Below are 69,479 nucleotides of genomic sequence, written 5' to 3' on the forward strand. Positions count from 1 at the left end.
GGGGGAGATAGAGCGGGGCCGGGGTGGCAGCAGAGGGAGGGGCTCTAGGGGTCTGGGGGGACGGGGAAGGGTCAACCGATGGAGCTTGCGGGCGAGGGGCCAGCCAGGAGGGGTGTGAGGGGAGGGGCCGAGGACCAGGGCGAGGCGGGGGGCAGGGGGGCACAGCACATCTTTTGTTCCCACGTCCTTTGGAGAGCAGCTGAAGGCAGAAACATCCCTGAGCTCAGAGCCGAGGTGGAGCGGGTCTGCAGGAGCCAAGGAGCTGTGCCCGGGCACCCAGCAACACCTGACAGCTCCTGGGATGGGGCTGTGGGGGCCAGGACAGGCTGCAGGAGGGGACAGAGCAGGCGGGGTGAAAGCTGAGGGGGAGCAGCCAGAACTCTGTGACAACAGGGGAGAGGGGGGGTAGCGCAGGGAGAGCTGCTGAGGACACGAGCAGAGGAAGGACAGTCCCTTCGGAGGCGACCCAGACGCCCTGGGAGCTGCTGTCGGGGCCAGAGGAGCAGCAGCCCCGTGAGGTGAGTCCTGCGTGGGTCGGCCCCTGACCTGCGCCCGGTCGAGTCCCCAGGCTGGTCCCTGCAGGAGCAGCGGGTGCAGCACTTGGTCCCATTCCTTACGCTTCCCTTAAGTATCTGCTGCTGGCCGCTGGCGTAGGGGATGGTAAATCCTTTTGGGTGGCCGCTTCTGCCCCCTTCCCTGTTCCCGAAATCTCCTTGCAAATCCCTTAGTTCTGGTGCTAAGCTGGGGCCCCTCAGCCCCTTGCGGAGCAGCTCCCGCCACCCAGCAGTGCAGCCCCAGGTCAAGGGCAGCACCGGCTCCTCTGCTTGCTCTGGCAGCTGCTCCTAGTAAATCTCTTACAGTGGTGTATCAGTAGCTCGAAGCTTAGCGTGTTTTTTGTAAAGCTAATGTTTTTCTCGTTGGTTTGTAGGATGATAGAAGCCCAGATGCAGTTGTCTGCCCTCAGTGCAGGCCCAGGATGGGGAAGAAACTGTCCTCTAAGCTTCTGCTGCTGCTTCAGTGCTCAGTCCTGCAACATTTACACAAAATGCTGCATATTTGTGCCGGTCGGGAGCAGCTTCTCGGTGTGGAGCAGACAACTGAAATGAGCCAACCCAGGAACCATCACTCCCTCGTGCTCATGAAGACCATAATTGCAAGGATTATTCCACAGCTGTCAGGCTCGCTTTCCTAAAACACAGAAATATTGGACCGGCTGAACCTTCCTTCCTTCCCTGGGCACCACGTGCTTCTGCCGTCTGTTGGGTGTGGGGCTGAGGGGAGATGTGCTGTGTGTGTTTGTGGTGGTGTTGACGTTCGTGTCCATCCATGCCTGTGTGCTGTGTTGTTCTGTCCGTCATCTGCGTCTCGCCTGCTGAGAGCCGGGGCTGTGTCTTCGCTGCAGCGCAGGGCAGCTCAGCAGAGCTGGGGGACGGCCGGTCCCGGGGGCGGCGGTGGCCTTGCCCAGGGGTCTTTAGGCTGGGGGCTGCCTCCACCCCACGCTGCAGGCAAGCGACCCTCGGGCGTGTGCGGGAGGGCTGTGCTCTCCTCGGGGACCCGGGCGTGTCGCTGGCCACACTCCAGGGCCTTCCCGGGACTTGGAAACATTGAGAGCTGTTAAATCCGAACCACTCCAGCTCCCGTTTATAAATGGTTCAAGCCCGGCCTTTTGCTTCTGCTGGGCTCAGGCAGGAGTAGCTCCCCGGGCCCACAGAGTCCGTGCGGGCTCTGCACGAGGGGTGGTCAGAGCAGAGCGGTCCCAGCCCAGTGCTGGCTGCAGATCTCTGCTGCCGGAGCCCCCCCAGCTCTCGCGCAGCCCCGGGGGCTCCCCGAGACCCCGCCAGCCCCCGGCGCCTGGCAGGTGTTGCTGGGTGGCTGCAGGATGCTCTGCCCCGGCACGGCAGGGCCGTCACGGTGTGTGCAGGCTGGGAAACGGGGCTGAAACGAGCGGGATTTGGGGTGGATTTGACACTAAATCACTGAGGATCAGTCTACCTGGGAGAGGACCTTCAATCAAGTAATCGATGTTTGTTCCCTCCTGTGCTAAAGACAGTTGCATTTGTTTTCAGTCTGGAGTTGATCTCTGCTTTCTAACGGAATATTTGTGCTGCTGAAGCCGTGTCACGCAGATCCCCTGCAAAGCAAATGCCTCTGGCTTGTGGGCATGACTGTGCCGAAGCCGCTGGCCAGCGCACGTAGGCGATGCAGTTCAGGGGCCACGGGTGACCAGTGGCGGAGGGGGGAGCACAGGGCTCTCCTTGGCAGGGGGTCCCCGGGAGTGTCAGGATTAAACCTGAAGCTGCGCTTGGGCAGGTCCCGAGCCACACTGCCTCATCTGAGCGGCTTCACTGAGCGCAGAGAGAAGACGCTCGAGGTGGGATGGGTGATTTGCCGGGCGCGGGCCAGAGCTGGAGCCGTCTGCACGGCCTCTCCACGCACGCTCAGACAGTCCTCTCACTCTGCAAACCGGGAGCGGGGTCCCGGCTCCAGCCAGGCTCCGTGCCGTGCCCGGGAGCCGCAGCCCCCCAGGAGCCCCGAGCGGCCCCGTCCCGTGTCCCCGGGGCGGCGGCTGAGCCTCGGCCCTTCCCTCCCAGGGCCCAGGGCTCTTTCCTTGGGGGTAGAAGCACCTTTAGAGAACCCCGGCGCTGGGAGCGGGCTGGAGGGGCGGGTGGGTTGGCAGCGGCAGCAGACAGCTTCACTAGTGCCGCTCGGCCTTGGGGGAGAGAAGGCGAGTGGGGAACCACGAGGCAGCCGATCTGCCGAGGCGCTCGGGCGGCAGGACACCTGGAGCACCGGGCAAGGCCCAGAGGAACGGCACAGTAGTGGTTGGAGGGAACTGGAAAGCTGACAATTCCTTATTTAAAGCACTTATAAATGGCACTTGTGCATAGGAATTTAGCAATTAGGGAATAGAATCCTTGGCTTAGGAACGTGTCGACTCATACAAGTTCTTGCATTGGTCTAAAAATCACACTTTGAATACTCTGGTTTTATAGAGAGAGAGGGAAAAAAAAAAAAAAGATCAAGTTTCCCAAGAACACTCCACGATTTCTGAGCTCATACTGTATTGGTGAAAGAATCTGTTTTCTCTCGTGCTTCCTTCTGACAGCCACATTTACAGGATGGGTACAGGCGGAAACCACCCATACTCCATCCCGAGAGCTCACCCCCCTGCCATACCAGACAGTTTCCCCCCGCTCACGGATTCACCTTTTTCCTCACTTTTTGACACGCTGGCAATGCCACGGGCAGCTGCTTGGCACAGCGCAGCTGCAGGGTGACGAGAGCCCGACTTGTGCCTGGGACACTGCGCTGTTCACGTCTGGCTCCTGTAAGGCAACTGATTTCTAAACTGGTCGGAGGACTGGAACCAGACACGGAATTGAGCTGAATTTGGCAATTTCTGCTTCAGAGCCCTGCTGTGCTACTGGTGGTGTGGCTATCGAAGACGTACCAGCTGTGTGCTTTCAAAACAGGGGCATGCCTGTAGACTGAGCAGGTGGAGTTCTGGTAAGATGCAAACCCATTCAAATGGATGATTTTACGGTTTTGAAAATGCTACTCATGGTAATTTTTGCTCTCCTAACATTGCTAGTTAGTAATTAACTTCAAAGTGAAGAAAGGTAGGTGGCACTTAGGAAAAACAAGATGTGCGCACAAAAAAACAAGGGGGGCGGGGGCTAATATTCCACTGCATATCTGTGAGAAAAGCAAACTGTCCAGCAGTGTTGCAAAACTCATTGTTGGCTCACCACAAAGGCTTTTTTTTGCTCCCTCAACTGTGGGGTATTCTCAGTAGCTTGTCCCTGGATGCTGCTGATGGTGCTGCGGACGCTCGCAGGGCTGAAAGCGCACCCCAGGACATTCAGCACAGGCTAAACAGATGCCTCTTGCCCTGCCGTGGGGAGGCACAGGGGGGCTCGCGGGCGGGGGGCTCGCAGCAGCGTTTTGTGGGCTCGGTGGTAAAAATGGAGTGTGACTGACCCGATTTTCACAGTGAACTGCTTTGTTTTGATGGACACAGTAGTCCTTGGTGAAATGCCACAGCAGAGTCTGGGCAAGCAGGTTTCTCAGCAATATTTAAAAACACTCTGAGTAATACTATAACTTGCTCTGAGTAAGTTGCGCAGCAGTTTTCTATAAGCAAGTAAGTAAATAAGTCCCCAGACAAGTCATCATTTCTCTGTATCACCAGAAGCCCAGGGGGTACCAGCGCCCAGGGCCAGCTGGCCCTGGATGGCCCCTCACGAGGGGAACAGGCCATGCCCACAGGAGCCTCAGGGCTCAGGGCAGCCCCAGCACCACGACCCAGGAGTCCTGGTTGCCACATGGTCCCCTGAGCCCGCTGGGACCCTCAGGCAGGGCTCTCACAGCAGCCCCCAGCCCTGTCCAGCCACCCCCCAGCCCAGCAGCTGCAGCTTTGGAGAGTGGACAGCCCCACTGTGTCACCGCAGTCGGGAACAAACCTCTCAACACCAGCGCAGCGTTCAGAAGCAGGCATTCCTTTATTCGGCGCTGGGTGCGTGGCGGGTCACGCACACACTGAAACAAAAGGTCATCCTTGATGTACCTTAAAGACATGAATGTTCATCCGGTTTTGGAGAAGTCTCCACCTTTTTGCCTATCTGCTGCGTTTCCATAATGCTAGCGTTGCAAACCTACACTACGCGTGCGCGGGGATCTCGGGTGGTCGTTTGGGGAGCTACCCCCCTACTCCTTTTCCCTTTTATGGTCACGAGTCTTTTGGGGACGATTTCTTCTCCTTGGATGTTTCCCAGCTCTGTTGTCTGGCCGAGCTGTTCTTTCTTACGCGCCTTGTTTCAGCAGCTCTGCCAGGATGTGTGTCAAGCTGAGGATATCTTCTCTGTAGACTTGAGTCGCTCAGGCCTCCTTGCTCCATACAAAGTTCGACGTTGTTTGGTAAAACATTTTCTCAACCACTGCAACCCTTTGGGAAGGAGCTCCTGAAAACCTTCCGCGGGCTGGAGAGCCGCAGGAGCGTGGGGAACAAGCTGCACAGCTCAGAGCTGACAGCCGCGGTGCAGCAGCCCTCCATCACGCTTGCCGCCTGTTGCCCTCAGCTGGGAAAAAAAGATGCTCTTGCCAGAGCGTCTCCTCTCCAACGTGCCCCTGCCCCAGGGCCGTGGCTGCGGGGGAGAGGCCGCACTGTGACGTCACAGAGCCCTGCGGTGCCACGCCGGGGTGTGCAGTGCTGTGCCCGGGCACCACATCAGACGTGCCAGCAGCGGCAGCAGCGGTAGCAGCGGCAGTGACGTGGTGCGGGTGCAGGTGCAGGTGAAGGGGACCATGACTCCCACGCTCATCCTCCTCCTGCTTCTGGTGGCCCTGCGAGCCCAGGGGGCCGGGGCCGCTCCGTGGCGAGCGCGGGCATTAGGTAGGTGGGCAGGTGAGGGCCAGCGCCCAGCCCTGGCAGCGTGGGGCAGCACCCACTGCACCTCGGGCTGACAGCGCGGCTGGGGTGGTGGCGGGGCAGAGCCGGCAGAGCCGCGGGGCCGGGCTGGGCCGGGCCAGCTGTGTCCAGCTCCACGTGCAGCGGGAGGCAGAGCCCAGGTCGCCATGGGACACACAGCCCCAGCCCACAGCCCGGGGCACAGACGGGGCAGCACTGGGGCAGCCTCTGGGCTCTTCTCCACCAGACACGGGAACAATAACGTTTTCACGGGGGCGCCTTTTCCACCCAGAAACCACGTGCCAGGGAGAAATCCCCAGGGGCCGTACGTTTGTCCGTCCGGTGCTTGAGGGCTCTTGCACAGGGCCTGGAAACCGTATTTTGAAAGCCTCCGGGTGCAGCTCCCAGGTCACCCCGGCCCCTCTGCACCTCTGGAAATCTCCCCCCATGTCTGGGCCCCAGGGCATTACCTGACCCCCTGCAGTCGCTGCAGGTCACTGGGAAAGGAGCTCACAACCTCTAATGGGAACGTGCTTGCTTACAGCTGTGCCCGGAGCCAGTGGCCACTCGACGGCTCAGCCGGCTCTAGTCAGGGAGGATCAGGGCCATCCCACAGGTACGTCCCTTGAATGAGTGAGCACTCGGGTTTTAATACTCCGTTTGTGTGAAATTTCACTTAACACTCTCTCGGCCCACGCTCAGCCGTGCGGAAGAGGAGCAGAGAGGGACTGGATGCTGTGAGCACTCTGCCTTGCCAAGGAGCTCAGAGCTGGTGTGCACTCCAGGGGGTCCTTGCTCCCAACGCCTCTGTGCATGTTTGGTTTTCCATCCGCCTGCTCCAGGCACCCAGTACCTGTCTGCACAGCGCTCCTGATGGAGGGGGGAGACGAGTGCCACGGAGCACTCCCGTGTGGGAACTGCCTTCGCGGCCGTTCAGACCTGCAGAGGTGTATAGAAATAGGTCCTGGGAGCTTCTCTGTTCTGTCTGTTCACAGAGGTGTCTGGAGGCAATGGCTCTGCAGCTTCCCAGCTGCGATCCAGGGCAGAAGCTCAGGGAGATCGCACGGGTACGTCACGGCTTTGAACTTCCTTGGAGAGCCGCCGGCTCAAAGCCCCGATGTGAGCGAGGCGTCTCTGGTGGCTGTGAGAACGTGGGCCTGCACTGTGTGTGCAGTGTCCTTGCGTGATCCACTTGTATGTTCTGCTGCTCGGTCATGACAGTGCCTGATGGGAATTCTTGTGGGTGTTTGGTTGCAGATGTGGGTACAGGGAGGGCTCTGCCAGCTCGTCGTGCAGATCCTGCGCTGGAGCTTCGCTGGCGTCACAGGCGTGAGTAGTCAGCCTTGACTGACTTGGTAGACGTAGCACTCGTTTCCAGGATTGTATTGGTGAGAGATTTAACTCTGGACTTTCTGTTCAGGTCCTCAAAGAGCAAAGGATAATGCTGAAGTGGGACAACCCTCGCAGCGGTACTCAGAAGTCCTCCAGGAAATCCTGAAGGAGCTGGAACGGGCCGTGCCAGCCCAGGGTGGGTGTCTGTCCCTGTTAAGCAGAAGCCTTGGCAAGCTGAGGTTTTAGACGCGTGGAGGGACAAGGCGTAGCCTGCACAGTCGGAAGGGGCCGCCCAGAGCCTCCCTGCGGCCACGCTCAGTTTCGGGCCTTGCGGGCGCTGTCGAGCTGCAGAGAGGGTCGAGTCTCTGCTGGCAGTTGGGGTTCCAGCCGAGCCCCAGGAACCGCTGCTGCCCCAGTTACAGCCTTACTGGGGCCAGAGCTGTTCTGGGCAGACGGTGGTGTCCAGCTGGCCGGAGCTGGTGGTGCTCACGCCTTGAGTGCGGGAGGGACTTGCTGAGGAGCTGGTGGCTGCTCAGTGCTGAGGGGGCAGCACCCTGCCAGTGGCCGGCGGGGAGAGCGCAGAGGATGCGCCGGCAGCTGGGGCTGGCTGAGAGCAGCAGACAGTGCCGGGGCTGCAGGCCTGCCCTGGCCAGGATGGGAGCAGCCCCAGCTTCAGAGTCCAGCCCCGTCGTTCTCCTTGATGTCTGAGGCCTCTCGGTGACGCCTCGGTGTCAGGGACGGGTGAAAGCTGGACACCCAGCCTCAGGCCGGACACCTGACCTGAAGGCAGCGAAAAGGAAGGGCTGTGAATTCCGTCTCGGGGCCTTTATCTCTCTGCTTCTAGCTGTGCTTTGGAAAACTGGCTGGTGGTTTTCCTCTAGTTTTGGGGGACGGTGGGAAGTGCTGCGCAGAAAAGCTCTTTCCCCAGCGCGACGGGCGACAGCATCTTCCTGTCCTCTCTGAAGGACGTAACCTGCCATCACCTTGCAGGTTGCCAAAAATGCACTAAGTGGTGTGTGAACAAGACCACGTGCAGTCTCCTCGTCTCCGGGCAGGTCAGGATTTGCTGTCTACTGGTCAGCTGGAAAGGGTCTAGCGCTGAAAGTTTTCTCCATGAATGACACCTTGTTTGGTGACCAGGTGCACCCCCAAACGTGCAGGCCTTGTTTCTTGGCACTGTGAATGTCTTTTAAGAAGTACTGCCCTCGGAAGGCACCATGGTCCTGATGAGGAACGGTTACTTCTGCTTAATCTGACCTCCTTTCTTTCTTCCTAAAGGGAATGGCCGTGGTTCTGTGGAGAAGGAGGTGTTTGGGGAAGGAGGCCGCCAGGCGGTGCCAGCCTCTGCTGAAAGAACAGGGGCGGTTCAACCAGCGGGCATACCAGGTAATTGCTGTCCTTGGGTCACCCAGTGTCACACATCCAAAAAAGCCTGTCTGCAGGCTCTGCCCCCAGTGCCCGCTACGGCACACCCTGTCAGCAGCACAGCCCACCGCTCTTAGTGCAGAGCAAGGGTTTGAAAACCTCATCACTCTCCTCTTTCTGCAGGCGCCTCGACGAAGCTTCGAGATCCCAGCCTGGCAGCAGACGCCGTCCCTCGGCCCTGGAGAGCCGGACCGTCCACCTCGGCACCCCTGAGAGCTGGGACAGACACCAGCAGCCGCTGGAAAACTGTCCCGCTTACCACAGAGCCCCAGGGGCCGACTGTTCCTTTAGAATAAATTGATAAGGATAAACAGAGACCAGGAGCGCACTTATCCGCCTCTGACCAGCAGCAAACCCAGGAATTCACCCATTCTGGGTCGAAGTTCACCTCAGGGCATGAAGGTCAGTGAGGGTTCCCCAGCGCAGCCCCCCAGCCCCCCGACACCACTCCTGGCCGTGGAGCAGCTCCGAAGGGCAGCACTGGGGAGCCCCTGAGCTGCGCCCCTGTATTGGGTCTGGCCGAACTGGAATCGGTTTTCCCCTATAGCAGCCCTCACGGTGCTGTGGTTTATGCTGGGAGCTGCAGGGTGTTGGCAGCACCCTGGTGTTGTGGCTGCTGCTGAGCAGTGCTTACACAGCACCAAGGTTCTTTCTGATATTTTCCCCAGTGGGACGGGGTGGGCAAGATCTTGGGAGGAGATACAGCCAGGACAGCTGACCAAAACCGACCAAAGGGATATTCCATACCATATGACGTCTGCTCAGTATAAAGCTGGGAGAAAGGAGGAAGGGGGTGGGGTCACCCTTGGTCCTCCGAGGCAACTACTACGCGTATTGGAGCCCTGCTTCCTGAGAAGGCCCGACAGCGCCTGGTCATGGGAAGTAGAGAATAAATCTGTTTGCTTTTGCTTCCGCGCGCGGACTTTTGCTTTGCTTTGCTTATATTAAAACTGCTTTTGTTTCACCCACAAGGGTTCGTTTATCTTCTTTCCCCTCTTTACCCTGTTGAGAAAACAAAGGGAAGGGGGGGGAAGTGATAGAGCGACTTGGTGGATACCTGGCATTTAGCCAGAGTCAAACCATCACAGCCCCGCAGCGCCCAGGCCTTGCTGGGAAGTGCTGGCACCGCCGCAGCCTGGGAAACAGTCACCCCCTTTCTCTTGGTCCTTTGACACAATCCGTTCTAGCCCCTGCACTGCTACAGCCTGCTGGGAGTTTCCCCTCTGCTGCAGAACCAGCATCTAGTGCAGGGAGGTAGAAAGAGAAGCGTGAGATCTTACGGGCAGGGAGGAGGCAGAGAAGTCCCGCAGGCTGAGCTCCGGCCGCCTGGGATGGGATCTGCGTGCGATGGAGCCGCGAGGTGTCTGTGAGCCGGGAGAGGCCCCTTGTGGCCAAGCCCCTGAGCAGGTCCCAGGGGCGGCTGCTCAGCTGGGCCTGGATCAAGTGCAGCCAAGGCCTTGGGTGTCCCGTGCAGGTGTCCCGCCTCAGGGCGAGGTGTCTTGGGGCAGGACTGTGCCAGGGAAGGACACGCTCTGTGGTGTGGCAAGGGGAGAGGCAGCCATGAGAGGGATCCCTCTGTCTGCCGCCAGAGCTTTTACATGTCACAGGGAAAGCAGCTTCTGGGTGCCCAGGCAGTCCCCCTTGGGTCGGTGCAGCCCAAAGCCAGCCTGCAGACCCTGCTGCTGTCTCATGAGGTGTGTCAGAGAAATCCCCTCTTTCCCCCAGGGCTGCCCTCCGTGGAGGGATGGGCCTTGGAGCCAGGGGAAGCGCAGCCCTTCTTTGGAGACGGTTACCAGGGGAGCCGAGTGCCTGCCAAGGAAGAGGCAGTCTCAGCAAGCCAGATGGCAAACAGAGGTGCCGTTTCCCAGAAGACTCTTGAAAGGGGCCTGCAGCAGGACCTGGAGCCAGGAGACTCAGGCCCGCGTGCCTGCCATCATGGCTGAGGGCTGCCCCTGCCCCTTGGATGCTGCCGCCAACCTCTCCCCCACGGGGATGAGCAGGCCAAGCCCTGCCCTGCAGTTAGTCCTGCTCCCATCCCCCGGAGACCTGCTGCCCTGGGTGCCCCGACAGAGAGAGTCGCTGCTGCTTTCCGCAGCGCCCATCGCTGCCCGTACCCAGGGGGGCTGTCGGTCCTCCCCTGCAGGCCGGGCTTCCCATGCCTCCCGTTCTGCCTGTGCTTGCTCTCGCCGCTCTTGCCACCGGCTCTGTGCTTGCTCCCGCTGTGCAGGCAGCTGCCAGACCTCCTGGAGGGGACAGGAATGCAGCAGCAGGCAGGATTAGTCTCAGCTCCTGGAGGGGCTTCCTTTGGGCCTGACCCACGTTGCTGCCCCTTGCCCCAGCCGGGCGGTAGGCTTTGCCCTCCGTGCTTGCTTTTTCTCAGAAAGAGCCGTGGTGTGCGTTTTCGCCGGAAAACGCGTTTTCGGCCGAAAACGTGTACGTTTGCACTTCCCCGCCACAGTGCTAGCCGGGAATTCTCTGCCTGGTTCTACCCGCTGCCCGGAACGCTACGCAGGGCAAAGGCGATTCTTTGCCCTTAAGAGATCAGGGGCCCTGGAGCCACGCCAGGCTCCTCAGCTCATGGCAAACGCAGCTGAGTGACCAAAGACCTCCGCTGCCATCGCCCAGACGGGACTTGTCCATTTTCCATAGCCCCTGGCCTGAAGAAAGCGCTTCGTGACAACCCCGGGGGCAAGACCAGGCGGGGAGGGTGTGCAGCACCTTCCTCTTTGGGAAGAAGATCTGAAGGAGGTGTGCCGGCGTCTCCGTCTGCTCATGCGGGATCAGGACACACCCATACCCTGTTACATTTTGATAACCAACTCTACTGGCTCTGCCTGAGCTGGAATGGGTTTTCCCCTACATCAGCCCCACGGTGCTGTGGGTTATGCTGGGAGCTGCAGGGTGTTGGCAGCACCCTGGTGTGGTGGCTGCTGCTGAGCAGTGCTTACACAGCACCAAGGCTCCTTCCGACATTTCCCCCAGTGGGACGGGGTGGGCAAGATCTCTGGAGGGGACACAGCCAGGACAGCTGACCCCAGCTGACCCAAGGGATATTCCAGACCCTGTGACGTCTGCTCAGTATAAAGCTGGGAGGAAGGAGGAAGGGGGTGGGGTCACCCTTGGTCCTCCGAGGCAACCACCCCGCATATGGGAGCCCCGATCCTGAGAAGCCCCACAGCGCCTGTCCATGGGAAGTAGAGACTAAATCTGTTTTCTCTTGCTTCCGCGTGCGGACCTTTGCTTTGCTTTGCTTATGTTAAAACTGCTTTTGTTTCACCCACAAGGGTTGGTCTGTCTTATTTTCTTTCCCCTCTTTGCCCTGTTGAGAAAACAAGAGGAGAAGGGGGGGGGGGGGGGGGGGGGGAGTGATATAGCGACTTGGTGGGTACCTGGCCTTTAGCCAAAGTCAAACCATCACACCAACAAATAAATTTTTGCGTCCATCCTGTGCTAACCTAATACACCACAGGTCACCAAACCAAACCACTCCTGTGCCAGTCACTGTTTGGATTTGGGGAACCACGTTATCACAGTACTGCAGCCTAGTAACATTAACATACTCAACAGGTGCAACACTGGCCAACAAATCCAATTCTTGCAAAGGGAAAGAAATGGTTTGATTTAAATTCTCAATGACTGTCTTTTGCCAAGCTGTGTTAGGCATAGACGGCCAAACATAGATGATATTTGTGATGAAACAACCGTCATCGCTTTGATCGCTCGTCAGATTCACACTCTGTTGTTTCCAATATCCACCAAAATGAGTTTCATTTTCCCGCAACGGGGTGCCAATTAAACAGGTTCGAAAAGGATCATTGAAGTGCTAAGGCTTGGACAATAGGCCCAAGCCAGAGTTGACCTATAGATGATTCCTGTATATTTTGTAACTGATAACCATTGTGCTAACAGGTATTATACTAAGTTATAATAAACCACCTATCCTGATGTAAAAGGTGGAAGTGTTGAAGCCTGAGCAACAGGCCCTGAACTGAAACTGCTAACTCGGAACGTAATCCTTAATGAAATATGCATGGAGGATGTAGCTACCTTGAATGTATCTTTCCCTTCCTTTGTATGGGAATAGAACAACCGAGTCACGGAGGCAGGTGTCTGTCCCCGAGACCTGATGTGAGATCTTGTGCATAATCCCATCAGATAAACAGAGAAACTCCCTGAGCTTCTTCCTTGAGCCCTGGCCAGGCTCTGGGGGGAACCTAATGTGAGATTGAAGCCAGGTATTTCCGTTTAAAACAAAGGTGCCAGCTATTCTGGCTTGCTGATTTTTGGGTCTATAAGGCTGGACCCGCTCACAGCGACTCTGGAAGCCTCAGCTACGGGTGCAGGCACCGCGTAGGATTTCCCACTTGGAGGGAAATGTTCTCCAAACCCTCGCTGTAACCGGGGCTGCCCAGCGCCTGCAGGGCTGGGTGATGGTAAAGTATGTGAGTGGTCATGTCTCTTTCTTAATCACTATTCTCTCTCTCTCAGGTAGTAATGATTTGATGCATTACCCTGTATTTTCCTATTTAAGTGCACTATTGTGTCTTTTCTCACTGTATGTTTTCTGTATTATTTTGTAATATTATTTAGTTATTTCTAGTAAAATATGCCTGCTCTTTTCACTCTGGTGTCTGAGTTTAATTGGTATCCCTGATCAGCAGACTCAAACAAATATCCTTTATCCCAGATGTATTTGCCCATGTTACCCAAATATTTGTTCTAGCATAATGTCAAAAATTCCTTCACAAACTGTTACAAAACAAAATAAGATAGACATCGCCCCCATTTCCCACGTTTGATGTATCGCCACGGTTTGGCCTCTTTTTGCCAGTCGTCCTTGTTCACCTGTCAGCTTCGAGGAATTTTTATTCCAGTGCCACAACTTCTGTCTACTCTCTTGTTATTCTGCCTAATTCACTGCAAAGCTAAGCAGGACCTGCCTTTCCTAAACCCATGCTGACTGGGCCTGAGCATCTGGTTGTCCTGCATGTGCTGTACGATGGTACTCAGGATGAGCTGCTCCATCAGCTTCCCAGGCACCAAAGTCAAGCTGACAGCCCTGTAATTTACTGGATCATCCTTCTGACCCTTCTTATGGATGGGCGTCACATTGGCCAGTCTCCAATCTGTTGGGACCTCCCCGGTCAGCCAGGACGGCTGGGAAACGATGGAAAGTGGCTTGGCGAGCACCCAGCCAGCTCCTTCAGCACCCTCGAGTGTATCCCATCTGGTCCCATAGACTTGTGTGTGTCTACATGATGCAGCAGGTCACTGACTGTCTCCTGGATTGCGGGGAGGTCATTCTCCCAGTCTCTGTCATCTGGCTGAGGAGGCTGGATTCCCTCAATACAGCTCAACATGCTGGGGGGGCTCCCGGGGGCTCTGGGGGTAGGGCTGCCCGGTGCCTGTGCCCAGGGGGGTCTGTGTCCTTCCCCCTCCCCTCCCCAGCTCTGACTTTACTCCTGGGCCTGCCCCGGCCGGGCCCAGCTCCAGCTGACCAGGAGCACACACGCCCGCCCCCCCGCCCCCCAGGCATCCAGCGGGCAGGAGAAACCCCGACACCTGCCCAAGGGCCCCAGGGGTGACCCCAGTACTGACCGCAGCCGGGCCGCAGCTGGAGCAAAGGCTGCAGCTCCCGAGACCAACATGGCCGCCGGCGAGCCCCGTGCCCGGGACTGCAGCTCCCAGCATGCCCCGGGAACCAACATGGCCGCCGGTGAGCCCCGTGCCCGGGACTGCAGCTCCCAGCATGCCCCGGGGCACCCGTTCCCGCGGTCTGACCCTGCGCGGACACCGTCCCCCGGCCCGGCCCCGCCCCCCAGCCCCATGGCCGCCTCCCCGGGCTGCTCCGGCCGGTGGAGCAGGGGAGAGGCGGGGGAAGAGTTGCAGGAGAAGAAGAAGAAGGAGAAAGAGAAGAGGAGGGAGGGACAGAGCGGCGGAGAGAGGTGGGACAGGGCGTTGGGCTGCTGGAGAGGGACGGGCGGTGGGCAGAGGGATGGGAAACGGGCAGTGGGACGAGGAGAGGGGGGGGAGCTGGGCAGGGAGTGGGGGAAGGAGAAATGCTGGTGAGGAGCCGGGCAGAGGGGCAGAGCGGGAGGAGGGTGGAGGGGAAGGGGACAGCGGGTGCAGGAAGAAAGAGAGTGGTGAGCCTCAGGACGGAGGGACAGCGAGAGGAGAAGGGCAGGAAGGAGGACAGAGGGACGGACAGACACAGGCAGGGCGAGTGAGCGGGCCGGGGGGCGAGAGACAGCAAAGGCACCAGCAGAGTGGAGGGACAGAGACATGGGACAGGGAGCAGGAGAGAGGGACGGAGGGGAGAGCAAGGGAGAGTCAGGGACAGAGAGCAGGGCACGGAGCAAGAGAAGATGGAAACAGTCCCAGGAGACTGAGAAACAGGGTGTGGGTCAGGACAAGGGTCCGAGAAGGACACAACAGCGATGGCCTCCGGGATGGAGATGGAGGAAGAGCAAAAGGGGATGGGGGGCAGAACCGAGTCCCAGAGAGAGGGCCCAGGCAGCTGAGCAGGGGAGACAGGGGGAAGAGAGGGGACAGACTGCAGGAGAGAGAGGGAAAATAAGGCCAGGAAGCAGCACCTGGTGACAGAAAAAAGAGGACAGGGAGCGGAAGAGAGAGCTGTGGAGAAAGGCAGAAAATAGCAACAGGCTATATCATGTCTATAAACTATGACAAAGGTGTTGGGGGCACCAGTTACCTGGAGGGATACTGAATGTTATGTGTAATCTGTAATTTTTAATGTACTATAAAGTGAGTAATCCAAACTTATTTTCAAAGATTTGAATGATAAACTGTAAGCTATTGATCCAGCATAGCATGAAACAGACCTGTACCTGTTACCAGGAACTGCTGTGCTTCAACTTTTTTCTTAGAGTTACCAATGAAATGCTACATCTAGTGCCAAAGGAAGAGAACTTCCTGCTCACGCTCCCTGCAATTAAACTGTGGGCAAAATATGGATAAGGTGATTGTTCATAATCTTTAAGCTTTTCAGAGACACCTCATGCTGAAAAGATAAGACCGTTGGAAGTACTTCAGCTTTGGATAGCCGTTTAAGTGACAGTTTTCAAACAAACCCCTGTTTTTTAGTTTAGATTCAAGGTCTGTCCATGGGGTGGAGTGGGTGTGTTTTTTAATGGGGGTAGAGTGGGGAGAAGAGGGGAGTTCCTGCAAGACAAGGTGCTTTACTGCTTATCAGGAACCTGACTACAGATTGTAAAAAAGACAAGTTAATATAAAAGCTTGATCCATAAGGAATAAGAAAGTATTGTTTGGGTATGCGTCTAGAGCAAGTGCTAGAAGAATGACAGAATTTTTTTCTTAAGGGACGTTGGAGTGAAGCAGTAGCTGTAGCAGTGTAGGCAAATTTCAGAGTAGCAGGATTTTGGGAAGTGGTGTGGGAATGATCCTTTTTCTCATCGCTGTTAAGGACCAACAGTTTTGGCCTCATGGCACTGCAATAACAACTGACTTTGAGGCTGAAGTGTAGTGAGTATTCTGTAGATTGTGAAGTTGGTGCTGCAAATTTGAAGGAATATCCTTGGGTATTGAAAGACTGCAGGCTAACTCCAGTGTATCCGCTCTGGGACAGGGCATTTTCTGCAGCCTGCTGGGATTTCTTGGTGGGCTTTCCTGGGCAATGCTGGTAGCGAGAACATGTCTGCTCTACCCAGATGCTTTGGCTTCTGCTCTTGTGAACAAGTTCTTGTTTTTTTTTCACAATAGTAAGAGCTATTGTTTATTCTAATTTGCAGCAAGAAGTAACACTTCTAGAGGTAGTTCTTCATAAAAGGTTTATGTTGACAACATTTAGTCCTACCCTGAATTACATGGCAGTTTTAGATGGACGGTTACTGGCTTTTCTTATAGAGGGAATGGCCAAATCCTGCGCTGCTGACACAACCCAAAGACAGCAATCTTAATTTACCACGGTGGGACCCTAGGGTGTGTAAACATTGACTTAAAAAGCCTTTAAACTTTTTTCTAACCTGTTGATACTGAGCACAATTGTTTTAACATCCCAGGTGACCCCCTCAGACCAGTACCATGTAATGGGGATCCTCGGCCCAGGCTCTCCACAGCAGCACACTGCACACACGGGATCTGTATCAACGACAGCGGTAACGGGAGAGGAGATCAAACATGGTAAAGTCCTTCCTGTGCTTGTTAAGTGATTTAAAAATGTAATCCTTGCTATATGAAACCACATCATCTGAATTGGTACCTAAGCACAATTCACAAGTGAAACGGTCCTGCCAGCATAGCGCTTTTTGAGCAGCAACAGTTCAGTGTTTCAAGCAAGAAGACATCAGAGCAATTAAAAAGTGAAGAGTGAACATGTATCTGGAAAGACAGTGCCTGGAGAGGCAGTTAATTTGGAGGAAGGAGAGATTGGAAGAGATCTCCAGGTCCATCAAAAGCTGCCTGAACTCCATAGTAAGCAATGAGGGGTTGGCTGGTTGCTTCCTCCGATTCACGGAAACAGACTCTACAACTCGAATAGAGTTATACAGCAGGTATGTTTACTCCAGGGTGCGAGGAGATTTTTCTCCAGAAGGTTGCACTCCAACAGCACATCTTACCAAAGCTTATAGACTGTGCATATACATATTAATTGGATTACATAGCACAAATATCCATATGCATAAGTGAGGCTGGGTTAGTTCTAGAGGCTGGTGTCAGCAGTTTCTCTTTGCACCTGCCCATTGCCTCCTGGGGGGCGTCTCTGGGGGTCTGTTGGAGGAAGGCTCATAGTCTTTCTCACCTTGTACTTTTCCTCGGAGATTCTCTTAGCCAGTTTCTTTAACAAGAAGAGTGGTTCCAGAAGGTTTGCCACCTCTGTCTTATCTAAAACCACCAGTATACTAGTTCTACCACCCATACATGGCTACTACATCTACTCTATCCACTACAAAACCAAACTTGTTAGAGGGCATCTGCTTTCAAAGGACATGTCTCTTATTTTTGCTGAACACAGTAGCCCTTGGTAAGCTTTCACAGAACTGTCAGGGCAAGCAGGATTATTAAGCAATATTCAGAAATCATTACAAGTTGCTATAAGTAAATAAGTTGCAAAGCAGGTGGTCATTTCCTTGTATCACCTCCTTTCTTTATTTCCCTTGGAAGGCTGTTGCAGCACCCAAATCTTCTAAGCATTAAGAAGTTTTCTTCCAGTTTGCAGCTTAAAGTTACTCAGGACCAGGCAGTACACATTTTTTCTGGTGCTCACACCCTTCAATCTTAGTAACTGTTCTCCCTAAGTGTTATTTCCCTCTCCTGCATTTACAGGAGTCACCCCACTCTTCTCCCACTTGCTTTCCTGGCCCGAGCAAATCCGGCACTCCTGACGTCAGCCCTCACGTCCGCCTGCCATGTCCCAGCGATCCCCGCAGCTGTCCTCGCCAGTCCTCCCAGGGACGGTTCATCTGTCCAGTATGTGAAGGACCAGCAGGGCCACCACGTCAGACGAGCTGTGCTGTCGTCAGGGGCATTAACTCCCCTCTGCAGCTCCTGAAAACACTGTGCCTGACACACGACCCTGCAGTGCTGTCTCATGCCCCCATCACGCTGTTGGCTCCCAGATGCCCTCCTGTGCTTCCCTTGAGCTCCCTGTAATTTGTCTTCTCCCTCCTCGGTTTTGACCAAAGAAGTCCCAACTTATGACTCAAATTCTTCCCGCTCTTCTAAATAACTCTGTGGGGGTCTCAGCTTTCTGCCCTTCAGATCAGTAGCTTGTCATAACAGGAGGAGGATAGCCCTGTTTTTCCTCAAGTAAGCAAAAACTTCAACTGTTTGTTTAAATATAAAATTAAGAGGAAGGGAAAAAAACAACAGCTAAGCGGGAAGTGAAATTTTACTTTGGTGCTGAAACAGCTTGAATCCTTCTGCTGCAGCTGGAGCAGGGGGCTGGCGCTTAAATGTCTGATCAGGATGAAAGCAAAAATCCTTCCACTAAGGTTTCAAATTGCAAAATAACGTGATCTAAGGTAAGACAAAATGTATATATGTAATATTGCCATATGTTCCTAGTGCCTTCTCAGCACAGTGCTTCTCTGATGGCACCAAGAACTTGGTTAGGATTGGTGTGGTTAGGAACTCAGCAGGCTGCCTAGTTCATCATTGTGATTTTTCAGTCAACAAAGAAAGGAAGAAGGCCAGCAGGTACCAGTTTCAGCTGACTCTTACCTGGGTGCAGAATGAAGCTTCTTTCTGGAATCAAAATCTGTGTCTCTATCAGGATATTGGCTATCATAGGAAGTGACTTTTTTCCACCCTTTACTTCACTAAAAGGTTTTTGGCCCATACGGTTTTCTCCTGATGTGGAAATATGCAAGTCCTGGGCCTGGACTGCTGCAGCACCCTCATCCTCATCTGGCCCAGCAGCTTCTGCGTGGTCACTTTCATGTGAGTGGCGGTGACGTGTCAGGCAGGTGTTGGGCTGTCTGGGCCAGAGCTCTCCCTCAGAGCCCAGCTGGCTCCTCAGGCTCGTGTCACGGGGTGGGGGGGCAGCAGAGGCACCGCTTTGCTTGTGCAGCGTTTTGCAGCTCGGCTGATTTTCTGAGCTGGCCCTCTGCCCTCTGGACACAGCCTTTGCACAAGCTGTGCACTGTCAAAGGGTGAGGCAGGGCGTGGGCTGAGGGGGGGCTGTGTGTAGGCAGTCGATCCCGTTTGGTCCCAGGAAGCCCCACGTGCAGTTCTGGCAGAGCTGGGCTGTCGCTCCCCGCTCTGGAGAAGCCCCGTGTCTGCGACAGTGCTCCTCAGCCCAGGGGGTCCCAAAGGCTGCAGAGTTCAGGATCACAAGGGGCTCCTGGAGAGACACGGCTCGGTGAGGAGCAGAGCCTCCTTGGCTTTGACCTTCTCCGTTCTCCATCTGTCCAGGAGAGCAGAAAGACTTGCTTTTTCCCCCTCCCCCTGCTCAGCCACTGTCAGTCCCTAAGCTCCTGGGTGCAGTGGGAGGCTCTTTTTGGCTTAAGGCCCAAGAACAAGGGGAGAGCTGCTTTTTGGCCAGGTCATGCCGGTGTCAGAGTGGCCTGAGGCCCTGGTCCCTGCCTCCCGGTCCCGCTCCCGGCTGCTCTGTGGAGGAACAGCCCTGCTGTCCGTGTGCTCCAGCTGCTGGGACTGGAGCACAGCTGCAGAGAGGGGCCCTCAGGAGGGAGGGGAAGCAGGGGCATCAGCCTGATGCCTTCTGCTTCTGCTAGAAAACTGCTTTGCACCTTGAGAAGCGAACCTGACCCCGGAGGTCTTGGTTTTCCCACTGTGTGTGGGGGAAACAGCCTGACCCCTGGTTGGTGGCAGCAGGGTGTGATACTGGTTCTCCTGTCTCTGCAGATCCCAACAGAGAAAAGAGTTTTGGCTGGACGCCATCCTCAGGTGAGTCCCGCTGCAGTAGCAAAGCTCTGGTGCCAGCGTGTCCGTCGGTGGGATGCTCCAGCTGAGCTGAAAGGCAACTCGAGAGCTGGGGGAGAGGTACCCCCACTGCTGGGGCAGCTGCAGGGCAGCGCTGGCCGAGTTGCTCCGCCTTGTGTTGGTAAAGTAACACCAAGCTGATCCTGCTGCCACCATTTGCTCCTTTTGTGTCTGGATTTCTCCTGATGTAAATGGTGCTGGAGGGGCTGGCAGGGGAGAGAGCAAAGGAGGAGGAGGCGAATAGTGAGGAGGTGTTGAGTAGCGAGGAGGAGGCGTGTAGTGAGGAGGAGGAGGGTGTGGTGATCAGTGGAGGCGATCAGGGAGGAGGAGGCGGTGGCGAGCAAGATCAAGGCCATGGCGAGCAGGGGCGGGACATGGCAGCCGGTGCCACCAGCAGCTCCTAGGCGCGGCCGGAGCCAGACCCAGACCCAACAGGCTCCTCGGCAGAGCTGCCTCTCGCTGTGCCCGGAGCGCTGGCCCTTCGACCTGAGCCACTCGCCACCGTGGTGAGTGGGGCTGGGGGGGCTCCGGGGACCTGGGGATGGCCTTGGGGTCTCCAGGCGAGGCGCTCAGGAGGGCTCCAGAAGGCCCAGAATCGCTCCGGGGAGACTCTGGAGGGCCCAGGGCTGGCCCGGGCACGCTCTGGAGAGCAGGGGTGTCTGGGGGCCAGTCTGGTCACTGTCCCTCCCGCGCAGTCCTGGGCAGTGGCAGCAGGGGGGACACGGGGGCCGTGGTGCAGTCAGGGTCACCCCTTGCGCGTGAACTGGGTTAACTGGGCAGCCGTGCTCGTTTCCCGGCCCCGGCCTTTCGATTCTGTAAGAATAACGATGCGGAATTGAGCACCGCAAACAGCTGGAAGCCCTGAAGGTGTTTCCCGGCGCTCGGTGCGGGCAGAGCGGTGGTTCTGGCTGCGAGGTTTGGTTGGGGGGAGCCGTCGGGCGCAGGTCGGCGCCTTGAACCCGGCTCCTCTGCGCATCCCGGGCCCTTGCGCCGTGGTGACGGCGTGTGCTGGGAGTGGGGCCGTGGCCTCAGGCCTTCCCCTTGTTGTTGTCCGGCTTCAGAGCTGCAGGTTGTGAGTGTCAGCGCAGCCAAATAGTGAGGTTAGACAAAGGTTCAAGTCAGGTGAGACAAAGAGTAAAGAAGTAGTGTGAAGCCTGTGAGACAAAACCCAGGTGGATGTGAGCCGTGCGTCCATGGGGCAAGGTGAGCAGTGGTCTCTCTGAGGTCAGATGGTCAGGGCTGAAGGGGTCCTGCAGATTTTTCAGCAAAGATACGAGGTGATTTGGAGAGACTGTGGCCTCTCCCTCCCGTGGCTATGACTTGAGTAAAACGGTTCGTGTGCTTCAGGGTTTGGTGGCCTTGGAAGAGACCAGTTAATTATTGTTGGGCTCCAAAGCCCCATCAAAATGTCGCCTGCTGTCTCGGGTCAGTTTGTTCAGTAGCCGTGTCCCGGCGTGGTTTCTGACAAGCCCGGCAGTAGTAGTCGAGGTTAATAACTGTGGAAGCCAGGGCAGTTCCTCGAGGTGAAGTCCCTGAGGCGCAGTGCGGGGCGGCGGGTGGCCCAGCCGTGGGCAGCGGCTCCCCCTCGGAGCAGGAGGGTCAGTGTACATGTGACAGAGCCCTGGCTCCTCACACGGCACCAGCCTCCTTTTGTGGAGACAGGGGATTGTTTTCCGGGCTTTTCATCTTCTGAATAGTTGGCCTGGGAGAGAGAGGAACCCGCTGGCCCTATCCGCTTAGTGTAAGCTTGGAGGCACCAAACAAAATAAAGATTTTTGCTGTATAGTGTCATAAAGGCAGCAGTTACCTTCTGGATGCCTGTACTAGCGTGTAGATGGCAAAATCCCGTTCTCTGTGATGGACTTGCACCATCTTCTAAGTCCTAAGCCCACATGGGCCTGTTAGGCCATTCCCAGCGGGGACTCACAAAGTCCTTACCATCAGGATTTAACGCCAAATCCCAGTTGTGCAGAGAACCACTTTGCCAGCATCGGCTTCCCTCTCTGGAGACTCTGACAGCATTTTATTGTGCAAGTGGGACCTAGGTGATGGTGGCTGAGGAGTTTCTTAGGGAGGGAATGGCAAGCAGGTGCCGGGTGCCTGGAAAGTCTCCTCAGAGGAGTCTTTGCTCCCCGGCGGAACGCGCTGGGCCAGTGCCCCTGCCTTGGGGGACTTTGAACTTGCTGTTTGTGGTTGACAGCCTGTGGTGAGACTTGTCCTGCCTGAAAGCCGGACGAGCCTTTCTTGTTCGTGTCCCAGCAGACACGGTGTGAGATCCAGCAGGTTGCTGGGGTGAGGAGTGGTCTCCCCCAGGGCAGGGCTGGCTGGCTGAGGGGCAGAAAGCTCCAGCTGGGGCGTACGACACTGGGGCTCCGGTTCCCCGTGACTCCACCAGTGCGGAGCTACAGCTTTGGGGCTCTCTTAGATTATGCCTCTGGGGAGCAGTCACTGATTTAATTGCCCTGTAATTATTAACTGCAGAGATTTGCTTTACAAAACTGACATGGGATGCCTGCTGTGACTTTGTCTTGATATCCTTTCAAATGAGCAAGAGCAGTCTTAAAAATCATTGTGATACACAGCCCTGGCCCTGAGTACAGTGTGTTGTGCACTGCAAGGTGAGAAAAACCAGATACTGGTAATAAATAATAGTGGCAGTGATACTACAATGCAAATCCTGCTGAATACGGAGTTCCAAGTGGACAGTTCCTAAATTGCCTAAAATCCTGGTCATCAGCTCAGCTCTGGTTTGTGTTTGTTTTTGTAATCCCAATTTGCTCTGTTTCAGTAGAATGGCCAGTTAATGCAAGGGATATGTAAATTGGGGAATATTCCTTTTTCCCATGGTATATGGTCCCTCACTTCAACATTCTAGACAGGTGAGCAGCAGAGATAATTTTGATGGTGACCTTTTCCTTTGAAACTCCAAAAATCTAATCTTTAATATAAAGTATATTCTCATCTACGATAGTAAGCAAGGTAAAGAACATTTATTTTTTAAAAAGTGGATGCCCATTGAAAAGGTATTGTTAAAAGGGGATGTCACCACTTCTCAGCAACTCTGTAGTAAAAGTGCTACATCTGGAACATCCCCGCTGAAGAATTTTGAGGAGATTGCCTCATTTGAGTCAGTCTTGATTTGGTACGAATTTGGGGAACTTGACTCAAATTTAGGTGCAGGTGAAGGAGGATTTTGAGCAAATTAAAAAAAAAAAAAGAATCAGGAACAAACAGTGTACATCCAAGCATTTTAAATCACCTTAAATGAAATTACTGAACTATCAATGATGTGAAGTTACTGTCTGTGATACCAGAGAAACAAATGCGATACTAGTTTTGAGAAGAGCTTCGACTCTCGTCCTGGAGGCTACAGATCAGTCGGTCTAGCTTCTGTGCTAGGAAAATTGTTCAGCAATTCCTGTAAATACCGAGAATTTGGAGAGAGAAGACGAAACAGGATAAACAGCAGAGAAAAAGGAGTCCCAGAAATAAAAATTTTAAAAAAGACTTTTTGGGCTTACTATGATACCGCTGTAACAAACATTTTGTACAGTACTGTTTAAGACTGATTCTCCTCCTTTGCTGTCTGTTTTCCTAACACACATTTTTGTCAGTTCTGCACTTATATTTCTTGTAGAGGATTTAGGGGTGACATTCGTATGTAGCTCTTAAATATTTAAGTCTCTGGAAGAAAGCTTCTCAGACATGAACTTCTGTTTTCCCTTTGCTGACAACATGTGCAGGAGCAGAGGACTAAATGAGACCAGGGGTCGGCTTTGCTCAAGAGCTTGTTTCTGACAGTCATGGAGGTAGGAAATCCGTGACGTTTCTGCGATAACTTGCTCTTGGGGAGGCGCTGCACAAGCCCCAGGCTGCGTTGCTCTGTGGAGCCAGCAATGAGCCCAGATCCGTGCTGCGCGGGTGCCAGCGCCCGGCGTGTTCCGTGCGGTGGCCCTGTGCCGCTCTCCTGGGCGAGAGGGGCCTTCCCTGGCAGAGAGCTCGGGCTGCCCGCCGCACCGTGCCTCTGCCGAAGCCCAGGGCATCCAGCTGCCTTCTTTCCAGCGGTTTGATGGGTCTTGGTTGAGGCCCCAAACATTTCCTCCTTCCCTCCAGTACCTTTTTGAACCTTGAATTGAATTCAGCATTTTTGAGGACCAGCCCGTTCATCATTTAAATGAGAAAATACAGGTACAGACTTCTTTGAAACTGAAGTTACTACATCCCTCTGCTCAGGTGGGAGTTGCATTTTAGCTGCTTTTATGGTCCCTGAAATATTAGATGGAAGGAAGTCAATGAAAAGGAATTGGATTGACTTTCTCCTCTGCTGCTGTATGCAGCTGCCAGGTGATAGCATGAGTCAATCCTCAGCAGAACCAATGTAATCTGGTGGTTTCAAAGCGAATGCAAGCAGTGGATTCAAAAAGTAATGTAGAACAGTTACTGTAGTACCGGTGTTTCATCAATGTGCATAACAGGGTGAACTAACTTGTTTGTTTAAAGTTTAATTTATTGTTGGTAGGCTACCTGTGAGATTCTTGGGAAAGCGCAGATAAAATTCCTGTAAATCCATGATCTCTTTGGGTTTTTTGGTTTCTTTTGTTTAAATTGTTTGTTCTTTTGTTGAGCACACCTTTGTGTGTGGTAATTCAGCATAGCAACAGACATTTATCTTGAATTATCCTGTTGAAAGGTGTGTAATACAGGTACAGTGGAATTTAAATATAAAGCCAAAGGAAGCAAAGGAGTTCAATCTCTTGTTGTGTAATTAAAACACAACCTGCCTAGAGAGCCCAAAGGTCAGACTGAACGTATTATGCAATAAATTTATGCGCTCACAAATGTGAGCGGACTTAGAGTATTAAAAACTGAAGCCTACTGTCACTTCCTTGGTTATTTCTCCTGTCTTCCAGAGGGTGAAGTCAAATAAGGTTGTATTAAGAACTACTTAAAACTGTGTCTGCTAATTATGGATGCTTCAGCTTTTGTGTTCGTTCAGCTCATACCTGAGGTTGAGTTTTTGGAACCTCTGCTCTTTGGTAGCTGTGATGGTTCAGCTCTGTTGGCTTCCCAGGGATGCAGGACGTGCCTTGGGTAGAGCAGGGGAGGGTCCTGCTTGGATGGGCTGCGTGGTCTGGTTCTTCCTTTGTTGGTCTTACAGCTTCTCACCAATAAATAGGAGAGAGGTGAATTTGTTCACTTTGGATTGTTCAAGGTACGCATTAGAGAACCTTGAGCATATTGACATGGGAACTGGAAGAGACTTGAGGAGGCCTTGCATTCATTTTTGTTGCTCTGGATACAGAGGAGGACTTGGCACCCCTGTGCCAGGGCTCTGGGAAGGGGAATAGCCCAGCAGAGAGGAGCCCGGCCCAACCCTTCTGGCCTCTACAGCAGGGCAGTCCCGGGAGTCTGCTGGACCGAACAGCCCTTCAGAGTGGGGGCAGTGCTGTCTGGTCGGTCTCTCTCAAGCCTCGGAAGCGCGCTCTAAAATCTCGGAAGAGTCCGTTATCCGAGGAGGCTGTTGCGGGGGTTGGTCTTGGAGGAGACCTCCAGGGCTGGGCTCTGCTGGAGCCTGTGCCTTGGTGGTGCTACGCCGTTCGGTGCTGAGCTGCTCTGTCTGCTGTAGACGTCCCTTGTTTCTGACGGGAATCCTCCGGAGGCCGTAAGATGTTGCTTTTACATAATCTGATGGGCATTTACCTGGCAAAATGTTGGGCATGATTCAATGAGACAGCATTTTGTGCAGCAAACGATTGGGCAGGTCTTTGTAAATGAAGCTGTAATGATTTGGCTGTCAAGGGACTTATATGCATCTGTATTGCTTTTATTTCAGATTACTGAAAACCTACGACAGACTGAAGGACAAACACTTGACTAAGTATGTCAGCAATACCTGGATAAGACAACATCATCAGAGATCAGGACTGGTGAGATTGAAAAATTTCCTTTTCTGAGAAAAAAAGAAAAGAATGAATTGTTTCTCTTAATATTGCACAAGTCAAATCACTGATAGTCCTGTTGTTCATTTCTTAGAAGTATGCGTTGTCATTGGTAAGAATTTGACCAGCCAAACACATGCAATTCTGCTGTGCTAGATCAAAGCCACACGATCCCAAAGTTCTCCCCTACACCATATCCCGCAGCAGCATTGATTCTCTTAGGTTACTGTTTCTCTTAGGTTTTTAAAATGTGACATCTAAGCATCTTTGACTCTAATAGCTGTTTAAATAGGTTCAGTGTTATTTTTTTAAAAGACTTCAATGGAAAACTGAAGGATTTGGTCAAGGTGAATGTGCTGGACATTTTGAAAAATACTTATGCACTCCTGGGTGTGACTCTGCTTAGCACAGGCAGATGCAACCCCTACGCAGTAGGAAGGCAAGTATTTAATTGCCCTCCGCTGACTTGGGCAGCGGCCCCTGAAGAGCAAGGCTGAGCCCACAGCTTTTAGGAAATGTGACTGGGGCTCTCCTGCCCTCTTCAGTTGGCTGATGGGGTCCCCGGGGTCAAAGAAACGACAATTCTGTGCTCGGAAGGTGAGTTCCAGCACCGTGGCAGAAGCAGCGGTGGTAACTGACTGGGAAGAGAAAGTAGCCTTTCTGGGGAATTGGGCTCTGTTTAAAAACACACCCTGTCCTGTCTTGTCCTTCTTAGTTACATTCTATTTGTTTATGGCAGATCTCGAAGAGTGGAAGAATCCTACCTGAGAAGGAATGCCAGCTGAATACTATAGAGGAGGAACACCTGAGATACACACGGGAGGGCCTGGCTGGCACCGTGTTTCGTAAGGCCCTTGGCATAGAGGTATGCATTGACCAGGACACAGGAACCTGGCTGCAATTAGCAGAGTAATTTAATCCTCAGCTCACACGTTCAGTGAATTTGGCTGAGTAGCTAATCTGAAAGAAAAGAAGAAAGACAGATGACTGAGCAAGGGAGGATGAGAGACAGAGCTGTCTGTCTGCAGAAGGGTTGTCAGCCCAGTGTGGGGCTTTTGAAAAGAAAAGGGAGGGAGGGGCAGCAGCCAGAGCAAGGAAGTGTCAGATGCACTCAGATTTAAGAGACCTTCAGCCAAGCCAAGAATCAGGAGATACGGAGAAACAGGCAGATGATTGAATTTAGGAGGATCAGCAGCTGGAGAGGACTGCAGGGAAATGAGTCAGAGGTGGGAACAAGTCTTGTCCCTTGTCTCTCTCCTTCTCCCCGTGATTTCCTTTCCTTCCTTAACCAGGCGTCCCAGTGTCACAGCTGTCCAGTGAAAGACAGCTGGCAGGCAAGCTCAGACATTGCTGTTAGAGCTGGCAGGCCGACGTTGATGTGCTTCTTTCCCACAATTTAGTACCTCAGAGACATAAATTTCTCTTCTTTTAGGCGGGACCATCCAGAAGACCGGTGGGAAATGCCAGCTTTATGCACTCCCCTCACCCACCACCCGGTCCAAGAAATCATCGTGGGCTCTTCCCTCCCCTTGGCAGAGAAGCAACTGGTCGCTCCCAACAACAGGTGAGTTTTAGCAGCCACCCCGAAGGCGCTGGCGTGAGCACACAGAGCGCAGGCGTGCACGTAGGCCTGTGAGGTCTGACTGCCCCATCCTCCATCCCCTGGGGCCGACCTCCTGTTTGCAGGGTTGTCTCATTAGAGAGAAGTCTGCAGAAGCCGATGCTGCAGGAATGGCACATCAGAACGTGGAAAAAAAAAAAATGTTTGTGATAAACCTGCTTTAATCCTTCCCTTTTCTCTGCCTTGTCGCCCAAAGCTAGGCCGGTGTCAGTACGTTAAGTATTGTTAATGGGTGCTGCGGCTGTAGGTGCGTTCACACGCATTCTAAAATCCTGAGAGCAATGGAGGTCTTTTAGAAAACAGAGGTGAAGGGGTGAAGAAAGATGAAAGCTCATGCAGAAGGCTGTGCTTTGGAGCTCTGGCTCAGAAACCTCTTCCTCTCTGTTAACAGGCAGAGAAGGAATGTTAATATACTCTTGAAATATAAGGATACTAACGTCTAAGGTCAAAGGCCAAATATATGGTTCAGTTTTCACCGGTTCTCGATTTCAGTGATGATCATGGGTGCAGACTGCAGTGAGATTTTCAGTCCTGAATAACCTCCTCTCCAGAAAGAGGACACTTGGGCCTGTAGTTGTGTGTGGTGGTGGACATCGTCACATCAACACTGATCCAAGGAGTCTGCCTGTTCTAAGGCAGCAAGTTAACTCGGATAAACAGGTTTTTAACTTGGTATTCTGAGGGGTATACAAAGAAAAGCTGAACTAAAAAAGTCACAAAAATGCAGAGTATTGCACAAAAATAGGCCTGCTTTGGTGGTGCGTTCTCTCAGTGTGCGTGTGCTGAAGGCACCAAAAGGCAGCACGTGGCTGCGTTCCTGTGAGTGTCTGTGAGCTCACGTGTTTGCTTCAAGGCTGCACTGTGAAGAGACAGTAGCAAAACCTGGATTTATGGTCAAGAGTTATTCTGGATGCTCCAGTATTTGGATGCTTAATGAAAGATGCCTAAAGGGGCCTGGCTCTTTGGAGGCAGACTAGAAAATGTAATTTCCTGAAGGTACCTGAGAATCACTCATCACTTCCAAATATCTCAATCGGTGCTGGTTTTTTTTTTTCCCCCTCATGATGCTGTTCTGCACTGGAAACTATACGCTGAGATTTTGTAGCTGTTTTCTCTATTCTGTTCTAGACTTCCAGGCGACCACATGCAGCTCCAGGGGATCTGCAGCACTCACTCCATTTCCCACCACTTCCCATCTGTGCTGCAGTGGGGGCTGTAAATACTTCAACATCTAAAAAGAAGTGCCTGGCACCTCAACTCAGTCTACAGCCTGCCAGCAGGGTGAGGCCATATTTCATTCTGAAAATAATGTCATTTTAGGGACAGCTTTATAATACTGCTTTAGTACTGTAGTTCCCAGACCTGGTTAGTGCAGGCAACATGCCTTCCAAATGGTGATCAGCTTTTATTTAAACTCTCCTTGTTAACCTCCCCTTAATTTTCAAGACATTGACTTACTGGTCTAATGCCCAGTTCTTGATCACAGTGAGGAAAAATGTGGTGGCTTATCTTTTATAGTATAAAACCTCTGCATGCATAATTTTCTCCCTCCACATAGACTATCTGTTATGTCGAGAGGGAGGCAGCCACCTGGTTAACACCAAGAACTCAGGAATATTTCCACAGAGCCTTACAAGTTTTCACCTTCATCTACAGCTGCAAAGTAACAAAAAACCTCCTTTATTTTTTCTTGTTACCATTCCTCCTGCTAAGTCACACTGGCAGGTTCAGAGAATGAGAGCTTTTTGGAGTAGCCAGACATGATCTTGATACATACACAGTTACTTTCAGGTGAGATTTGGACTTTTTTTCTAGGAAAACATGGTGTAATTGGTTTTGTGTTAGGAGTTCCATGGGGCTGGAGGATTTCGGAATGGGGCTGTGACCGCTGCCTGGCAGACACTGGACGAATAGCTCCCTCCTGCATTTGCTCTTACTGTGATGGGCACCATCCTTTCTCCAAGAATTTGCCGGCACTTTCTGCTTCATGCTCCCTGCTGACAAAACAGCCGGATCAGTCACAGGTTATGCAGACATGACGCAGAGCTCAGACCCAGAGCACACGATGTTTGTGGAATTTATTCTCTAGAGTTGCCTTTTGCTTTTCAGGGCCCTGGGCCTCTGTTTGCATTTCATCTGAAGGAGGACTAGACCTCCACTACAAATGGGAGAGAAGCGTTTTGAACCACATCTTGTGTAACTGATGCCAAATGACGTTACTATTGGGAGACCTTGGCTGCTTTGGAACTTGCTTGCCAGCGGAGGGAGCGCAGCAGTGCCATGGGGTTCTGTCTGCTGGGGATCAGAACTCTGCGCTACAAGCAGTACCCGGCTCACAGTGCTGTATATAGCTATGGGGGTGACGCTCCCAAGCAATCTGCCTGTTGCTTTGCAAATTAAAAGAAAGGGTTTTAGCACAGAAATCTTTTCCTGAACAAAATTGCAAGCACTCAGTTATGGAACTGTTCTAGAAGCATGTGTCTTACGAGGTGTAAAGAGCCATCAAACCATGGTTGGTTCAATACGCTCGGTCGCTGGTTTTGCATAACCTATTTAACCTGGTTACATGTTTTCACAGGAGGAAAGGAGCGAAGTAAAAGGTCCAAATGCGGTAAAATACATGACCAGTTTATCTCCCGTCGTTAACACCGGCCTGATACCGGCACCACCTCCACCCCAGCAAAAACGTGGAAACACAGTGAGAAGTGAGGTAACCAGAGGGAGAAAATTGTGTCCCGTCAGTGTGCCCACTGAGGCAGAGCACCCTCCGAGGAAGGTAAGTTAGCTCTGTCTACATCTCTGTTTATGTACAGGTATATAATCTTCCTTGTTGGTGTATTTGCCTAATGCTGAAAGATGTGTCGACCTAGTTTGCATAAAGATTCACTGAATTTTTGAAAGAAATAAAATTCCTAACTATTAAAATCTGTAACTGCCACCCATCTCCGTATATACTAAAACATTTGGTGTTTTTCATCAGCTGGGGGAAAAAAGGTGCTTGAACAGAAAAACCATGGGATCTCTTACTTAACACCTTCTGGTGTAGTCAGTCTGATCCTGTCTCTGACCATGTCTGAAATGCCTTGAGCGTACGAACCTTCATCTGTTACACTAGACCTCCAGCCAGTTTTAACTCCTGTGAAGGAAATGGTAGGAACCCTGGATTAGGAGGCACGATATGGGTCATGGTCCCTGCAATTTTGGGCAATTCGATGCAGTGGATTTTCAGTTTGAAATCTTTTCCTGCCCTTCTGCATATTACAAATCAGTTCCCAATTTAAGCAGCTCAAGGCCTGTCTTAAAAGACTGGCAGCCTCAAGTGTACGGCACACATACATGCTCTTTGTGTTCACCTTCTGTTAGAGTTGGAAGCTGACTGCATTTTTTGTGTATTTCCTGCTACAGAATTCTGGAGTCGTCTCCAGGTCCCTGGTACGCAGCGGCGCGCGTGTCACCGTGGCCTTGGTGGGGAAAAATCTCTGTTTACCTGGCAAGGCTGCTGGGGACAGGCAGCACTGTGGAGGGGAGAACCTGTGTATGTACAAAGGCAGACTACTGGAAGGAGGTAAGGGTGCAGAGTCAAAGAATTCATATCGATTCTGGCAACGTCTTTTTTTCTTTTGGCTAAAATGTTGGTGTGGCATCAAAATGACTTCAGCTGAGCTCAGTCAAGATACATGGATCCAGGGATTTTTATACCATCTTTTATACCATCTGCCTCCAGACTAAATGTGGATCTACTGTTTCATGATTGTAAGTGAGGTTAGAATGACTTCTGCAAATTATGGTAGAAGGAACTTAGAGAACTAATTTAACAAAATACTGTAGCTTAGGTGAATTTCATATAGAGACGTGTGGTTAATAAAGTAGTAGTAGTAGTAGTAGTGGTAGCAAACTGTCCTTAAATGGGGGTTGTCTCTTTCTGACTTGCTCCATCACATCATGTTGCTTATTACTCCAGAAGGAAAAGTGCATAATGGGAGCCCAATTCCCATCTCTCTGACGTGAGTGCAATCCCATAGCACCAGTAAAAGGTGAATTGTGTTCTGGGATCCTGGGAAGAGGCGATGGCTGGGAGATTGTCACTTGTGAGGAGGAGTGATTCCACCGATGACACCCCTCATTCCAGCTCACAGACCCCCTGTGCTGGCGTTTTCAGCGGGCGTGGGAAGATGGTGCAGAGCTCCCTGCGCTCCCGCCCGTCCCCGAGGCTGTGGGAGCACCGCGGCGTGCCCGCGGATCAGCTCATGGGCTGCTGGGCTGGCTCCCCGCTGTGTCCTCTGTGCCTGCCCCTCTTGTCCCCAGCCCTGCTCACAGGCCTGCGGGAGTGACCAGTGTAAAGGGGGTACAACCCCGTCCCCCCGGCATGGAGGGGGGTGGCCGCCTCGGTGCCCTCCCGCCTGGATGCCAAGCGGTGCCCTTGCAGAGCAGCCTGGAACGGCTCCAGAAGCAGCATCTTTCCGGTGCCCGGTGTTGCCTGAGCCCAGCCGCGTCCGTGCGGGCCCAGAGCCGCTGGTGCTGAGCTGTGCTCATCTGGAGCCTCGGCTGCCCCTGCCAGGGGTGTCCCACTGCGGGGGCTCTGACGTGCTGCTGCCCTGCACCCGGTGGGCACGTGCCAGGAATCCTAAACCTCCTGTGCACGATGCCCACTCCTGTAAGGCAAGGGCGGAGTTAAGTTTGTGGAGATGGGAGGCTCTGCTCTCTGTTCTGCTGTGGCTGTGAGTGCCCAAACGGAGTGGCTTGTCACAGGGGTGCCCAGCTTGGCACTCTGGGGTTGGAGAGAGACGGGGCTGTTGTGTAGGGAGGAGGTGGGGTATTACCCCACAGAAAAAAAAAATCTCCTTATTCCCTTAATTCTCATTGTCTGGGTAACTGTTTATCTGCCTAATTGGTTCTGCATCAGATACGCGTTATTTCTGTCCCTGGCATCTGTCACTTCAGTGTTTTAAAAGCACCGATCGAAAGAAAAAGAGGCGGGCAATAAAATCTGAAAGGTGAGAAGTGATGGCCATGAGGGACAGCTGGTGTGTCAGCGGTGGCAGCTCTCCTGCACCGTTTGGGTTTGTTGCCTCTCTGCTGCGCGCGCAGTGAGCTGGTGGTGGCAGTGGAATTACTGAATGTCACGGGGAAATCACTGACATCACCGTGCGCTGGTGCCTGGGGTTCCAACCGCGGCAGCTCGGCTGGGCAGGGGAGGATTCTTTAATGCGTACGCGTGGGGCCAGTCTGTACTACAGATGTGAGCAGAGCTGTCTGTGAGCTACTACAGCTTGTCAGGCTCGTGGCCTGGGACGGAATCCAGACCATGTTGGTGTGGAAATGGTAAATCTGTTGTAAGCCTCATTTGTATGAGGATTTCACGTGGGAGCTGAAGGAGGTACGGGAGCAGTGCGGTGGCAGAGTGTTCCTGCGCAGCACCCTTTGCCTGTATTGATTTAATTCATTCAGTTTGTAAGCCACTGCTTTGCTGATTAGCCATGTCAATCCACATTTATCTTACTTGGTGCTGCAATAGATTATCTTTCTCCAGTTTTCTCTGTTGCTGGCATTTTTTCTTCATGGCAACAGTTTTTTCTCCTGTAACAAGAGACTGTGTGGCATTTTCTTTCTGAGTTTGCCCAGTTCTCAGTTTTTCTAGTCCTTTCAGCGGCTGAGGGTTTTGTTTGTTGTTTTTAATGTGTTGACCACACTTGATGCATCATTCAGTAGCTTTAGTGCTTTTTGCTATGCTGTTTATGAAGAATACGATGCTTTTTTATGATAATGTGCTGTTACTCTTCCATCTGTGGTCCTAGATTCTCTCATGGCATTAAAAAGACAGAGCAAATGTACAGGCAAAAGGAGACTGATGAAGTTAACCTCTGCCTGCTTAAAAAGAACTTTATTAGTTGTGAATTCCGTCTCACAGTATGATTCTTGTATTTTAGAGTACGATGATGATATTGAAGCAGAAGAGAGACAGATTGACGATCAAATGAGTGGAACATCAGAGTCACCCTCAGGTGATGAAAAACCTGACTTGGACACTGAAAAGGAGAGTGAAACCTTATCAGAGAAGGCATTGGAGGTCTCTGACAGTGAGAAGGATGAAGATGATAAATACTCTGACAGTGACTTCTGGGACGATGAACAAGGTTAGATTTTTTCATACTGAGGCTTAAAGAAGTTGACCTGATGACTGTTTTATATTTTTTATGCACGTTTTACATTTTGCGCGTGCCCGGTACATGTTAAGGGGAAAACACATGAAAAAGCATGCAATTCCTACTGAATTGGGAAAAGATAGCTGTTTTATCTGTTATTAATTCAACCATCCTCACTGAAATGCAGCAAAACCCACAGGCAGTGTAAGGGTGTGCCAGCTCACAGCAGACTTTGCTGAAGTGCACCGGTGCAGAAGTGGAGCTGGAGCCAGTCGGCAAATTAGCTCTAAATACTTGGGCAGATCAGCACTTAATGTCAGCGGTCACTGACGTCCGAGACCACTCACACCTTCGGAGGATAGGTGCTTTCACCTGAGAAGCCCCCGGCACACCCAGCGTGCCTCCTGGTGGTTTAGCAGTGCTGTCTTTAATGGCCCCGAGCAGCCAGAACCTCGGCGGTGTCCCCTGCCGCACTGCTGGCCCGTGCTGGCCGAGGGAGGAGATGCCGTCAGCTCGGCTCTCCCTGCTGCCTGCCTGGGATTATCTTCATCAGTAATCCCATGGAAAACTCGCAGGCAAGTTCTCATTTCTTAGATGAACAGCAGCATTCCATTCACCACGTCGTTGCCTCTTCCTTGGGGCAGTGTTTTAGTTCTTCTTAACTTTTCTCCTCTATGGCTTTGTGAGATCCTGAGCTGACTTCTGTGCCTCTTGCTTGTCATAATGTACCAGGATTTCTCCATTTCCTGCTCTTTCAAAATCAGTTACTTTACATTCCTTACATTTGACAGTCCTAATGTGCAAACCATTTCTCGAGTTAAACGGAAACTTTCACATTTGGATTTCTAGGTGAATTAAGCAATGGCAATATTAAGCAATACAGCTCTTTGTGAAAAGGTTGCAGCTGCAAGGAAGATCCAGTCTTTTTACAGAAAGTATAAATTCCACCAGAAATTCCAATTAGGTTTGAAACTTCCTTGCTTATAAAATCATTGCAGTGATCAAAAAGAATCTTAACTTTTGTTCTCTCGTGATAATGAGAAATAGCTTGTGATTCAGGAATAATCAGTACAATTTTCTGCTTGTTAGTGCATGGCATTATGAACTTCCCTGTGACTTTACTCAGCTGCCTCTCAAGCTCTAGAAGTGTGTGATGATCATTCTTTCTCTTTCCTATTTGTTGATTTTTGATATTTTCCCCTTTGAAATGAAATCTTACTACTTTTTTCCCCACCACTGAACAGAAGAGGTGGAGAGAAGGGATAAAAAAGATGTGGGTTTCTCCCAACGGAGTAGTAATAATAAATTCATGAAACATAAGAATTCATTGGTAATTTTGAGGGCAAGAAGAGCTTTCTGCTTGAATGAAGGACTCCCTGAAAGTAGTATAGGTGGAAATATTCCAAGCAGCGTTAGTAGCAACTACTAGTTCCATTTTTTTAGGAGACCGGTAAAGTGCCTAATAGCTCTCCACAGTGGAAGATGTTTCTGGATATTCATTATTTTAAAAGTTTTTCTTTAATTCAACACCATTTTTTTAGCTATGCGTTTAGCTATGCGTTTTTGCACATCCTTAAGCAGGTCTTTTCCATTCTTTCTATTTACAAATTCTCCAAGACAACATGACCCCATTTCACTGTTGTTGGCTTCAGCTTTCATCTGCGTGTGTCCTGAAATTCCACATGCTCTGTACATTTATTGTGCTTTGAGGTCATCTGCCGAGCCTTGGGCCTGTAATTTTTTCAAAGAAATACTCGCTTAAGCTTAAGTATGTGTCTTAGTGTTGGTAGACCAAGATTTTGGATAGCAAGCTTTTGGGCATGGATGCTACGTTTCTGTGTTTCAGCAATCAGTACACTAATCCTCTTGTAAGCTATGAGTGCTGCTTTGGCAGAAATAACGCGCTAATAGCAATGGGATCTGGATCTTTATGAGTGCGTGTTGTGGACAGATTTTGTCTCATCTTAGTTCAGCATATGATGACGCTTGTTCAAGAGTGTCTGAACCCGTTGGGCCCCTTGGGTCAGTTCAGCCAGCATACAGAGTCCAGAATAAAATCCAGATAACTGAGGTGCCACAGATGTGACTTTTGCATACAATATTATGAGTCGGACATAAATAAAGAGCGTGTAAGAGGGACCTTGGCATTCAAATCCCTGTGGACCATAAGCCTGTGAATGAACTGGGGAGAATCGCTGACGGTTCCCCTGGTGCAGTGTGTAATCTGCACGTTGGAGTGGTTCTGTCTGTTTGTACTCTCGTCAGTGTCTGGGAGCGGTGGTGTTTTCTGGGACTGTGAACACACCTCCTGTCACAACAGAGGCGCGAGTCCGGGGCAGGCTGGAGGTGCCAGAGTCATTGCCAGGTGGTGGCTGCCCAGTCATTTGTGCCTCACGCCTTTTGCTTTTTAATGGCTTCTCTTTCCGGCTTCCTCTTTTGTAACTTTGTGATAGTTCTTGAAGATTGCAGTCCAGTCCAGGTGGAAACAGCAACGGCACCTGGATGTGGTCGTCACGTGTATTCTGAACCTGATGACTCCTGTCCAGATGTGGAAGAAGAGGTCCTAGAAAGTGGGGAGTATGATGCCAGTGAAGGTGAGGTTGGCTGTTGAGCAGGGATGAGATCTGATTCATCTGAAGTCTTTTTATAGAAGTGCTTGCCCTTTCCCTTTCCTTGCTAGTCTATCAAACCCTATGTCTGCTCTTTTCTCTCCTAACTTGTACAAAATTGGGTGGTGACTAGCTGGCTTCTGCAGTCATGTGTAGTTAACCTGTATTACAGTAAACAACTGCTTTGTTGGCAGCTGTAATGGTCCTAGGAAAAGAATCCAGGCCATGAAAAACTGGGTGCCAGTCAAGAAAAGAGCTGTGGAAAGCAGGAGTCTAGCGAGTTTCCCTTTGCTTCCAGGTAGCGCAGGGGCTCCTGGGGAGGTGAATGTCCAGGACAGGCAGAGTGGGACTGACAGATGGAGGGCAGCTGAGCTGCAGCCTCCATCTCCGTGCTGCGCCCCGTTTGTCTCCCAAGCTCATCTCCCGGTGAGCAGTTGGCCTAATTGGCAGTGAGGAACCTTCAGCTTGGTCTTGGTTCCCTCCAAGAACGTTTCTGGTCCCTGCAGCCTGAGCCATTCATTGCTGGGAGCGTGGTCTGCCCGACAGAAGAGCCTTGCCTGTCACCCGGGGGGTGTTCCAGCCAGCCATCCTGCCGCGGCCATCAGCCGTACCGGAAGGTCACCTTAAGCTTCCACTCCCCAGCGGCAGTGAGTCTGAAAAGCGAAGAAACCCACAGGTTAAAACTGACTTCAGTCTGCACTGCTGCTCTTCCATTTCCTTCTGCCATCCTCTAAGGCTCTAAGAGCTGGCAGGAACAGGCCAACTCTACTGTTTTTAAATTGCAAGTTGCGCACGGTCTTGTACGTTGACACATTAATCCTGGGTGTTGCAAGTTTGTTTTTCTGGTCAGCTGGGAGCCTTTTGACCTCCTTCCTCTATGTAGCCTAAGAGCACAGTCTTGTAAGGTGAGTTGTCTTTCATCTGGAGAGTGTATGCAGGAGGCTGGAGGTTCCTTCTTGTCTCTGGTCTGTCAGCAATTGTCTTTTTCCTCAGTAATTCTTTGTCAGGTGAAACTCCTTCTGCCTCAGTCCCATCAGCTGACTGCAGACAAGAGTCGGTACCATTTAGTTTCAAAGCCTGGTGGTCTTCATGTGTTGGTCTTCACACGGATCCGTGTTTCTGATGCAGAGAGCAGGGTAGCGAAGATGTAGTTCCTGGGCAGCCCGACTTCTGTGGCAGTTGTCCCTCTGGATCGGGGTTGAAACCTGTTTGCTTCCCGGGGGGCAGGTGGTCTTTGGAAAGACCCGAATCTCCTAGTTGTTACCTTCTCAGGTTCCACGGTGCCTCATCTGGAATACTTTAATGCTGAAACAACCTCACGGTTGCTGTTATCATTCTGCCCAAGGCAAGACCTCACTTTACAGAAGGGAATACGTTGTAATCAGCAGCCAGAGTAAATAAACTGCTCTTTCTGCTAACGAAGCAGGTAAACAGGCAGACTATGCCATGCACCACACAGCATTTGGTTTCTTTCAGGCAAAGTGAACAAAGCATCTATTTTGCAGGGACCAGCAAAATCCATTACATTAGACTCAGTCCGGTATAAGCAGCTGGACAGTTTGGACACTGTACTTTTGTGGAGAGAGGAATATTTACTCTGAGCTGGGATGACAGTTTGGGATGTTTTCATTTTGTACCAAAACTTCCCTTAGAAAGTTTTAAAATGATTTCATGTTACTGATGTTGGTAGTAGACCTGAGCTCTCCCAGATTCAGGAGGTAGGGTTTTCAGTGTGAGTGGTGTAAAAGTATGGTAGTGATTGATAACTGCCTTTTTATATCTATGTAGATATATATATATATAATATGTATAAAAGAAGAAAAAATTTAAAATATAAGGTACAGAAAGCTAGTAGTGAACATAAGCAACAAACCTGGTGCAAGATGCGTCTTGGACGAAGGCATGATTTCTTGTATTGCAAAATGTAGAGTTTTTAATTATAATTTTGAAGTGTGGTCCAGTGTTTAGCGATGTGGGGTCTGGTGGGAGGAAGCAACCTGCTGAGCTCTCTCCTCTCCTTCCCCATCCTCCCTTCTCTTTCTGGAAACTGTCTTCCCAGCCTGTCCTGCCTGCTCCTGGTTCCTGCACTGTCTGCAGCCACCTGGGCTCCTTGTGCACCTTCCAGTTCCCTCTGCGGAGACCTGGGAGCGAGTCGGGCCCGGCTCTGAGGGGCAGGAAGGGAGGGGTGGGCGCGGGGAGCAGCGGGGCCAGGGGGAGGGTTGTGGCAAGCCGGACACGAGCTCCACTCGGCTGGCAGAGATGGGCCAGGCAAATAGCGTCCTCGAGGCCTGGAGCCTTCTCTGTCTGCCGTCCAGAAAGGGGCTCTGGTTGCACAGTGGGTTGCGCCAGCAAGCAGCAGAAAGCAGTAACTGTGGGGTGCAGCAGCAGTGCAGGAGGGTAAAACAAGTCAAAAGGAGTGGGAGATGATTTGGGGCAAGACAGCCTTTACACAGTTTGGGAAAGGTAGCTTGGGAAAGACGTTGCTCTTGTTCCTTGTGGTGGCACAAAACTTCTCTTTTCTTCAAGAACCGGAACCTGCCGTGTTTGTACAGAGCACTGGTGCAGCAGCACAGGCTGCCGGGGGGGCTGCCTCGGGACAGACCCCACAGCACAGAATTCAGTGAGGGCACTGCCGTGAAATTCCCAGCGGGCAGGAATCGACCTTGTGTTATTCCCCTGATGTAATTACAGAATCCATGGGAAGCAATTACACAAAGAGCTGAGTATTCTTTTTCCTGTGTGTGCGTATTTTACGTGAGCAATTTCCCACCTATTTCTTAACTTTTGAACATTACTGCCAAGCTTATAGCTACTTCGTAGACACACCTGGGCTCCCTGCTAGGCAGGTGAGGGAAGGAGGGAGAGTACAGAGGGCAGGCAGAGCTGTCAGAGTTGAAAGATGGTCGGGCATCGGCATTTTGGCTTAAATTGGTTATGCCAGATGCCCGAAGAGCAGCACTAGAAACGTAGTCAGAGCAAAGGTGCATGATGAGAAGCAGCAGAGCCAGTTGTCGTCTTGTCACCATGCCGATGTCCCCTCATTGCTTGGGAGAGATAGCATCTTTAACAATAGCCCTGTAAACAGCCTTAACACTAACACAATTCTCAGTAAAACTGTTGTTTTGTTTATATTTAATAGCACCAGACGGAACTTTTGTGGCAGAAGGAAGAAGAACACTTGATGTGCAGGAAGCATCAGAAAAAGCGGGACGAGAAAGGACGATGCTAGGGGAGACAAAAGCAATTGAGGAGGCACATTTTGTTGAAGAGGAAGAAGTTTTCACCAAAGAGGCAGGAGAAGAAGCGGAACGGTTGGGAGACTTGCTGCCCGAGGACGAAGCAGTGGCTGTGCTGCAGGCAGAGGGTCAGCCTGTGGTAGAGGAATCTGCACCTGAAGAGAGTGCCATGGCAGAGGGAGATCCCAAAGGACAGGGGATAGGGAAAGGAAGGGCCTTTGGCATTGAGATGACACCTGGGGAACAGGGAGTTCTGGTGGAGGGGATGGAGAGCGAGGCAGAGCTCAAGGAGCGGGGAACTGGGGAAGAGGAGGTGCCAGGAGCAGGGGAATTGCTTGACGAGGAGGAAAGCAGAATGCAGCCCGAGGGACGGGGTGGGGCTGAGGAATGGTCTGAGAGTGATGAGGAGGAATCAGAAGAAGAGGAGTCTGACGGAGAGGAGGACATGGAGGAGGGAGATACTTCAGGGGAGGACGACATGGCAAGTGATATGTCTGAGGGGGAGGAGGACGGGGATGCGGGAGAATTTGAAGGGACAGATGTGAGGAGTCCTTTTTCTGAAGAAGAGGAGGAGATGGACGAGGTAGGATTTGAAGGGGAAGATGTGCTTGGTGCTCTGTTTGGGGGAGAGGAGGACGGGGATGAGGGAGAATTTGAAGGGATGGATGTAGCGAGTCCTTTTTAGGAAGAAGAGGAGGACATGGACGAGGGAGGATTGGAAGGGAAAGATGTGTTGGTGCTCTGTCTGAGGGAGAGGAGCACCTGGAGAAGATGTATTTTGCACGGTAGGACGATGCGGGGGTGGCCAGAGCAGAGTCAGGAGGTGGAGGCGAGGCCATGGGTGGAGCAGCGGGGTCAAGGGAGCTTGGCAGGGAGGGATCACTGGGGAGTGGGGAGCAGAGGTGGCCTGGGGCGGGGACGGTTGCTGGGGTTGGAACCGGGGGTCGACAGGGCACAGGGAGGGTGATGGGAGCAGCGGGGGGAGATAGAGCGGGGCCGGGGTGGCAGCTGAGGGAGGGGCTCTAGGGGTCTGGGGGGACGGGGAAGGGTCAACCGATGGAGCTTGCGGGCGAGGGGCCAGCCAGGAGGGGTGTGAGGGGAGGGGCCGAGGACCAGGGCGAGGCGGGGGGCAGCGGGGCACAGCACATCTTTTGTTCCCACGTCCTTTGGAGAGCAGCTGAAGGCAGAAACATCCCTGAGCTCAGAGCCGAGGTGGAGCGGGTCTGCAGGAGCCAAGGAGCTGTGCCCGGGCACCCAGCAACACCTGACAGCTCCTGGGATGGGGCTGTGGGGGCCAGGACAGGCTGCAGGAGGGGACAGAGCAGGCGGGGTGAAAGCTGAGGGGGAGCAGCCAGAACTCTGTGACAACAGGGGAGAGGGGGGGTAGCGCAGGGAGAGCTGCTGAGGACACGAGCAGAGGAAGGACAGTCCCTTCGGAGGCGACCCAGACGCCCTGGGAGCTGCTGTCGGGGCCAGAGGAGCAGCAGCCCCGTGAGGTGAGTCCTGCGTGGGTCGGCCCCTGACCTGCGCCCGGTCGAGTCCCCAGGCTGGTCCCTGCAGGAGCAGCGGGTGCAGCACTTGGTCCCATTCCTTACGCTTCCCTTAAGTATCTGCTGCTGGCCGCTGGCGTAGGGGATGGTAAATCCTTTTGGGTGGCCGCTTCTGCCCCCTTCCCTGTTCCCGAAATCTCCTTGCAAATCCCTTAGTTCTGGTGCTAAGCTGGGGCCCCTCAGCCCCTTGCGGAGCAGCTCCCGCCACCCAGCAGTGCAGCCCCAGGTCAAGGGCAGCACCGGCTCCTCTGCTTGCTCTGGCAGCTGCTCCTAGTAAATCTCTTACAGTGGTGTATCAGTAGCTCGAAGCTTAGCGTGTTTTTTGTAAAGCTAATGTTTTTCTCGTTGGTTTGTAGGATGATAGAAGCCCAGATGCAGTTGTCTGCCCTCAGTGCAGGCCCAGGATGGGGAAGAAACTGTCCTCTAAGCTTCTGCTGCTGCTTCAGTGCTCAGTCCTGCAACATTTACACAAAATGCTGCATATTTGTGCCGGTCGGGAGCAGCTTCTCGGTGTGGAGCAGACAACTGAAATGAGCCAACCCAGGAACCATCACTCCCTCGTGCTCATGAAGACCATAATTGCAAGGATTATTCCACAGCTGTCAGGCTCGCTTTCCTAAAACACAGAAATATTGGACCGGCTGAACCTTCCTTCCTTCCCTGGGCACCACGTGCTTCTGCCGTCTGTTGGGTGTGGGGCTGAGGGGAGATGTGCTGTGTGTGTTTGTGGTGGTGTTGACGTTCGTGTCCATCCATGCCTGTGTGCTGTGTTGTTCTGTCCGTCATCTGCGTCTCGCCTGCTGAGAGCCGGGGCTGTGTCTTCGCTGCAGCGCAGGGCAGCTCAGCAGAGCTGGGGGACGGCCGGTCCCGGGGGCGGCGGTGGCCTTGCCCAGGGGTCTTTAGGCTGGGGGCTGCCTCCACCCCACGCTGCAGGCAAGCGACCCTCGGGCGTGTGCGGGAGGGCTGTGCTCTCCTCGGGGACCCGGGCGTGTCGCTGGCCACACTCCAGGGCCTTCCCGGGACTTGGAAACATTGAGAGCTGTTAAATCCGAACCACTCCAGCTCCCGTTTATAAATGGTTCAAGCCCGGCCTTTTGCTTCTGCTGGGCTCAGGCAGGAGTAGCTCCCCGGGCCCACAGAGTCCGTGCGGGCTCTGCACGAGGGGTGGTCAGAGCAGAGCGGTCCCAGCCCAGTGCTGGCTGCAGATCTCTGCTGCCAGAGCCCCCCCAGCTCTCGCGCAGCCCCGGGGGCTCCCCGAGACCCCGCCAGCCCCCGGCGCCTGGCAGGTGTTGCTGGGTGGCTGCAGGATGCTCTGCCGCGGCACGGCAGGGCCGTCACGGTGTGTGCAGGCTGGGAAACGGGGCTGAAACGAGCGGGATTTGGGGTGGATTTGACACTAAATCACTGAGGATCAGTCTACCTGGGAGAGGACCTTCAATCAAGTAATCGATGTTTGTTCCCTCCTGTGCTAAAGACAGTTGCATTTGTTTTCAGTCTGGAGTTGATCTCTGCTTTCTAACGGAATATTTGTGCTGCTGAAGCCGTGTCACGCAGATCCCCTGCAAAGCAAATGCCTCTGGCTTGTGGGCATGACTGTGCCGAAGCCGCTGGCCAGCGCACGTAGGCGATGCAGTTCAGGGGCCACGGGTGACCAGTGGCGGAGGGGGGAGCACAGGGCTCTCCTTGGCAGGGGGTCCCCGGGAGTGTCAGGATTAAACCTGAAGCTGCGCTTGGGCAGGTCCCGAGCCACACTGCCTCATCTGAGCGGCTTCACTGAGCGCAGAGAGAAGACGCTCGAGGTGGGATGGGTGATTTGCCGGGCGCGGGCCAGAGCTGGAGCCGTCTGCACGGCCTCTCCACGCACGCTCAGACAGTCCTCTCACTCTGCAAACCGGGAGCGGGGTCCCGGCTCCAGCCAGGCTCCGTGCCGTGCCCGGGAGCCGCAGCCCCCCAGGAGCCCCGAGCGGCCCCGTCCCGTGTCCCCGGGGCGGCGGCTGAGCCTCGGCCCTTCCCTCCCAGGGCCCAGGGCTCTTTCCTTGGGGGTAGAAGCACCTTTAGAGAACCCCGGCGCTGGGAGCGGGCTGGAGGGGCGGGTGGGTTGGCAGCGGCAGCAGACAGCTTCACTAGTGCCGCTCGGCCTTGGGGGAGAGAAGGCGAGTGGGGAACCACGAGGCAGCCGATCTGCCGAGGCGCTCGGGCGGCAGGACACCTGGAGCACCGGGCAAGGCCCAGAGGAACGGCACAGTAGTGGTTGGAGGGAACTGGAAAGCTGACAATTCCTTATTTAAAGCACTTATAAATGGCACTTGTGCATAGGAATTTAGCAATTAGGGAATAGAATCCTTGGCTTAGGAACGTGTCGACTCATACAAGTTCTTGCATTGGTCTAAAAATCACACTTTGAATACTCTGGTTTTATAGAGAGAGAGGGAAAAAAAAAAAAAAGATCAAGTTTCCCAAGAACACTCCACGATTTCTGAGCTCATACTGTATTGGTGAAAGAATCTGTTTTCTCTCGTGCTTCCTTCTGACAGCCACATTTACAGGATGGGTACAGGCGGAAACCACCCATACTCCATCCCGAGAGCTCACCCCCCTGCCATACCAGACAGTTTCCCCCCGCTCACGGATTCACCTTTTTCCTCACTTTTTGACACGCTGGCAATGCCACGGGCAGCTGCTTGGCACAGCGCAGCTGCAGGGTGACGAGAGCCCGACTTGTGCCTGGGACACTGCGCTGTTCACGTCTGGCTCCTGTAAGGCAACTGATTTCTAAACTGGTCGGAGGACTGGAACCAGACACGGAATTGAGCTGAATTTGGCAATTTCTGCTTCAGAGCCCTGCTGTGCTACTGGTGGTGTGGCTATCGAAGACGTACCAGCTGTGTGCTTTCAAAACAGGGGCATGCCTGTAGACTGAGCAGGTGGAGTTCTGGTAAGATGCAAACCCATTCAAATGGATGATTTTACGGTTTTGAAAATGCTACTCATGGTAATTTTTGCTCTCCTAACATTGCTAGTTAGTAATTAACTTCAAAGTGAAGAAAGGTAGGTGGCACTTAGGAAAAACAAGATGTGCGCACAAAAAAACAAGGGGGGCGGGGGCTAATATTCCACTGAATATCTGTGAGAAAAGCAAACTGTCCAGCAGTGTTGCAAAACTCATTGTTGGCTCACCACAAAGGCTTTTTTTTGCTCCCTCAACTGTGGGGTATTCTCAGTAGCTTGTCCCTGGATGCTGCTGATGGTGCTGCGGACGCTCGCAGGGCTGAAAGCGCACCCCAGGACATTCAGCACAGGCTAAACAGATGCCTCTTGCCCTGCCGTGGGGAGGCACAGGGGGGCTCGCGGGCGGGGGGCTCGCAGCAGCGTTTTGTGGGCTCGGTGGTAAAAATGGAGTGTGACTGACCCGATTTTCACAGTGAACTGCTTTGTTTTGATGGACACAGTAGTCCTTGGTGAAATGCCACAGCAGAGTCTGGGCAAGCAGATTTCTCAGCAATATTTAAAAACACTCTGAGTAATACTATAACTTGCTCTGAGTAAGTTGCGCAGCAGTTTTCTATAAGCAAGTAAGTAAATAAGTCCCCAGACAAGTCATCATTTCTCTGTATCACCAGAAGCCCAGGGGGTACCAGCGCCCAGGGCCAGCTGGCCCTGGATGGCCCCTCACGAGGGGAACAGGCCATGCCCACAGGAGCCTCAGGGCTCAGGGCAGCCCCGGCACCACGACCCAGGAGTCCTGGTTGCCACATGGTCCCCTGAGCCCGCTGGGACCCTCAGGCAGGGCTCTCACAGCAGCCCCCAGCCCTGTCCAGCCACCCCCCAGCCCAGCAGCTGCAGCTTTGGAGAGTGGACAGCCCCACTGTGTCACCGCAGTCGGGAACAAACCTCTCAACACCAGCGCAGCGTTCAGAAGCAGGCATTCCTTTATTCGGCGCTGGGTGCGTGGCGGGTCACGCACACACTGAAACAAAAGGTCATCCTTGATGTACCTTAAAGACATGAATGTTCATCCGGTTTTGGAGAAGTCTCCACCTTTTTGCCTATCTGCTGCGTTTCCATAATGCTAGCGTTGCAAACCTACACTACGCGTGCGCGGGGATCTCGGGTGGTCGTTTGGGGAGCTACCCCCCTACTCCTTTTCCCTTTTATGGTCACGAGTCTTTTGGGGACGATTTCTTCTCCTTGGATGTTTCCCAGCTCTGTTGTCTGGCCGAGCTGTTCTTTCTTACGCGCCTTGTTTCAGCAGCTCTGCCAGGATGTGTGTCAAGCTGAGGATATCTTCTCTGTAGACTTGAGTCGCTCAGGCCTCCTTGCTCCATACAAAGTTCGACGTTGTTTGGTAAAACATTTTCTCAACCACTGCAACCCTTTGGGAAGGAGCTCCTGAAAACCTTCCGCGGGCTGGAGAGCTGCAGGAGCGTGGGGAACAAGCTGCACAGCTCAGAGCTGACAGCCGCGGTGCAGCAGCCCTCCATCACGCTTGCCGCCTGTTGCCCTCAGCTGGGAAAAAAAGATGCTCTTGCCAGAGCGTCTCCTCTCCAACGTGCCCCTGCCCCAGGGCCGTGGCTGCGGGGGACAGGCCGCACTGTGACGTCACAGAGCCCTGCGGTGCCACGCCGGGGTGTGCAGTGCTGTGCCCGGGCACCACATCAGACGTGCCAGCAGCGGCAGCAGCGGTAGCAGCGGCAGTGACGTGGTGCGGGTGCAGGTGCAGGTGAAGGGGACCATGACTCCCACGCTCATCCTCCTCCTGCTTCTGGTGGCCCTGCGAGCCCAGGGGGCCGGGGCCGCTCCGTGGCGAGCGCGGGCATTAGGTAGGTGGGCAGGTGAGGGCCAGCGCCCAGCCCTGGCAGCGTGGGGCAGCACCCACTGCACCTCGGGCTGACAGCGCGGCTGGGGTGGTGGCGGGGCAGAGCCGGCAGAGCCGCGGGGCCGGGCTGGGCCGGGCCAGCTGTGTCCAGCTCCACGTGCAGCGGGAGGCAGAGCCCAGGTCGCCATGGGACACACAGCCCCAGCCCACAGCCCGGGGCACAGACGGGGCAGCACTGGGGCAGCCTCTGGGCTCTTCTCCACCAGACACGGGAACAATAACGTTTTCACGGGGGCGCCTTTTCCGCCCAGAAACCACGTGCCAGGGAGAAATCCCCAGGGGCCGTACGTTTGTCCGTCCGGTGCTTGAGGGCTCTTGCACAGGGCCTGGAAACCGTATTTTGAAAGCCTCCGGGTGCAGCTCCCAGGTCACCACGGCCCCTCTGCACCTCTGGAAATCTCCCCCCATGTCTGGGTCCCAGGGCATTACCTGACCCCCTGCAGTCGCTGCAGGTCACTGGGAAAGGAGCTCACAACCTCTAATGGGAACGTGCTTGCTTACAGCTGTGCCCGGAGCCAGTGGCCACTCGACGGCTCAGCCGGCTCTAGTCAGGGAGGATCAGGGCCATCCCACAGGTACGTCCCTTGAATGAGTGAGCACTCGGGTTTTAATACTCCGTTTGTGTGAAATTTCACTTAACACTCTCTCGGCCCACGCTCAGCCGTGCGGAAGAGGAGCAGAGAGGGACTGGATGCTGTGAGCACTCTGCCTTGCCAAGGAGCTCAGAGCTGGTGTGCACTCCAGGGGGTCCTTGCTCCCAACGCCTCTGTGCATGTTTGGTTTTCCATCCGCCTGCTCCAGGCACCCAGTACCTGTCTGCACAGCGCTCCTGATGGAGGGGGGAGACGAGTGCCACGGAGCACTCCCGTGTGGGAACTGCCTTCGCGGCCGTTCAGCCCTGCAGAGGTGTATAGAAATAGGTCCTGGGAGCTTCTCTGTTCTGTCTGTTCACAGAGGTGTCTGGAGGCAATGGCTCTGCAGCTTCCCAGCTGCGATCCAGGGCAGAAGCTCAGGGAGATCGCACGGGTACGTCACGGCTTTGAACTTCCTTGGAGAGCCGCCGGCTCAAAGCCCCGATGTGAGCGAGGCGTCTCTGGTGGCTGTGAGAACGTGGGCCTGCACTGTGTGTGCAGTGTCCTTGCGTGATCCACTTGTATGTTCTGCTGCTCGGTCATGACAGTGCCTGATGGGAATTCTTGTGGGTGTTTGGTTGCAGATGTGGGTACAGGGAGGGCTCTGCCAGCTCGTCGTGCAGATCCTGCGCTGGAGCTTCGCTGGCGTCACAGGCGTGAGTAGTCAGCCTTGACTGACTTGGTAGACGTAGCACTCGTTTCCAGGATTGTATTGGTGAGAGATTTAACTCTGGACTTTCTGTTCAGGTCCTCAAAGAGCAAAGGATAATGCTGAAGTGGGACAACCCTCGCAGCGGTACTCAGAAGTCCTCCAGGAAATCCTGAAGGAGCTGGAACGGGCCGTGCCAGCCCAGGGTGGGTGTCTGTCCCTGTTAAGCAGAAGCCTTGGCAAGCTGAGGTTTTAGACGCGTGGAGGGACAAGGCGTAGCCTGCACAGTAGGAAGGGGCCGCCCAGAGCCTCCCTGCGGCCACGCTCAGTTTCGGGCCTTGCGGGCGCTGTCGAGCTGCAGAGAGGGTCGAGTCTCTGCTGGCAGTTGGGGTTCCAGCCGAGCCCCAGGAACCGCTGCTGCCCCAGTTACAGCCTTACTGGGGCCAGAGCTGTTCTGGGCAGACGGTGGTGTCCAGCTGGCCGGAGCTGGTGGTGCTCACGCCTTGAGTGCGGGAGGGACTTGCTGAGGAGCTGGTGGCTGCTCAGTGCTGAGGGGGCAGCACCCTGCCAGTGGCCGGCGGGGAGAGCGCAGAGGATGCGCCGGCAGCTGGGGCTGGCTGAGAGCAGCAGACAGTGCCGGGGCTGCAGGCCTGCCCTGGCCAGGATGGGAGCAGCCCCAGCTTCAGAGTCCAGCCCCGTCGTTCTCCTTGATGTCTGAGGCCTCTCGGTGACGCCTCGGTGTCAGGGACGGGTGAAAGCTGGACACCCAGCCTCAGGCCGGACACCTGACCTGAAGGCAGCGAAAAGGAAGGGCTGTGAATTCCGTCTCGGGGCCTTTATCTCTCTGCTTCTAGCTGTGCTTTGGAAAACTGGCTGGTGGTTTTCCTCTAGTTTTGGGGGACGGTGGGAAGTGCTGCTCAGAAAAGCTCTTTCCCCAGCGCGACGGGCGACAGCATCTTCCTGTCCTCTCTGAAGGACGTAACCTGCCATCACCTTGCAGGTTTCCAAAAATGCACTAAGTGGTGTGTGAACAAGACCACGTGCAGTCTCCTCGTCTCCGGGCAGGTCAGGATTTGCTGTCTACTGGTCAGCTGGAAAGGGTCTAGCGCTGAAAGTTTTCTCCATGAATGACACCTTGTTTGGTGACCAGGTGCACCCCCAAACGTGCAGGCCTTGTTTCTTGGCACTGTGAATGTCTTTTAAGAAGTACTGCCCTCGGAAGGCACCATGGTCCTGATGAGGAACGGTTACTTCTGCTTAATCTGACCTCCTTTCTTTCTTCCTAAAGGGAATGGCCGTGGTTCTGTGGAGAAGGAGGTGTTTGGGGAAGGAGGCCGCCAGGCGGTGCCAGCCTCTGCTGAAAGAACAGGGGCGGTTCAACCAGCGGGCATACCAGGTAATTGCTGTCCTTGGGTCACCCAGTGTCACACATCCAAAAAATCCTGTCTGCAGGCTCTGCCCCCAGTGCCCGCTACGGCACACCCTGTCAGCAGCACAGCCCACCGCTCTTAGTGCAGAGCAAGGGTTTGAAAACCTCATCACTCTCCTCTTTCTGCAGGCGCCTCGACGAAGCTTCGAGATCCCAGCCTGGCAGCAGCCGCTGTCCCTCGGCCCTGGAGAGCCGGACCGTCCACCTCGGCACCCCCGAGAGCTGGGACAGACACCAGCAGCCGCTGGAAAACTGTCCCGCTTACCACAGAGCCCCAGGGGCCGACTGTTCCTTTAGAATAAATTGATAAGGATAAACAGAGACCAGGAGCGCACTTATCCGCCTCTGACCAGCAGCAAACCCAGGAATTCACCCATTCTGGGTCGAAGTTCACCTCAGGGCATGAAGGTCAGTGAGGGTTCCCCAGCGCAGCCCCCCAGCCCCCCGACACCACTCCTGGCCGTGGAGCAGCTCCGAAGGGCAGCACTGGGGAGCCCCTGAGCTGCGCCCCTGTATTGGGTCTGGCCGAACTGGAATCGGTTTTCCCCTATAGCAGCCCTCACGGTGCTGTGGTTTATGCTGGGAGCTGCAGGGTGTTGGCAGCACCCTGGTGTTGTGGCTGCTGCTGAGCAGTGCTTACACAGCACCAAGGTTCTTTCTGATATTTTCCCCAGTGGGACGGGGTGGGCAAGATCTTGGGAGGAGATACAGCCAGGACAGCTGACCAAAACCGACCAAAGGGATATTCCATACCATATGACGTCTGCTCAGTATAAAGCTGGGAGAAAGGAGGAAGGGGGTGGGGTCACCCTTGGTCCTCCGAGGCAACTACTACGCGTATTGGAGCCCTGCTTCCTGAGAAGGCCCGACAGCGCCTGGTCATGGGAAGTAGAGAATAAATCTGTTTGCTTTTGCTTCCGCGCGCGGACTTTTGCTTTGCTTTGCTTATATTAAAACTGCTTTTGTTTCACCCACAAGGGTTCGTTTATCTTCTTTCCCCTCTTTACCCTGTTGAGAAAACAAAGGGAAGGGGGGGGAAGTGATAGAGCGACTTGGTGGATACCTGGCATTTAGCCAGAGTCAAACCATCACAGCCCCGCAGCGCCCAGGCCTTGCTGGGAAGTGCTGGCACCGCCGCAGCCTGGGAAACAGTCACCCCCTTTCTCTTGGTCCTTTGACACAATCCGTTCTAGCCCCTGCACTGCTACAGCCTGCTGGGAGTTTCCCCTCTGCTGCAGAACCAGCATCTAGTGCAGGGAGGTAGAAAGAGAAGCGTGAGATCTTACGGGCAGGGAGGAGGCAGAGAAGTCCCGCAGGCTGAGCTCCGGCCGCCTGGGATGGGATCTGCGTGCGATGGAGCCGTGAGGTGTCTGTGAGCCGGGAGAGGCCCCTTGTGGCCAAGCCCCTGAGCAGGTCCCAGGGGCGGCTGCTCAGCTGGGCCTGGATCAAGTGCAGCCAAGGCCTTGGGTGTCCCGTGCAGGTGTCCCGCCTCAGGGCGAGGTGTCTTGGGGCAGGACTGTGCCAGGGAAGGACACGCTCTGTGGTGTGGCAAGGGGAGAGGCAGCCATGAGAGGGATCCCTCTGTCTGCCGCCAGAGCTTTTACATGTCACAGGGAAAGCAGCTTCTGGGTGCCCAGGCAGTCCCCCTTGGGTCGGTGCAGCCCAAAGCCAGCCTGCAGACCCTGCTGCTGTCTCATGAGGTGTGTCAGAGAAATCCCCTCTTTCCCCCAGGGCTGCCCTCCGTGGAGGGATGGGCCTTGGAGCCAGGGGAAGCGCAGCCCTTCTTTGGAGACGGTTACCAGGGGAGCCGAGTGCCTGCCAAGGAAGAGACAGTCTCAGCAAGCCAGATGGCAAACAGAGGTGCCGTTTCCCAGAAGACTCTTGAAAGGGGCCTGCAGCAGGACCTGGAGCCAGGAGACTCAGGCCCGCGTGCCTGCCATCATGGCTGAGGGCTGCCCCTGCCCCTTGGATGCTGCCGCCAACCTCTCCCCCACGGGGATGAGCAGGCCAAGCCCTGCCCTGCAGTTAGTCCTGCTCCCATCCCCCGGAGACCTGCTGCCCTGGGTGCCCCGACAGAGAGAGTCGCTGCTGCTCTCCGCAGCGCCCATCGCTGCCCGTACCCAGGGGGGCTGTCGGTCCTCCCCTGCAGGCCGGGCTTCCCATGCCTCCCCTTCTGCCTGTGCTTGCTCTCGCCGCTCTTGCCACCGGCTCTGTGCTTGCTCCCGCTGTGCAGGCAGCTGCCAGACCTCCTGGAGGGGACAGGAATGCAGCAGCAGGCAGGATTAGTCTCAGCTCCTGGAGGGGCTTCCTTTGGGCCTGACCCACGTTGCTGCCCCTTGCCCCAGCCGGGCGGTAGGCTTTGCCCTCCGTGCTTGCTTTTTCTCAGAAAGAGCCGTGGTGTGCGTTTTCGCCGGAAAACGCGTTTTCGGCCGAAAACGTGTACGTTTGCACTTCCCCGCCACAGTGCTAGCCGGGAATTCTCTGCCTGGTTCTACCCGCTGCCCGGAACGCTACGCAGGGCAAAGGCGATTCTTTGCCCTTAAGAGATCAGGGGCCCTGGAGCCACGCCAGGCTCCTCAGCTCATGGCAAACGCAGCTGAGTGACCAAAGACCTCCGCTGCCATCGCCCAGACGGGACTTGTCCATTTTCCATAGCCCCTGGCCTGAAGAAAGCGCTTCGTGACAACCCCGGGGGCAAGACCAGGCGGGGAGGGTGTGCAGCACCTTCCTCTTTGGGAAGAAGATCTGAAGGAGGTGTGCCGGCGTCTCCGTCTGCTCATGCGGGATCAGGACACACCCATACCCTGTTACATTTTGATAACCAACTCTACTGGCTCTGCCTGAGCTGGAATGGGTTTTCCCCTACATCAGCCCCACGGTGCTGTGGGTTATGCTGGGAGCTGCAGGGTGTTGGCAGCACCCTGGTGTGGTGGCTGCTCCTGAGCAGTGCTTACACAGCACCAAGGCTCCTTCCGACATTTCCCCCAGTGGGACGGGGTGGGCAAGATCTCTGGAGGGGACACAGCCAGGACAGCTGACCCCAGCTGACCCAAGGGATATTCCAGACCCTGTGACGTCTGCTCAGTATAAAGCTGGGAGGAAGGAGGAAGGGGGTGGGGTCACCCTTGGTCCTCCGAGGCAACCACCCCGCATATGGGAGCCCCGATCCTGAGAAGCCCCACAGCGCCTGTCCATGGGAAGTAGAGACTAAATCTGTTTTCTCTTGCTTCCGCGTGCGGACCTTTGCTTTGCTTTGCTTATGTTAAAACTGCTTTTGTTTCACCCACAAGGGTTGGTCTGTCTTATTTTCTTTCCCCTCTTTGCCCTGTTGAGAAAACAAGAGGAGAAGGGGGGGGGGGGGGGGGGGGGGAGTGATATAGCGACTTGGTGGGTACCTGGCCTTTAGCCAAAGTCAAACCATCACACCAACAAATAAATTTTTGCGTCCATCCTGTGCTAACCTAATACACCACAGGTCACCAAACCAAACCACTCCTGTGCCAGTCACTGTTTGGATTTGGGGAACCACGTTATCACAGTACTGCAGCCTAGTAACATTAACATACTCAACAGGTGCAACACTGGCCAACAAATCCAATTCTTGCAAAGGGAAAGAAATGGTTTGATTTAAATTCTCAATGACTGTCTTTTGCCAAGCTGTGTTAGGCATAGACGGCCAAACATAGATGATATTTGTGATGAAACAACCGTCATCGCTTTGATCGCTCGTCAGATTCACACTCTGTTGTTTCCAATATCCACCAAAATGAGTTTCATTTTCCCGCAACGGAGTGCCAATTAAACAGGTTCGAAAAGGATCATTGAAGTGCTAAGGCTTGGACAATAGGCCCAAGCCAGAGTTGACCTATAGATGATTCCTGTATATTTTGTAACTGATAACCATTGTGCTAACAGGTATTATACTAAGTTATAATAAACCACCTATCCTGATGTAAAAGGTGGAAGTGTTGAAGCCTGAGCAACAGGCCCTGAACTGAAACTGCTAACTCGGAACGTAATCCTTAATGAAATATGCATGGAGGATGTAGCTACCTTGAATGTATCTTTCCCTTCCTTTGTATGGGAATAGAACAACCGAGTCACGGAGGCAGGTGTCTGTCCCCGAGACCTGATGTGAGATCTTGTGCATAATCCCATCAGATAAACAGAGAAACTCCCTGAGCTTCTTCCTTGAGCCCTGGCCAGGCTCTGGGGGGAACCTAATGTGAGATTGAAGCCAGGTATTTCCGTTTAAAACAAAGGTGCCAGCTATTCTGGCTTGCTGATTTTTGGGTCTATAAGGCTGGACCCGCTCACAGCGACTCTGGAAGCCTCAGCTACGGGTGCAGGCACCGCGTAGGATTTCCCACTTGGAGGGAAATGTTCTCCAAACCCTCGCTGTAACCGGGGCTGCCCAGCGCCTGCAGGGCTGGGTGATGGTAAAGTATGTGAGTGGTCATGTCTCTTTCTTAATCACTATTCTCTCTCTCTCAGGTAGTAATGATTTGATGCATTACCCTGTATTTTCCTATTTAAGTGCACTATTGTGTCTTTTCTCACTGTATGTTTTCTGTATTATTTTGTAATATTATTTAGTTATTTCTAGTAAAATATGCCTGCTCTTTTCACTCTGGTGTCTGAGTTTAATTGGTATCCCTGATCAGCAGACTCAAACAAATATCCTTTATCCCAGATGTATTTGCCCATGTTACCCAAATATTTGTTCTAGCATAATGTCAAAAATTCCTTCACAAACTGTTACAAAACAAAATAAGATAGACATCGCCCCCATTTCCCACGTTTGATGTATCGCCACGGTTTGGCCTCTTTTTGCCAGTCGTCCTTGTTCACCTGTCAGCTTCGAGGAATGTTTATTCCAGTGCCACAACTTCTGTCTACTCTCTTGTTATTCTGCCTAATTCACTGCAAAGCTAAGCGTTTACGAAGTTCAAAGCTAATTTCTCTAAAACCCTTTGCCCAAGACCTTCAATTAGGTCTAGGGCCCTAAAAAACTGCTGTTGCTCTCTAAGAATTCTAATCTGTCCTCCTGTACCCACAGCTAGTGGCCGATATATGGACCTACCTATAAAATCAGACAACCAATCTGCTCTAGTATAAAAGATAATCCGGTCAGCACACAAGTGACATTTATACACACTTTCCCGATCCTGTGCACGCATAACTCTCCAAGTTCCCCTATCACACCATGCGCAATGTATAAAAACCCAGGGTCGACAATTCAGACCATGTTCTACACAAGCCTTGTCATGTTGGTCAAGCTGTTTCGGGGTGAGCGGCCGTGTTTGAACAGCCATATAAAATGACTGTAGATTTGGTAGAAGACAAAGAGCTTCACTGTTTGCTGGATGTAGTGCCGTTAGCAACGGCGTCAGGGCTAAGTTCAGTCGATGTTGATGCCTCTGAAGTGCCTCGGGACACGGGGTTGGTGTTATCCTTCTTTGTGATCCACGGTTTCACCCACTTCGCGGGAACTCACTTGGGTGAATCATTACCTGTGGAGATGTTGGGATTCTAGAGGGCTTTCTGCGAGAGAATGGACATGTGAGCAATCCTGCGTGAGAACAAGACTGATAAGAGCCTCAGCCCGAGCAAGAATGCGATAAGGACGTAACCCTGAATGAGGGGGGAGAAACTCGACGAGACAAACAACCCCCGGCAGGGGTTGGGACAGAAGAAGAAGTTCCACAAGGCAGGGAGCCTGGCAAGGCTGATGTGGCACTTTTTATCCAATCGTAAGAAGGTTTAAAGCACGGGCTAAATTAACTGTCCGATCTTGAGGACTTGTACTGCATGTTACTCACGTGTGCGGGAGAACATTGTAAAAGGGCTTTCTTAGTTGTAATAAACGGGCATTGCTTGGTCACATTGGTCGTGTGCGTGCTCAGCTCTCCCGCATGGAGACACAAGCATAACCCCTTCCCCAAGTTAAGAGTTGCATAGGTCTCTCCCATAGCCCAGATTGAGGGGAACACAATTGCACTTGAATTTTTTGAAAAGAATAATCATGCTTGTTTCTTTGCATATGTATTGATTCTGATACCTCTGATGCTCTCTTATACACAAACAATTGCAATGCTTGAACAGGGTCAAGACAGACTGCAGAATTAGCGCTCAGTTTCAGAAGAATGTTATCCAGGGCGTGTTTAGCTCACACTGTTAAAGTCCTGGGTTCTTGAGGACTACAATCTCCTTGCAGCAACTCAAATAAAGCTGTACATCTGTGTTGATAATGCCGCAAATATTGAGAATCCACTGGATATCTCCTACCAATTTCTGTACATCATTTAATGTCTCAACTTTCTGTACTATCGACAACTTCTGTGGCCTAACAGCAGAGTCAGTTGAAGTCATCCCTAGTTACTTCCATGGTTCAGTCCGTTGCGCCTTTTCAGGGGCCACAACAAGTCCCATTATATTTAAAGCCTCAGCCAGCTCCTGAATCAATTCTTCAGAAATGGGTGTTTGTTGACAAAGCAATAAATCATCCATATAGTGATACAAAATACAGTCGGTGTGATGTTCTCCAACAGGTCGTAGAGCTAAGTCCACATACCATTGGCACATTGTGGGAGAATTCTTCATTCCTTGTGGTAACACTACCCAATGATATCTTTCAGAAGGTTTTGCTCTCTTTGTGTAAGGAACAGAAAAGGCCAATTTTTCTTAATCTTCTGGATGTAAAGGTATGGTGAAAAAACAATCTTTCAAATCAATGATCACAATGTCCCAGCCTTGAGGGAGCATGGATGGACTGGGTAATCCCAGTTGAAGTGCTCTCGTATCTTGCATCACTGCATTAACTGCTCGCAGGTCTCCATTTTCCAGATTTCTTTGTGATGGCAAACACGGGAGGTGTATTCCAAGGACTGGTGGGCAGGAGAAGGTGTCCAGCATTCAATTGCTCTTGCATGAGATCCTTTAGATGAGCGAGCTTCTCTGTTGATAGCGCCCATTGCTCCACCCACACAGGCTTATCGGTTAACCAGCTTAATTTCAAAACGTGACGGGGGTCGCTTGCTGCAATGGCTGCCCTTAAAAAGGCGTCTGCAACACACATCCCCACGGAGACAGGACATCTCGTCCTAACAGCCAAAGTGTCATATGCAGTATGTATGGTTTTACTTGTGCTCTGAGACCTTCCTTGTCATCTATGCTAGTGACAAAATGTGCACTTTGATGCGTAGGGGATGCTCCTCCAATTCCTGTAACAGAGTTAGTCGTCATGACCAAAGGCCACGAAGATGGCCATGCAGCATATGGGATAATAGTAACATCAGCTCCAGTATCTAGCGTAACATTTACAGAGCGGATCGTAACTCCATCATTCCCGAGCAATGTGACTGTTTGCATAGGCTTATTGTCGGTGATTATTTGTGAAAAGGCAACAGTCACTGGTCCAGTAGACCCAAATCCTCGATTGCCCCTTTCAGGATCTTGACTCTTAATAACATGCGCTCGCAAAGGAATTAATTGAGCAATACGGTCTCCTCTACGCCGTGTGGCTGGAGGGTTCAGAATTCTCACCATGATCCCAATCTGTCCAGTATAATCAGAGCCAATTAATCCAGGAATAATGATAATTCCTTGTTTTGAAGTCGACGATCGTCCTATTAACAATGTGCTAAGTCCATGTCCTAATGGTCCTGTAACTGCAGAGGGAACTACACGCACTGAATCGTCTACTATTGTGATGTCGATTCACACGGCCAAATCGAGGCCTGCACTTGCTCAAGCGGCTGCTGAGAGCTCATCAAGACAGCCGCCACTTGGGGTATTTGAGCATCTTGGCGCCCCCCGATAAGGCGCTCTGTGAGGAGTTTCCCAGCAAAGGAGACCCATCTTTCTTAAATCTTGATCGGCACTCGTTGGCCCTATGTCCAAATCCATCACATCGGTTACGGGTACCAGCAAATGGCGCTGTAATTGCGGTAGTTTTCTTTGCTTGAGGACATTGTTGCTTAAAATGACCAGGCTTACCGCATAGAAAACATCCTTCCCTTCTCCTGGCACCTTTAGTCCGTGATCTCCTTTTCCTTGCATGGTAACAGGTCTTAAAGCTGCAGCAAGCGCTTTTGCATGGATGGCACCTTTTCTTGCTCCTCCGTTAATTGAGGCAATCGTGAACATGCTTCACCGGAACATCTGTGTTACACCAGCACTTCCTGGGAGACTGGCAATCACTTGCTGACACCTTTGATTTGCATTTTCATAAGCCAAATCCTTCCCCACCGCCGTTTCAGCATCAGGTGTGAGGTTAGGTGCAGCATGCAGTGCTTCTTTCAATCGATCAATAAATGGCATATATGGGTCTTCTGGCTTTTGTTTTACTTGATGATAAGGAAGTTTTGGTCTTCCAATTTGAGGCAACTCCTGTAGCGCTGCTAATGCAAAAGCCTGAGATTGCTGCGCTATTTGGGCAGTGGGGGAAGGCTGCTTGCGCTGCCTCATCATGGTACATGCCAGTCCCCATCAGTTGGTCGATCGTAGCAAATCTTAGGGGATCGTTTCCATGCCAACGATTGATGCGCTCTACCATCGCAATCTCACATTTCTCTTGCCATCTCTCTTTAAATATCGTAAAAGCAGCAGGAGGAAGAATAATTTCCATAAGGGCCCTGATAATCAGCTGGCACTAAATCTTGACTGCGGAAAAAGGATTGTATTACAGTCATAACTTGTTTATTATCATGCCCAAAGGCCATGACAGTTCACTGTAACGGACTCACTGTCTTCCAATCAAAGGGGTGCCACCCCCGTTGATTTTCTTGCACAACCACTGGCATTGCAGTGACACGAGGTGACAGCGTCTGTCCTTCTGAGACTGCATGCTCAATCACCCCCCTCCATCTCTGTCCGGCGGTATAATTCAGATCTTTACTGGGAGGAGGAGGAGGTCCCGGTATGGGGAAGCCAGATGTTGAAGAAGGAACATCATGGTCAGATTTCTCTCCCTCCTCTTTTCTATGTATCCGGTCGGCAACCCATTTTAGCGGGGTTGTGGGACCAGCACGGTCTCCAGCTTTGTCCGTGCACTGATATTTGGCATATGGCCTTTTCTCTTCTGCCGTTAGTCCATTTCCAAATTTACTTCTTCAATAATTATCTGCCTCTGCTGGAGTCATCTCTCTGTCTTCTAAGAACTGCATTCCCCACGCTCTAGCTCTCCTGCCTTTGTCTCTTAACATTTCTGCAGTAATCTGAGTGTTTTGTGGGGAGCTTTCAGAATTACTTTGCCCGCAAGCCGCACCTTCAGCCCCTGGTCCACACACACTCTCTTCGACTGCTTTCAAGCCATCTCTCACAGCCTGAGAAGCTTTTTTATATGCCTCACAAATCTCTCGTTTTGACGAGATCCAAGCTTTGCATTTCCTTTAGAAGAGCGGACATTGCTTTTTCTTGTTCTCTCCATAAATCAGCAAGATGTTCAGACTGAAGATCAGGGTAAATAGCCTGAGGCGGCTCATCATCCACATCCATAGGGAGGAGCACCTTAGATGGATCTATGGGGTGTGGCAGAGTGTCAGGAGGAGATGGACCAGACAAAGGTGGAGCAGAAGGCATTATTAATGGTACCCAGGGTTCAATTTCAATCGATGGACCCCCCCAGAACTCCTTTTCTGACACGGGCCACACAAACTTAGGGGGTGCAGGCTCAGGAACCAACGGGAAGTCCCTCTCCTCCTTTTCCGTTACATCCTCCTTATCTCCCTTCTTGTCATAGGCGGCGCCAATAGCTCACAAAGCAGCGGCAGAAACACAATCCTGCCCCCTCATTGTCTCCAACATTAAACAAACAGTTTGGTAAGTTGGTGCCAACATTCGTCCTTCTCTATCCCCTGTTTGAAAGGATTCCCACAGATCGGTCGTGGACTGGCGACATCGGGGGGGAGGCAACTGTCAGAGGTATCAGCGTCCTGTTCCACGGAAAAACGTTGGCTTCCGCAGGCCGTGGGCGAGATGAGCGCGGTGAGGCCGGGCCCTTGGCTTGTGCTCTGCAGAGCGCCGGGGGTCAGGGGGGCCTGGGCGGACCCTGTGCGGGCTGGGCTGGGCCTGGCCCCGGTGCCACAGCCCTGGAGAAACGCTCGAAGGATGGGCTTGGTGACAGCTGTCACAAACAGGTTCGCCTTACACCACGGTGTAAATCTGTCAGCGTGCAGAAGATGGCTGCAGCAAGGGGGACAGTCGAGAGAGGGTTGGGCGACTGCAAACTGCGGCGTCACAGCCTGGAGAACGGCTGAGACAGGTGATCCCAGCGTCAGGGCTGGGGTGGAGACCTCGCTTTCTCTGTGGTTGGTCTGGCAGCATTCTGGTGAAGGGCACATCCCGAATTATCTCAGATCTGCTGCTTTGCCGTGGGCAATAGATGAGCTCTTTGCTATGAGATGAGAGATTTGCTCATAAAATTAAAAAAAAAAAAGTGAATCTAAACTTAGTCATGTTTGGTTTACAAAATTCCTCCTGTGCAGCATGCCATTATCCAAAGGGTTATTACTTAATTTTTACGGTCACTTGGAGTCTTGGGTTTTCAAAGTATTCAGGTTATTTAGCTGATGTGATGGTTTAGGCCCTGCCGGGACTGGAGAACACGTTGCCATTGTCCCTCCCCACCCTCCGGTCAGACAGACTGAAAGCAGGCACAAACCCCCGGGTTGAAATAAGAAGAGATTTAATACAACAATGTGATAAATGACAATCTGAACAACAACAGTAGCAATAATAACAGCAATAAACAGCAATAACAGTAAACAAGACAGAGAAATACCGCAAGGACACATCCAGCCCGCCGCGCGTGCTCCCGTGACCAAAGCCACACAGGAAAGCTTCCCGCGCTGCCGCGCCGGACCTGACATCAGCATGGTCTGAATAACCCAGCTGGAGATCCCTTCCCCCTGATGGGGAAACTTAACCCTATCCTAGCTGAACCAGGACAGCTGATGTGTGATGTGCAATGTCCCCATGACAGAGTTCTCTTCATAGGAAAGAAGAAAAAAAAAAAATTGCACTCAATTTATTTTCTGAAAATTATACGTGGGTTTTGAAAACTGCTGATTTCTGCTGCTTTCCATGACTCTGTCTGGTTACACGATAAATATTAAATTCTAAAGCATTGTTGAATTTGATATCAAAACAACTGCTAATATTTTATAATGCGCACTTTGTTCTCTTGGCTGTAGCAGAAGCCTGGTAAATCAGGAGGTGGTTCATGGTTTATTTCCACTGGACAGACGTTTTTTCCCCTTCAGTACCGTCATTTTGAAATTTCATCTCACTTTTCAAAGACTGGCCGTTGGTAGGCAGGACTTTGTACAGCCTGGGAAAGAAAAGTGTGTCAGTTAGCTGCCTGCCCCGGGTCAGGCGAGGCCAAAACTTGCTCTGCTACTCTAATGCTGGGAGAAAAGAACCGGCTACAAAATACCTGTGTGGAGCTTGAATCTCTTGCTTCCTCTTCTGGTGCTTTTCATTACAGAACCCTGAAAGCTCATTCTGAAAACCTCCATCAAATTAGTTAACCTTTAATATGCCTGCTGTTAGGAAAAATGTTTTGCCTTGAAGGTAGATGTTCTGTGAGTCGTGGTACGTGTAATTTTTGGCCACGGATGGATGGAAAGACAGGCTTTTGTAAATACAACGTATGATATTGGTAGCACAGACCTTGAGGGGTATTTGTCTTTCAGGTTTTTGCGGGTAAGCGCCCTGCGCTGGCACGTGCGCTGTCTCTCGTGCAGTGTTTGCAGAACGTCTCTAGGAAGACGTACCAGCTGTTACAGCAGAGATCGAGATGCCTTCTGCAAACTTGATTGTTTCAGGTATCAGACAGGAATATAATGTTATTAGACAACGTGTTACGCTTGCTTATGGCTTTTCACTTAAACCGCAACTAAAATGCACATCTGAGCTCTTTGGTTTAATTTGCCAGGTTTATTTTCAGGAGTTAAATTCTGGCATCTCTTGCAGAGGGACTTGGAAAACCCAAAGTCGATCTGACGTAACTACTTAGACTGTGCCCCGCTCCCCCGCCCCGCCCTCGCCCTGGTCCTCGGCCCCTTCCCTCACACCCCTCCTGGCTGACCCCTCGCCCGCAAGCTCCATCGGTTCCCCGTCTCCCCCCGAGCCCTAGAGCCCCCTCCCTCAGCTGCCACCCCGGCGCCGCTCTATCTCCCCCCGGTGCTCCCATCACCCTCCCTGTGCCCTGTCGACCCCCTGTTCTGACAACAAGAACTATGTACCTGACACCTTATTTCCCTTAAACCTGTGGCTACATAAAAAAAGCAGAAAAGCATTTAAGAGTTCCATACTTAAGAGAGTTGCATTTTATCACTCACATGGGCACGAATCAGACAAAGATGTCTCACACCTTGATGCTCACACCCCCCCGGGACCAACAGGACCTCAGCAACACCCAGGCTGTAAGATGGCTGGCCTGGAGCCTGACACCTCTTCCTTTCCTCCCCGGGCTTCCCAGAGGTTGTGGCTATCTGGGATGCGTGTCTGCATACATCCTGGGACAGCTGAACCTGGACAAGGTGGGCTGGCGTCTTGGTCCCCCTTTGCCCCGCGGATCCCAGGCCCTGGCGAGCGATCCCTCCCTGAGCATGGTGGCAGCACACCGAGGCAGCCCCGTGTGCCCACAGCTGCTTCTCGGTCAACCAGGAGGGAGAGACCCCGAGTCCGGATCTAGTCTGAGAAAGCGTTGGGCCCACAATGGGGCTTCCCTCTTTCCTGTGATCAGAGTGCAGAGTGAGCTGGGGCGAGGCCCGTGTTTTCCCGGAGCGATGGGGCACGGCCCGCGTGTCTCACGCCCAGCCTGGCGTCGGTCACATCAGACAGAACCAGCTGCACAGGGTTAGAGCTCCACTTTCTGGTGCTGGGGGGAGATTGCCAACAAAACCTCTGTGTGCCCACAAAGGGAAAGGGATGCCATGCCTGGCACGAGAGTCAGGAGGGTTAGTGCTGGGGAGCTGCAGAGGGTGGGGCTCACCCTTCTGCAGGCCTGTGTCAGCATTTGCTTTCCAGGTTTCAGTTCCTTGTTACCAGCGGAGCAGCGGACAAGGATTTCTCCACCCGGCACAAGGCGGGGGCTGCACAGGAAAAGCACAGGCCCAGAAGAAGTACAGGCACGGGCCCGTGCTGTCCAGGGCTGACCACAGCCCGGTTAAAATGCCCTCCCCGTGGGGCTGCTCCAAAGAGCTTCCTCCCGGCTGCAGACGGGTGTCCTGGCACGCTGCTGCAGAGACGGGCCAAGCCTTCCCTGCCTGTGCTGCCAGCGCAGGGGCCAGGCACCAGGCAGCAAGGCACAGGCAAGAAGCCTTCTGCCAGGCGAGACACTTGTGGGAAGGGATGCAAGGGATCCCTGCACTCACGCAGGAGAGACATCCCCTGGGGACACTCGGGCTGTGGGGACTCGGGAAGGTCCCTGGCACATGCCCCACGTCTCTCGGGAGCTCGTTTGCCCCGTCGCAGGCCCCTTAGCGGGGAAGGCAGAGGATACTTGTGCACCCGCCCTCGCCTGAGCTTACAGCAGAGCTGAGGGGCACCTCTCCCCCATCCCGAGCCCAGTGGGGCTCAGGAAAGGCTCCCCCTTGCCCTGGGAAATGCCCCCCCCTGCCCCGCTGCTTCTGCCAGCCTGGGGAGCTTTGATGCCCAGTGAAAATGGGAGAGCACCCTCCCCACGCTCGTGCCCACTCCTCCCGGGGTCTCTTTGCAGGGGGCTCGCCCCGTGCCCAGGCAGCTCCCCCAGGACAAAGGAGACGGGCAGGCAGGGGCAGCTTCTCCAGCCAGGCCCACCGCTGCGCTCCCGTCATCCCAAGGCTGCAGGAGAGCGCCGCAGGTACGTGCCTTGCCGTGACTGCCGTGCTGTTTGAGACTCGGCAGAAGGCCCTTTGTGCAGAGAGCCCTCCTGAAAGGATCCCGTGCGTTCCTTGCAGCCATCTGTCGCATCTGTAGGAGTCTGGAATGCATTAGACGGGAGTTAATGCAGACAGGAGGATTCAAGGCCGAAGGCAAAGGGAGCAAAAGAAGGAGTAGCTGTACAGATAGCAAAAGAATGAACACCTGTGGTCAGCAAAAGCAGAAAGAGCTGTGGTCAGCAAAAGCACACCAGATTGAACAAAGCAGGATATGAGATAATGAAGTTTTGGCAAGATTGGTACTTTATATAGGTAAATCCAACTAATCGATGCAAATGCTTGTAGAAACGCGAGGACAGCGCGTGTAGATAGCATGGAGCCTATCAGAGGACGGATAAGCGCATGTACGGGACTTAGCGTACCATAACCGTAACCAGAATCCGAGAATAAACGACCGATCTGATCATCCTATTGGTGGTGTGTCGCTCCTGATCCCGCATGAGCAGAGACGCCGGCACACCTCCTTCAGATCTTCTTCCCAAAGAGGAAGGTGCTGCACACCCTCCCCGCCTGGTCTTGCCCCCGGGGTTGTCACGAAGCGCTTTCTTCAGGCCAGGGGCTATGGAAAATGGACAAGTCCCGTCTGGGCGATGGCAGCGGAGGTCTTTGGTCACTCAGCTGTGTTTGCCATGAGCTGAGGAGCCTGGCGTGGCTCCAGGGCCCCTGATCTCTTAAGGGCAAAGCCGACCGCCCGGCTGGGGCAAGGGGCAGCAACGTGGGTCAGGCCCAAAGGAAGCCCCTCCAGGAGCTGAGACTAATCCTGCCTGCTGCTGCATTCCTGTCCCCTCCAGGAGGTCTGGCAGCTGCCTGCACAGCGGGAGCAAGCGCAGAGCCGGTGGCAAGAGCGGCGAGAGCAAGCACAGGCAGAACGGGAGGCGTGGGAAGCCCGGCCTGCAGGGGAGGACCGACAGCCCCCCTGGGTACGGGCAGCGATGGGCGCTGCGGAGAGCAGCAGCGACTCTCTCTGTCGGGGCACCCAGGGCAGCAGGTCTCCGGGGGATGGGAGCAGGACTAACTGCAGGGCAGGGCTTGGCCTGCTCATCCCCGTGGGGGAGAGGTTGGCGGCAGCATCCAAGGGGCAGGGGCAGCCCTCAGCCATGATGGCAGGCACGCGGGCCTGAGTCTCCTGGCTCCAGGTCCTGCTGCAGGCCCCTTTCAAGAGTCTTCTGGGAAACGGCACCTCTGTTTGCCATCTGGCTTGCTGAGACTGTCTCTTCCTTGGCAGGCACTCGGCTCCCCTGGTAACCGTCTCCAAAGAAGGGCTGCGCTTCCCCTGGCTCCAAGGCCCATCCCTCCACGGAGGGCAGCCCTGGGGGAAAGAGGGGATTTCTCTGACACCCCTCATGAGACAGCAGCAGGGTCTGCAGGCTGGCTTGGGGCTGCACCGACCCGAGGGGGACTGCCTGGGCACCCAGAAGCTGCTTTCCCTGTGACATGTAAAAGTCCTGGCGGCAGACAGAGGGATCCCTCTCATGGCTGCCTCTCCCCTCGCCACACCACAGAGCGTGTCCTTCCCTGGCACAGTCCTGCCCCAAGACACCTCGCCCCGAGGCGGGACACCTGCACGGGACACCCAAGGCCTTGGCTGCACTTGATCCAGGCCCAGCTGAGCAGCCGCCCCTGGGACCTGCTCAGGGGCTTGGCCACAAGGGGCCTCTCCCGGCTCACAGGCACCTCGCGGCTCCATCGCACGCAGATCCCATCCCAGGCGGCCGGAGCTCAGCCTGCGGGACTTCTCTGCCTCCTCCCTGCCCGTAAGATCTCACGCTTCTCTTTCTACCTCCCTGCACTAGATGCTGGTTCCGCAGCAGAGGGGAAACTCCCGGCAGGCTGTAGCAGTGCAGGGGCTAGAACGGATTGTGTCAAAGGACCCACGAGAAAGGGGGTGACCGTTTCCCAGGCTGCGGCGGTGCCAGCACTTCCCAGCAAGGCCTGGGCGCTGGGGGGCGCAGCTCAGGGGGTCCCCAGTGCTGCCCTTCGGAGCTGCTCCACGGCCAGGAGTGGTGTCGGGGGGCTGGGGGGCTGCGCTGGACAACCCTCGCTGACCGTCATGCCCTGAGGTGAACTTTGGCCCAGAATGGGTGAATTCCTGGGTTTGCTGCTGGTCAGAGGCGGACAAGTGCGCTCCTGGACTGTGTTTATCCTTATCAATTTATTCTAAAGGAACAGTCGGCCCCTGGGGCTCTGTGGTAAGCGGGACAGTTTTCCAGCGGCTGCTGGTGTCTGTCCCAGCTCTCGGGGGTGCCGAGGTGGACGGTCCAGCTCTCCAGGGCCGAGGGACGGCGGCTGCTGCCAGGCTGGGATCTCGAAGCTTCGTTGAGGCGCCTGCAGAGAGAGGAGACTGATGAGGTTTTCAAACCCTTGCTCTGCACTAAGAGCGGTGGGCTGTGCTGCTGACAGGGTGTGCCGTAGCGGGCACTGGGGGCAGAGCCTGCAGACAGGCTTTTTTGGATGTGTGACACTGGGTGACCCAAGGACAGCAATTACCTGGCACGCCCGCTGGTTGAACCGCCCCTGTTCTTTCAGCAGAGGCTGGCACCGCCTGGCGGCCTCCTTCCCCAAACACCTCCTTCTCCACAGAACCACGGCCATTCCCTTTAGGAAGAAAGAAAGGAGGTCAGATTAAGCAGAAGTAACCGTTCCTCATCAGGACCATGGTGCCTTCCGAGGGCAGTACTTCTCCAAAGACATTCACAGTGCCAAGAAACAAGGCCTGGACGTTTGGGGGTGCACCTAGTCACCAGTGCAAACAAGGTGTCATTCATGGAGAAAACTTTCAGCGCTAGACCCTTTCCAGCTGACCAGTAGACAGCAAATCCTGACCTGCCCGCAGACTAGGAGACTGCACGTGGTCTTGTTCACACGCCACTTAGTGCATTTTTGGCAACCTGCAAGGTGATGGCAGGTTACGTCCTTCAGAGAGGACAGGAAGATGCTGTCGCCCGTCGCGCTGGGGAAAGAGCTTTTCTGAGCAGCACTTCCCACCGTCCCCCAAAACTAGAGGAAAACCACCAGCCAGTTTTCCAAAGCACAGCTAGAAGCAGAGAGATAAAGGCCCCGAGACGGAATTCACAGCCCTTCCTTTTCGCTGCCTTCAGGTCAGGTGTCCGGCCTGAGGCTGGGTGTCCAGCTTTCACCCGTCCCTGACACCGAGGCGTCACCGAGAGGCCTCAGACATCAAGGAGAACGACGGGGCTGGACTCTGAAGCTGGGGCTGCTCCCATCCTGGCCAGGGCAGGCCTGCAGCCCCGGCACTGTCTGCTGCTCTCAGCCAGCCCCAGCTGCCGGCGCATCCTCTGCGCTCTCCCCGCCGGCCACTGGCAGGGTGCTGCCCCCTCAGCACTGAGCAGCCACCAGCTCCTCAGCAAGTCCCTCCCGCACTCAAGGCGTGAGCACCACCAGCTCCGGCCAGCTGGACACCACCGTCTGCCCAGAACAGCTCTGGCCCCAGTAAGGCTGTAACTGGGGCAGCAGCGGTTCCTGGGGCTCGGCTGGAACCCCAACTGCCAGCAGAGACTCGACCCTCTCTGCAGCTCGACAGCGCCCGCAAGGCCCGAAACTGAGCGTGGCCGCAGGGAGGCTCTGGGCGGCCCCTTCCTACTGTGCAGGCTACGCCTTGTCCCTCCACGCGTCTAAAACCTCAGCTTGCCAAGGCTTCTGCTTAACAGGGACAGACACCCACCCTGGGCTGGCACGGCCCGTTCCAGCTCCTTCAGGATTTCCTGGAGGACTTCTGAGTACCGCTGCGAGGGTTGTCCCACTTCAGCATTATCCTTTGCTCTTTGAGGACCTGAACAGAAAGTCCAGAGTTAAATCTCTCACCAATACAATCCTGGAAACGAGTGCTACGTCTACCAAGTCAGTCAAGGCTGACTACTCACGCCTGCGACGCCAGCGAAGCTCCAGCGCAGGATCTGCACGACGAGCTGGCAGAGCCCTCCCTGTACCCACATCTGCAACCAAACACCCACAAGAATTCCCATCAGGCACCGTCATGACCGAGCAGCAGAACATACAAGTGGATCACGCAAGGACACTGCACACACAGTGCAGGCCCACGTTCTCACAGCCACCAGAGACGCCTCGCTCACATCGGGGCTTTGAGCCGGCGGCTCTCCAAGGAAGTTCAAAGCCGTGACGTACCCGTGCGATCTCCCTGAGCTTCTGCCCTGGATCGCAGCTGGGAAGCTGCAGAGCCATCGCCTCCAGACACCTCTGTGAACAGACAGAACAGAGAAGCTCCCAGGACCTATTTCTATACACCTCTGCAGGGCTGAACGGCCGCGAAGGCAGTTCCCACACGGGAGTGCTCCGTGGCACTCGTCTCCCCCCTCCATCAGGAGCGCTGTGCAGACAGGTACTGGGTGCCTGGAGCAGGCGGATGGAAAACCAAACATGCACAGAGGCGTTGGGAGCAAGGACCCCCTGGAGTGCACACCAGCTCTGAGCTCCTTGGCAAGGCAGAGTGCTCACAGCATCCAGTCCCTCTCTGCTCCTCTTCCGCATGGCTGAGCGTGGGCCGAGAGAGTGTTAAGTGAAATTTCACACAAACGGAGTATTAAAACCCGAGTGCTCACTCATTCAAGGGACGTACCTGTGGGATGGCCCTGATCCTCCCTGACTAGAGCCGGCTGAGCTGTCGAGTAGCCACTGGCTTCGGGCACAGCTGTAAGCAAGCAGGTTCCCATTAGAGGTTGTGAGCTCCTTTCCCAGTGACCTGCAGCGACTGCAGGGGGTCAGGTAATGCCCTGGGACCCAGACATGGGGGGAGATTTTCAGAGGTGCAGAGGGGCCGTGGTGACCTGGGAGCTGCACCCGGAGGCTTTCAAAATACGGTTTCCAGGCCCTGTGCAAGAGCCCTCAAGCACCGGACGGACAAACGTACGGCCCCTGGGGATTTCTCCCTGGCACGTGGTTTCTGGGCGGAAAAGGCGCCCCCGTGAAAACGTTATTGTTCCCGTGTCTGGTGGAGAAGAGCCCAGAGGCTGCCCCAGTGCTGCCCCGTCTGTGCCCCGGGCTGTGGGCTGGGGCTGTGTGTCCCATGGCGACCTGGGCTCTGCCTCCCGCTGCCCGTGGAGCTGGACACAGCTGGCCCGGCCCAGCCCGGCCCCGCGGCTCTCCCGGCTCTGCCCCGCCACCACCCCAGCCCCGCTGTCAGCCCGAGGTGCAGTGGGTGCTGCCCCACGCTGCCAGGGCTGGGCGCTGGCCCTCACCTGCCCACCTACCTAATGCCCGCGCTCGCCACGGAGCGGCCCCGGCCCCCTGGGCTCGCAGGGCCACCAGAAGCAGGAGGAGGATGAGCGTGGGAGTCATGGTCCCCTTCACCTGCACCTGCACCCGCACCACGTCACTGCCGCTGCTACCGCTGCTGCCGCTGCTGGCACGTCTGATGCGGTGCCCGGGCACAGCACTGCACACCCCGGCGTGGCACCGCAGGGCTCTGTGACGTCACAGTGCGGCCTCTCCCCCGCAGCCACGGCCCTGGGGCAGGGGCACGTTGGAGAGGAGACGCTCTGGCAAGAGCATCTTTTTTTCCCAGCTGAGGGCAACAGGCGGCAAGCGTGATGGAGGGCTGCTGCACCGCGGCTGTCAGCTCTGAGCTGTGCAGCTTGTTCCCCACGCTCCTGCAGCTCTCCAGCCCGCGGAAGGTTTTCAGGAGCTCCTTCCCAAAGGGTTGCAGTGGTTGAGAAAATGTTTTACCAAACAACGTCGAACTTTGTATGGAGCAAGGAGGCCTGAGCGACTCAAGTCTACAGAGAAGATATCCTCAGCTTGACACACATCCTGGCAGAGCTGCTGAAACAAGGCGCGTAAGAAAGAACAGCTCGGCCAGACAACAGAGCTGGGAAACATCCAAGGAGAAGAAATCGTCCCCAAAAGACTCGTGACCATAAAAGGGAAAAGGAGTAGGGGGGTAGCTCCCCAAACGACCACCCGAGATCCCCGCGCACGCGTAGTGTAGGTTTGCAACGCCAGCATTATGGAAACGCAGCAGATAGGCAAAAAGGTGGAGACTTCTCCAAAACCGGATGAACATTCATGTCTTTAAGGTACATCAAGGATGACCTTTTGTTTCAGTGTGTGCGTGACCCGCCACGCACCCAGCGCCGAATAAAGGAATGCCTGCTTCTGAACGCTGCGCTGGTGTTGAGAGGTTTGTTCCCGACTGCGGTGACACAGTGGGGCTGTCCACTCTCCAAAGCTGCAGCTGCTGGGCTGGGGGGTGGCTGGACAGGGCTGGGGGCTGCTGTGAGAGCCCTGCCTGAGGGTCCCAGCGGGCTCAGGGGACCATGTGGCAACCAGGACTCCTGGGTCGTGGTGCCGGGGCTGCCCTGAGCCCTGAGGCTCCTGTGGGCATGGCCTGTTCCCCTCGTGAGGGGCCATCCAGGGCCAGCTGGCCCTGGGCGCTGGTACCCCTTGGGGTTTTGTCTTGCATATGAAAATGTTCCTGCGTCCCAGGAGCTGGGTACATACAGCTCCAGCCCCAGCTCCCACAGGGCCTCTCTCCCGAGATGGCTGGAAATGCCACTGCTGTAAATTAGCCCGTTACCTTGAACCAGTCCCCTTTGGTAGAACCTCTGCTCCTTCCCACAGGATCCTCTTGTGGCACCAGGCTGGCAGATTACGTCCTGGGCTTGGGGGTGCTATCTCTTTCTTGGTGTTACATGGCCAGAGCCCTTGTCCTGGGCCCTTCTCACAGCCCCACTTCTGCTTTAGCCCTGTCCCTGGAAAAGCGTAAGGCTGGCAGTCATAAACTGGGGCACAGCCCAGCTCTGCAGCCACAGCAGTTTATGACACCCGCATCTGTCACCCCCTGGGCGAGGACCTGGCTGACAGGCTTTGAGCTAGTTTACCCGGAGTCTGAGGCTGAAAACTAGGGTGCAGCCGGGGAGCAGCAGAGCTCACAGTCCGGCCTCCCTGATGTCTCCAGGAAATTTTCTTCTCTGCTCATACTGAACTTGTAAATAGAAGAATGCCAGGGGCAGGTTCTGATTTAAGACCCAGTGAAAAGAAGGAACCAGGAGATAAGGGAGTGAGTTACTCCAACTTTGCATAAAAATGGCTGCCTAACAAGTATACCTTTGAAGAGCAGCTAAAAGAGTGGTAAGCGGGGAACATTCTGTCCCAGAAGGCACCAGATGCTTGGATGATTGTCTGAGAAGTATGAATTCAGCAAGAATCAGCAATAACTGAAGGGAAAGGGAAAGGCAGTGAGGTGGAGGGGGGCAGGGGGAGACTGTGACCACTGACTCAATTCAAGACCAAAAAGAATTGGCCCCCC

The 69,479-nt window shown here is 53.9% G+C and overlaps 1 protein-coding gene and 2 long non-coding RNA genes across 3 annotated transcripts; 2 read left to right on the forward strand and 1 right to left on the reverse strand.

Annotated features, from left to right (window-relative positions):
• The first annotated feature begins 26,273 nt into the window (after positions 1-26,273).
• Positions 26,274-29,896, forward strand: LOC141969715 (uncharacterized). The gene is made up of 4 exons (XR_012635089.1): positions 26,274-26,389; positions 26,957-27,088; positions 28,274-28,426; positions 29,724-29,896. It is a non-coding gene; the product is annotated as an uncharacterized LOC141969715 (long non-coding RNA).
• A 705-nt stretch (positions 29,897-30,601) lies between these two features.
• On the forward strand, positions 30,602-39,818 carry LOC141969733 (uncharacterized). Its single transcript, XM_074925810.1, has 3 exons — positions 30,602-30,710; positions 33,073-33,279; positions 39,037-39,818. Exons 1-3 carry the CDS (start codon positions 30,683-30,685, stop codon positions 39,816-39,818), a joined length of 1,017 nt encoding a protein of 338 aa, XP_074781911.1. The 5' UTR covers positions 30,602-30,682.
• Positions 39,819-64,585: 24,767 nt separating this feature from the next.
• Positions 64,586-66,619, reverse strand: LOC141969664 (uncharacterized). Its single transcript, XR_012635083.1, has 3 exons — positions 66,079-66,619; positions 65,880-65,987; positions 64,586-64,792 (listed from the first exon to the last, which is right to left on the reverse strand). It is a non-coding gene; the product is annotated as an uncharacterized LOC141969664 (long non-coding RNA).
• Positions 66,620-69,479: the final 2,860 nt, after the last annotated feature.

This window comes from Athene noctua, chromosome 23, assembly GCF_965140245.1.
Source record: "Athene noctua chromosome 23, bAthNoc1.hap1.1, whole genome shotgun sequence".
Lineage (NCBI taxonomy): Eukaryota > Metazoa > Chordata > Aves > Strigiformes > Strigidae > Athene > Athene noctua.

What these genes read in the sequence shown, in the direction of transcription:
- LOC141969733 (XM_074925810.1), top strand. Translation starts at nt 30,683, where the DNA reads ATGTACAAAGGCAGACTACTGGAAGGAG. An exon ending in AGGCAGACTACTGGAAGGAG is followed by an intron (nt 30,711 to 33,072) that starts GTAAGGGTGCAG and finishes CTTGTATTTTAG; the next exon opens with AGTACGATGATGATATTGAA. An exon ending in CTTCTGGGACGATGAACAAG is followed by an intron (nt 33,280 to 39,036) that starts GTTAGATTTTTT and finishes TATATTTAATAG; the next exon opens with CACCAGACGGAACTTTTGTG.